Source organism: Carassius gibelio, chromosome B19, assembly GCF_023724105.1.
Source record: "Carassius gibelio isolate Cgi1373 ecotype wild population from Czech Republic chromosome B19, carGib1.2-hapl.c, whole genome shotgun sequence".
Lineage (NCBI taxonomy): Eukaryota > Metazoa > Chordata > Actinopteri > Cypriniformes > Cyprinidae > Carassius > Carassius gibelio.
In genome coordinates this window covers 13419702-13474573 of record NC_068414.1, presented here as the reverse complement: position 1 = coordinate 13474573, position 54872 = coordinate 13419702, and the positions used below count along the sequence as shown (strand labels likewise).

General features: G+C 39.8%; 1 protein-coding gene across 2 annotated transcripts; it reads left to right on the top strand.

Annotated features, from left to right (window-relative positions):
* Positions 1-19534: 19534 nt before the first annotated feature.
* On the top strand, positions 19535-50455 carry LOC127979321 (perforin-1). 2 transcript variants are annotated; one of them, XM_052584687.1, is made up of 3 exons: positions 19535-19578; positions 23711-24231; positions 49120-50455. In XM_052584687.1, the coding sequence occupies exons 2-3, from the start codon at positions 23714-23716 to the stop codon at positions 50309-50311; spliced, it is 1710 nt and encodes a 569-aa protein (XP_052440647.1). In that variant the 5' UTR covers positions 19535-19578; positions 23711-23713; the 3' UTR covers positions 50312-50455. The 2 variants fall into 2 exon arrangements, with proteins under 2 accessions (XP_052440647.1, XP_052440646.1); XM_052584686.1 differs by lacking the exon at positions 19535-19578 and adding an exon at positions 23364-23513.
* The last annotated feature ends 4417 nt before the right edge of the window (positions 50456-54872 follow it).

Here is a 54872-nt window from a genome sequence, read left to right as displayed (position 1 = left end):
GATACTATTTGCAGGCTGCAACTTCAGATGACATAGCTCATATCTGTTTTTTCTGTAAACTAAAACCACACATGAACACCTGGGACATGTAGTTACAAATAATAAATAAAAATCGCTGCTCAGACAATTCACAGACATAGAAGAAGGAGCAGTGGTGTGTCCTGTGTCTTTATTGACTTTTAATATCTTCCCTCACCTGTTATGAAATGTATAAATTGTCAATGAAAGACATTTTATAGATGTCAAAGTTGTGATAATGGCAAATGTTTCACTCTAAATTGTTTACATATTCTGTAAATAGACGTTTAAAGGTTTGGTTCAGCTAAGTGCATAACACGTGTGCTACGCATGAATGAAGCTAATGGCCAGTACTTTGTGAAAGCAGGAACGTGAAAGTAGAGTGAATTTATGGATATATAATGTGTTTTGATCGGTAATGTAACATTAGAGAGTCATAAGTTACATAAGTGACAGTGGAAAAAAAAGGAACAAAAACCTTGTTGTTTTTGAAAATAAGGGTAATACATTTGTTCATGCAAGGAATATATTAAGAAATATAATATTTTTGCTACCATGTGCTTTAATTCCAGAGCTCAGTTGAGTACTTTAAGGCAGCCGAAAACATTGAACACAGTTCATAAGTTCAAATGTTAGACAAAGTATCCTATGTGAATACTCTAAGCTATATATTAGTATGTGCATTGTATTTCAAGTGTTCAGTGAAATTATATAGTTGAATTGGTGGAAACAGCAATTGACGAGAAGCTGTATGTGAGTAACTGTTTTTGTATATTGTGACTTTGACTAAAGAGATGGTTATGGGATCAAGAATCCCGCCTAAAATATTGCAGTCATGGATAAAATAATAATAATAATAAGCGTGAAACTAAATTTTAAAACGCAATGTTATTACTGTTAGGAGAGGATAATATGAGTAAGAGTAATACATCCCAGTCACAACTGATTAGTTTGCTGTATATTGTTCATAATTGTTAACTGTACGAAGGCAATATTTTGCCATTTTTTATTTGTCATGTATTGTTTTTTTCCAAACAGCTTTGCAGCTTTTTCTTTCATGTACAGTATATCATTGATAAGGTTGATGGTCTTGTGAGCTGTTTGATATTTTGCATGCGGTTAAGCAGTACCACAAGAGGAAGAGTGTTTTCCCCTGAATATCAGCTCCATTGAAAATATTTATTGAACTGTTGTATAAAATCAATATAACAAGAAGTACATTTTGAGTGAATAATATTTAATATTGTATCTATTTTCTCATTTTGCTTGATGAAGAGTCCAAACAAAGCAACAACAGAACATTTTCCTACAAGCAACACACATTTTACGTTAATGGATCACCACTGCATCAACATCATTTTTACCTGTACAAGCGAACAATACTGAGCAGCTAGTGAGGTGCGTTGGAGTGATGTCATCGCCCCTCTTCATCTGATTGGCTAGAAGAGGAGCTGTCAATCTAGAACTAGCCAATGATGTCGCTTAAACTCGCCCTGACTTACATGAAACTCTAACCGCAACATTTGGAAAAGCAAGCATAGAACATGGAAACAAGAGCGAAGGGAAAAACAGCATAAGCATACCAAAATAAAAAATATGAGCAGAAAAAGTCTAAGAGCAAAAAAAACAGAAATATAACAAAGGAAAACACGATTTTGTGTGCAAGTCAGACAACATTTGCATTGATATTTCAATTTTGTGCAATATGATTTTAAATGTGTTTAAAGTTTTGATTAATGCTTATTATTTAAAAAAAAAAAAAAAAAAAAATATATATATATATATATATATATATATATATATTATTTTTTATTTTTTTTTTGTTTTTTGTTTTTTATTTACCCTTATTATTTTTCAGTCCATGACCATTGTTTGCTATTCTGATAACTTTGCTTTCATTTATAAAACTTCTACAATATATTTTTACTTGTGCTTTTAAATATTGTTTTCACCCTTGTTATTTTTTTAATCCGTTACTGCAGTACTTTAGGCGGGATTCTGATCCCATATTATGGTCTCATGTTATACGTTAACTGATATATAAGAATGCAGAAATATTAGCAAAATTCTCTGACAATACAAAGACTCAGAAGGTGAAGCAGCAGCGGTGTGTCCTGTGTCTTTATTGACTTTAACATCTTGCCTCACCAGTGTTGAGGGTGCAAAAGAACACTATCTGCCGAGATAGCATGCAGATGCCGGCCACTTAAGGCAATGATACAGCACTGCTGGCCTTCTTATGGCCCGTACAAAATAGATGTAAGCCTGAAGTGGCCTACAAGTAAAATACCAAAAATGGCCCAAATGTATCAAATACACATGAGGGCCTCTGTAGGTAAAGATGTGGTGTTCACGGCAATGTGTAATCTGAATGTGACCCTAATGTTGCCCATGTGGTAAAAAGTGAATATGGCTCAAATAGTGCCAACCAAATGTGGTCCACATTTGTCAAAAATGTGGCACAATCGACAAAGGCTAATCAGGGTGTAAACCAAATGTGCTCCACATATGTTTCAGCAAAGGTATATAAAAAATTTATCTGGGGCAGTTTTGGCAAAGATATGGCACAATGAACACTGGCTAATGTGGCTATGTGCATAAAGTGACCCACACATGATGCCACAAATGTGACACAGTTATCCTACACCGTATCTGGGCCAGTTTTGGCAAATATATGGCACAGTAAGAACTCAGTAATGTGGCTGTGAGCTTAACTTAGCCTTTCTTAACTTTTGCAATGAGTCAAGTTTTTTCCACCAAAGATTTGGCTGTTAATGTAACAGGTCTTTTCCCACTTTTAGACTTGTTTTCAACATAAGGAAAGTGTCATGATTCGGTCACCACTTCCTGTTAGACTTTTATTTTGTCAACTAGCATCCAGCTTCCTGTTCCTGGCCTCGTAACTCCTCTTTAATTTCCCTCATTGATTTCACCTGTCTCCCTAACTGTATAAGCCAGCCTTGATCTTACCTCCTTGCCAGATTTTCTCATCAGCTCATTGGTGAACATTCTAGCCAGTTCCTGAATCAGATCCTTGAAGCCTGTGTGAACTCTACCCTGCCTGGAACCTGAATTTTCTCTCTCTGCCTGAACCTTTATCAAGAGGTAGTAGTTTTGACTAGTAAATTTGTTGTTTGGATTGTGTCAAGATCAAGGATCAAGTCAATGATATCGCTGTAGAAACTCCATCGGTGACAGAATGGAGAAAAAACCTGGGGATAAACCATGCTCCGTTGGGAGGCCAGTTCTTCTCTGACCAGACAAAACCAACAGTAAAATTCCAGGCTGCAGCAAAGTCAGTTTGTGCAGAAGAATCATCTGTTTCCTGTGGTCTTGTTCTGGTGGTCGTCTGAGACAAGGTCTTTACAGGGGATCTGTATCTGGGGCTCTAGCTGTCCTGGTCTCCGCTGTCTTTCAGGGCAGTAGAGGTCCTTTCTAGGTGCTGATCCACCATCTGGTCTGGATACGTACTGGATCCGGGTGACTGCAGTGACCCTCTGATCTGGATTCAGACTGGATCTGGTGGCTACGGTGACCTCGGAATAAGAGAGAAACAGACTAATATTAGCGAAGATGCCATTCTTCTAATGATGTAGCAAGTACATCAGGTGTTATGGGAAGTGTTCCCGATTCCGGTTAACCTGACTAATGCAACCTAAAAATCCTTTAACGGATTTGGATATTAAAAGCATATTAATGTTATGTGTAAGCCAGGTTAAAGAGATGTGTCTTTAATCTAGATTTAAACTGCGAGAGTGTATCTGCCTCCTGAACAATGTTAGGTAGGTTATTCCAGAGTTTAGGCACCAAATGGGAAAAGGATCTGCCGCCCGCAGTTGATTTTGATATTCTAGGTATTATCAAATTGCCTGAGTTTTGAGAACGTAGCGGACCTAGAGGATTATAATGTAAAAAGAGCTCGTTCAAATACTGAGGTGCTAAACCATTCAGGGCTTTATAAGTAATAAGCAATATTTTAAAATCTATACGATGTTTGAGAGGGAGCCAGTGCAGTGTAGACAGGACCGGGCTAATATGGTCATACTTCCTGTTTCTAGTAAGAACTCTTGCTGCAGCATTTTGGACTAGCTGTAGTTTATTAAGTGTGCAAAACAAGCACCCAATAAAGCATTATAATAATCTAACCTTGAGGTCATAACAGCATGATATTAACACTTCTGCATTTGATATTGAGAGCATAGGCCGTAATTTAGATATATTTTTGAGATGGGAAAATGCAGTTTTACAAATGCTAGAATCATGGCTTTCTAAGGAAAGATTGCAATCAAATAGCACACCTAGGTTCCTAACTGATGACGAAGAATTGACAGAGCAGCCATCAAGTCTTAGACAGCATTCTAGGTTATTACATGCAGAGTTTTTAGGTTTTTAGGTCGAACTCTTCTGCAATCAAAACACTGACCCATAGTTTTCACCATGGCAGTCCTTAGGCCTCCTAAAGTAGTTCAACATCCCAAACAAAGCTTATTAAGGAATCTTTCAGAACTTATTTTCACTAAGAATAAAAGAGAATAAAATTGCAGTACATTGCATTTTATTATAATTTTTTTCCTGTAAACACACAACTTATACCTGGTGAAACAGCTTCATAGCTTATGCTGTGAAATTGTAAACAATCATTCGAATAAAGTGCCAAAGGCATGAAACCTGAATGGAACTCACATTTTAGAGTAAAATCCATCAAAAAACAAAAGTACTGAAAAAATATGAAAAAAAAAAATTGGACACAAAAAAGTTTATACATTTCTTCCTCTCCTATAGTAGAGAATGAGTGGAACTGTTCCTCAAGGGGGTCAGTGCACTGTCTGATGTGATACTGTAGCTGACGGCTGAATGGTTACAATTTTATCTCTAATAGTATCGACTTTAGAAGTAAAGTAGTTCATTACTGTCATTACTGCTGTGATGTTGGGAGTGTGGATCCTAATAGCCTTCACTTACTACTCTTTAAATAAAGAAATAGATAAATACATAAATAGATAAATCCAATAAATAACTACATAAATCTAATACAAATATTAATTTTAATACCTTACCATTCACATCATTATTAACTCCAATATTTTAAGATGACTAAACTCCTATCTTTCTAATGAATCCTGTTTTATTAAAATAATCAAATATTGCACTATGCCCCACATGCCCTGAATTCAGCTGTAAAATTTAATTCATTTCAAATCTAATTTTTTCTTTACTTAACCTTTCTTTCAGCCTCAACTTTTCCTCCTTATACCTATCACAATTAATAATTACATGTTCTATGGTTTCACTAATATTACAGACCTCACACATCCCATTTTAATGTTTCCCTATTATAAGCATACTATTTAATCCAGTATGTCCAAATCTCTTCTTGATATAATGTCCTCTTCCTTTTTATTCCTATTTTTTTCTCTCAGTCCTCCTACCTTCTGGATATTGTAGTACATTCTCGCTTTTGTTTCCATATTCCACTCTTCCTGCCACTTCTTTCACATTTTTTTTATTTGATTATACTTTTAACCTCTGCCTTACTATAACTTATTACCATATCTATCTCTGTTTTCTTTGGTATATTTGTCTGCCAACTCCTTCCCGTCTACCCTTATATGAGCTGGAATCCATATGACCTGCCAGCATCCTGAGAACATTGACATTAAAGAAACTGAAAATAAACTTTCAAATACTTATTCACTTGTGTCTGTCTGTAATTTTGGGTCCAGTAGTAATTCCCTCACAGGAAATTATTGATTTGACTCTGTAACCCTTCAGCTGTTATACACTTCATTTTCCATTTTACAAACATTTGTGAACAAACACAACTTTAAAAAAAAAATTCATACACATAAGCAAAGTCAGTCAGAATGTGGAATTACACTTGACCTGATTGTGTGCACACATGATATCATATGGCCATTTTGATTTTGCATGACAGAAACAACAAATGTATGAAAGCATGTATTACAGAGTGGCAACAAAAATGGGATGCAGGAAACAGCAAGAAGTTAGAATAGTGAGGAAACCAAAAAGTACCACCAAAGAAGAAGAATAAGTTCAACAAAATAGTTATAACTTGAAATCTGAGTTGACTTACCCTGAGATGGGAAACTCAGAGTTTTTTGGGTTCAGATTTAGTAAAACCCACTCTGAGTAGGTTAACTCTGAGTTTAGTACGTGCACCACAGCTATGAAAAGCAATGATCAATGGAGCTCCGAAATTATGATTCACCATGGCAACAGCTCACGCCAAAAATATACTAAAACTACTAGAACTGTGTAATATATTTTACTGACTTGTGTACATACATTATCCCAAATGTTTCAAAGAATGTTTAAATCCAGAAAAATAAGCGATTTTAACTAGTGACACGGACCGTGTCCATAGTGTCATTGTGTCACAATGACATCATACACCATTGATTTCCATATCATGGAAACAACAAAGACTCTTTAATAAGTTATGCATTTTATTAGACATGTGACCTCCCCACAGAGTAGCCTTATAACAGAACATTTGACTTCTATTCAGAATTCAACATCAAGAAGGCAGAGACTTGTAAAATGTGGGGAGATTATACACCAGCGCCACTGACTTCTAATTAATTTTACTTGTTTAGACCAGGAAACAAGACTAAATATAGTATATATTTTTTCTTGTATAGGAAATGCATCATGATTTAAGAATTATAAGATATTTTTATTTGAAATAAGATAAAAGTCTCACCAATAAAAGCATGAATGAATGAATGAATGAATAAATAAGGTATTTAAACATTGCTTACAATTTGAAAAGGGGGAGCAGACTGAAAAAAACTCTGGGTTTATCAAAGAAAACCTGCTCCCGACAAGGATAGGTTCACAGAGTAATTTACTATGGTAACTTAACAAGATATGTCTTTTATTGGAACCAAAAACACTGAGTTTCCCTTTTCTAGGGTTAACAAACTCTGAGTTTCCAACAAAACCCACTTTCTGGAACACACCTCAAGTCTGACGAGATGAGCGTGCAGCATAAATCCAACAACAAATCCAGCAGGTGAGAAATTATCCTCATATGCAATAACACAAAGTATTTATCAAATGTGTTGACTTTAATCCAGTGATGAATCAAAGACTGTCCCAGCATAAAACATTCCCAAGCAAATCCAACATGAACAACTAAGTAAATCCACAAACAATCACATTTCCACAGTGAAATACAACATCCACAGAATGAATCCGTGTTCAACAAAGCCTATATCTCAAAGAAGTGGAGTCTACATGCAGCACACACGCACAGGCCCACAGATCACTTTATGGTGAAAATATCTTTATTATCTGCTAGTAGCCAACTGCCGCTTACCACATTTTCTCTCGCTGCTTTTGACATAACAAACATCAAGTTACAACAGACAAATCATCAAACATCAAACCAAACTATTACTTTTTAAACAGATATCAACATCTAAACCTCTGTTAATCTCAATAATAACATTTGTAAATATTTGACAGAAATAAAGTCAGTCTGTTTTGTAAGTGATGATGGTAATGCTGTATTTGGAGTTATTTATTTACTCTGGAGCTTTAGGATGGGTTTTTACTTTCAACCAAAATTTGACTTCTGAGCAATGTAAAACTAAAATCTTCTGTGATAAAGATAAAAGAAGAAGAGTAAATGAAACAGCTTAATTTATATATATGTGTATATTTATGAGAGACTTTCTACTGAAACTGTTTCAATGACTTTTTTAAAAAGGTGATGGAAATAAAAAAGTACTAGTCTATTGGAACCAATAATTTGCAGGAAGCTCTTGCCATTTTTGTTTGAAATATATATATATATATATATATATATATATATATATATATATATATATATATATATATATATATATATATATATATATATATATCAGGGAGTCAGTAAGCAAGCTGTTTGAGGTCAAAAATAACAACCCTGTGGCCCTATGTGACTTCCTCATCACTGGAGAAATCAAGCAGTGACAGGATGACATGACTGTGGTGGGTCTCATTAGCAACAGAGATGAGACAAACTACAGAAGCGATCTTTCTCTGAACGTGGAGAAGACGACGGAGATTGTTGTTGACTTCAGAAGAGCACACTCAGCATGTTCCTCTGACCATCAACTGTGTGACTATGGAGAGAGTGAGCAGCACCAAGTTCCTGGGTGTGCACATCACAGAGGACCTCTCCTGGACTGAAAACACTGAAAATCACTGGCCAAGAAATCACAATAGAAATCACAACAGCATCTCTACTTCCTCTGCAAACAGAGGAGAGCCAGAGCCCCACCCCCCATCATGTACACCTTCTACAGAGGCACCATCGAGAGAATTCTGTCGAGCTGCATCACTGTGTGGTATGGCAACTCTGCAACGCATAGTGAGAGCAGCAGTGAAGATCATTGGTGTCTCTCTCCCCTCCCTCCAGCACATTTACGGAACACGTCTCACCCGCAAAGCCCTCTGCATTGCAGGTGATCCCACCCACCCGTCACACAGCTTCTTCAGCCTGCTGTCATCAGGGAGGAGACTGCGGAGTCTCCAGGCCAGGACCAGCAGACTGAAGGACAGCTTCATCCACAAGGCTGTCAGGAAGCTAAACTCCCTACCAGACTTGACCCCCCTTACCTCTTCTGCCCCAGGCACCACTGAACTATAACCAACTTTGTCACTTTAATCAGACTAAACAAGCTTTTTTCTGCACTAAAATCTTTTATCTGCACTGTTGTTCACTTCATTGATTTAAACTCTGCCATGTGTCTTGTGCTGCTTTATTTAACTATATTTTAAATCTTAATAATGTCTTTTTTACATTCCGTTAATTGTATAGTTGTATCTACATTTTATATTTGATCTAGATTTTTAGGCTCTACTGTTAATTTTATCTTTATGCACCGGGGTTCTGAGAGTAACGCAATTTCGATTCTTTGTATGTATGTACCGTACATGTGGAAAAATTGACAATAAAGCAGACTTGACTTGACTTGACTTGAATACTGCTCCTTGAGATAACAAACTGGACAGTGTTTGAAGTTTCATCCCTGCCTGCTACAACCTTCTCAAAATTGTGCTAGTATGATGCCCTGCTGCTTGTGCTATACTGTCAACCCTCCAGGAACCCCTTTTTTTACTGGTGGACGTGTGGTCACCAGAATGTGGGCCAAGACAGAAATATTGTTGACAAAGGACTTCCATTTTATTACCCTCGTGGTCATTGTCAATAGTTTTATTTACTGTTAATTTACTGCAGTTGTGTTCTGGAGCACATTGCCAGTGTTTAATGCTGGTGTTAAAATTATCTTTATGAAATGATTCGCAGTGCAGACTCTCTATTTTTATAAAAGCTCCCGAACAAAAATCATTATTATAGTTTGATGATATGCAACGTGGAGCTAAACTCACGAAACGAGACGACCAATAAAATGTTACTTAATAAATATACAATTGTGATAGAGAATAAGAAGCTGACGTCCGATTTATCCAAGCGGTCATATTTACCATATTTAATATGGCAATGTTAATGTTTAGCGTGCATAGTCTTTTACATTGCTTATAAATATTTTTGCCTTGTTTAACGTTAGTGATTATAATACACATCGTATCAAGTTATTTCAAACACTTGCTGCTAACTAAGAGTGAGTTTTGAGCTCAACTTATTTTAAAAAGTCTCTAATACCGGTGTTAAAGCTGTTATCTCTCTGAAATGATCCGCAGTGCTGAGCTCTCTAGACGCGAAGAAACTCCGCCTTTGTTCATAACCCCTCCTCTTAGCCCCAGCTGGCCCGCTTTGGCCCAAGGATTTCGTCGGGCCAAAAAACCCTGGCCGTTGGCCCCGAGGAAGCCTCGGCGAGGCACGATCAAGCCCCGGAAGTGACAGTGGAAACGCGACTGGCCCTGGCACGCACTAGCACGCCCGGTTTAAGCTCGCCAGTGGAAACGCAGCTATTGAGACCATGGCATGCGTGACAGAGGGTAAAGGATGACCATTCAGCGCAACCACGGAGATGGCACCACCATAGGCATCTTGAGTCTTTTAGCAGTACTAATGTCTAAAAAAAAAAAAAAATTACCCTTCGCTCCAGAGTACACTAAAGCCTCACAATCAAAAGTTAATGAGTGCTTCTTAGCCTTACCAAAAGATGAGTGACTGAGAAAGAGGACTTATTTAAAGTTCCCCCACCTGTCTGTAACCTTTTACCTACTGTCAGGCACCGGCTTTTACTGGACACTTCAGAACAATATGGCCGGCGGCTCCACAGTATAAGCACAGACCCCTCTCCCTGCATCTCTGCTTCTCCTGCTGGCATATAAGACAAGACCTGCCCTTCTACATGGGTTCGGGACCTGGGAAAGAGAACACTTTCTCGCCAGTGACTGATGGAATGTGACCCTGATGAGTGACTGGGATTCCTCAGAGTGTCTGCTGGCCACGAGGTCTCAATCTGGCATCCACACTAATGGCCAGATCTATGAGCTTATCCACCCCTGCAAGTAAATCCAAGGAATAGATCATCTTTTATGGTGTCCAAAAGCCCATATAAAAACCATGTCCCACTGCACCCCAGAATTCCAGCCACACACCGCGGCTAAAATACGAAACTCAGTTAAATAGTCAGCTACGGTGCGTTCCCTTTGACGTAGTTCCACGAGAAGTCTCGTTGCATCTCTGCCATTGCGATCAAATACCTTCTTGAGTTCCTTCACAAATGCTTGGAAAGAGATGCAACATGGAAGTCTCTGTTCCTACATGGTGGTTCTCCAGCTAGCCACTCGTCCTGTGAGCAGGGTTACAACAAAAGCTACCTTAGACTCCTCAGTGAGAAATGATGATGGTTGAAGAGAAATATATAGGGAGCATTTATCCAAAATTTAGCAACATAACTGGGGTTCCCGAGAGTAAAAAGCTATTGGTGGTATATAGGGCTCAGTGGAAGGGGCAATTTGATCCACAGCAACAGGTTGTTTGGGCGTAGGTGGTTGCTGAGCCAAAACGGTCTCCAACTCTAACCGCTGTAACTGAGTAGTAAGCTCAGAAACCTGAGTGACCAGGGCCTGGACAGCACAACCCGTGGCCATCATCTGTTCTTCCTGATGCTCCATGCGTGTGTTAGTACTGGAGAAAAAGTCTCCATCCTGGGCAGTTCATACTGTCACAATGATCGAGTCTCAAGATCCAAGTGCGAGAACTAAATAGGTTTATTAAGATACATCAGCGAGGAGAGTTTGAAGACGATTGCATATCTAACTTCAGTGGAATACAGTCCAACCCCCTCAAGATCCTGTAATTTTCCAACCCAGAGTCCGAGGTGGGAGAGGAATCCAAATACAGACTGGATGAGATCTGGAACTAATGAAACTAAACAAAGAGACAGGACAAGAATTAAAGAACCAACAACACAACCAGACACGCCAGCCAAATATATAGGCAGCGCAAATAAATTGCAGCTGGGACTCAGCTGCAGCACTAGTTAACAAACGCACATAAACCAGACAGAGACGCAAGATGAACGCACAGACCCATGAACCGTGACACATGCATGCATGATGCATAGTGGTGATTTTGTAATCTTATTTTTTTTTATTTTTTTTATTTATTTTTTTTATGTGGAATGTTTTTGAAAAGCATTAAACCTAGCCCTTAGCGCATTTTAATATATTGATTATCTTTCTAATGTATTGTGAGAATAATTTTAACAAACAAATTGCATTCTTAAAAAATTTGGAGCAGTGGTAGTCTTATTACAAAAAAAGATATTTAATATGTTACAAAACCTTGGTCATTAAAGCACAATTCTAATGTGTAAAGGATGTTATAAGAACTTTTGTTGTTCAGACATTTTCTCTTTATAGTTTTAGAACAATCATCAAGTTCAAATGATATAAGTTCCATGAATTGTGTTCACTCAATGTTTTATGCTAACATTCTTAAAACATTACTTTTACCCTAAAATTACTTTTAATGACATCATAAAGACTTTTAGAGAATGTTGCTTCAAGATTTTTTCTGTTAATCAGATAATGTTCATAAAGTACAAATAACATAATAAGAATGTTCTATAAACTTTGTTCATGCTAGTACTCTGAAAAAATCAAATATTAATAACATTTTAAAGATAAATAAGAATTTTCACCAAGAACAAATAACATTGTAAGAACATTTTACAAACTTTATTCTTACAAGATTTTACAATAACATTATGAAAACATTTAGCAAATATTAATAACAATATAAAGACATTTCAAATGTGACATTTTATTTGTTTTAAGAACATTCTCTTTTACAGATACTATTTAAACTGAACTGAGCTGGACGATGACATCACTGAATTCCATGATGAGAAAATTGAGTGTTTACTATTGTCCTTCTGCATTATCAATTATTGATATTGTAAAGCTGTTGTGACACAATCTGTATTGTTAAAAGCATTATGTAAATAAAGCTGACGACGTCCAGTATTGTATGAAAGTTTGTTTGTTTATTTATACAGCATAGTTTCATTCAACTCACATTACCCAAAGTGCTTCACAATCACAAGCCACGAAACACAAGATAGCAATAACATAAACACATAAACATTAACCCGTTTAAAAAAGCTCCCCATTTGTATTTAGAAAGATATCGTTTTAACATAGCGTTAAACATGGGTAAGGATTTGGCAGATCAAATAGACTGAGAGAGGTAATTCCACATTTTAGGGCTTGCTTGAGAGAAAGCTCTGTAGCCTCTATTTTTATATTTTATCCTATTAGCACAAAGCAGATGTTGTTTTTCTGATCTCAAGGATCTAAGTGGTGTAGATTGCCACAATACTGGACAAATACAGATGAGCTAGACTATGCAAAGCCTTAATAACAAATATGTGGTTCTTATAAATAATTCTAAGTCATACTCGTATCCACGTTAATGAAATTAATAATGGAATCACAGTTTCATATTTCTTTGCTGACTTGATCATTTTTGCTGCTGTGTTTTGGATTATCTGTAAACGCATAAGTGCTCGAACATCAACTCCATAATAAAGGGAAATACAATAATCTATTTGAGAAAAGAAAATGGCAGTAATTGCTTTCTCAGAAATCTGAACTGTAGAAATATTTTAGTCCTAACTAACAGAGTAAATAAATAAAAAACAAGATCTCACTAAAGTATTCATTTTCCTGTCAACTTAATAAACTTCACTATCCAGAACAAATCCCAGATGTTTTACACAACTTAACAAAGCCAGTCAAAGAAGTTGCATTCAAGCACTTATGCAAATCATGCTTTCTAGGGCCATGCTAACTCATCTTGTTTTCATCAAGCTTCAAAAAATTGCAGCCATCCAATTATTGACTTTATGTAAGCATGCTGATTTAGCAGTGCGTCAAGTGAATTACAATTCAGCTGTCACAGGCAAATAAATGGAATGATACTTTATATATCTGAAAAATAGCCCCCAAAGGTAGCATATAAAGGGAGAAAATAACTGGAGCAAGAATTGATCCCTGTGGGACTCCCCAAGGAAGATGTAATCTTGAAGAATTACAGTACTTACAGTACAGTACTAACAGAAAAAGATACATCCATGAGGTAAGATTTAAACCATTTAAGCATATTACATTTTAGGCCAACACAGTGTTCTAAGTGGTTAATTAAAATCTCATTGTCCACCATATCAAACACTGCATTAATGGAAAGCAAAATTTAAATAACATTTTCACCATTATCCACAGAAACAAATATGTAATTTAACACCTTGACCAACACAGACTACATTTACATGGACATCAGTAATCTAATTATCTACCTTATTCTAAATAGAACAATATTTTAATTAACATGAGTTGCTTTTAGAATATTCCTTCATGTTCCCGTTTTACATGTTATAGTACATAGATCGATTAATGGCACTTCCAATATCCCCCCCAGAATTTCACGTATAAACATATAGTTTGTGATGATGCCATACAGTTTTGGGTGTTTCATTTTTAATTTAATTGAAGCTTCAAGTGCAGTTAATTATTATTACATGCATACAGACAACACTGGTGCTGAAGCTCTTTTATTTGCCATCAATCGATTGACGACTGCCGTGCGTGTATCCTATTGCAATATGCAGCTAAATGTACTACACTACGGTAATAATATGATTAAGGTGTGTACATGTCTGTACTGCACTTCAATAATGTGACTAAAACAGGAATACTCCACATCTTAATTCAATTTGTGTTTACTTCAAATATGACTTGGATATAGGATTAAGGTAATATAACTGGATTAAGGTAATCAAAAATCTCTGTTTCGATGGTAGATTCTTAATCCTAGTATTGTTTTAATTGCATTAAAATCTGAATATTGTTGTCCATGTAAACATACTCACTGTCTCAGTGCTATTGCAGGGCTTAAAACCCGACTGAAAGGGCTAACCAATTGAATTCACAGTGAAGACCACTTTTTATAAGACCTTGGACAAAAAGGTAAATTTGAGATCTGTCTGAAATTATTAGGATTATCTATTGCCAAACTAGGCCTCTTTAAGAATGGGAGAACTGTAACATGATTAAAATCTGCTGAACATGTTCCCTGACTAAGGCATTTGTTGATTAGATTCAACTCCATGGTCCCTACACTAGAAAAAATCTTCTTAAAACGACGAGGTGACATGACATCAGCGTTAGATGAAGAAGGCTTAAGATGAACAACAACATCCACAAGACTGGAAGGGTAATATGATGGAATTCTTTCCATTCCATCTGGATACCTAGTTTGCCTAGGATTAATAACTGAATTTATAATCTTGAATAAACTTTTAGGCTCATTCACATGCTAAGTGATAACTCAAGTAATACTTATGTTTTGCATATAGTGGCCTTCTGAAATGTCAGTAACGTTTCTCTGAATATCTCATAATGGACCTGCAGTTTATGTTTTTTCCACCTCCTCTCAGCTTGTCGAGTATGTTGTCTTAAGTGCCAGTAGGGATTCATTAACCCATGGCAGATGTTAAATTTGACCCCTTTTAGCTTTAAGAGAAGCAACATTATATAAAAATCATTCCACCTACTCATCAACACTTAAATTCATCAAAGATGTTTCAGATAACATAGATTCACAACAGTCTCTATAAAGAATAGAGAACTCTGCACTTGAGGAATTGATTTTCAGAGAAAATATTTTTCTGGCAGTGACTTTCTCACACCCATTGGAAAGAATAATCAAACATCTAAATAATCAAATATTTCTCCTACACAGAAATTATGTTACTTTAAGATCGAAAGGAGATTTCTGCTTAAATCTCCTGCTTCTCGACTTGTCTCCTGAGTCTCACAATGGTCGCCTTTAAAAGAGATTTCAACAACATCACACACTGTGCTCAGCTATTTCTCCTTAGCTAGTGTCAGACTCTGTCCCGTGTTTTGTGTGTGTTTTTGCTCCTCAAGTTAATCGTTTTCATTCCAGGCGTTCCCCCTTTTTTTTATTGTATCCCAGGTGTGTCTCATCTTCCCATTATCCTGTTGTGTTTAAATAGTATTCCCTGTGTTCAGTCCAGTGTCTGGTCCTGAATGTCTTCCATGTTGAAAAAAATCAGCAGTATCTCATTGCCCCTGTGTAATGTGACAGAAGACCAGACCAAATAAAAGGATGACAGCACCTGAGGATCATCTATGCTGCCTGCGGCAGGGTTGTCGGCAGCTGGAATGGTATGTGGAGGAAGTCCTTGAATTGTCTTACCAAGTGAGTTGCCTGCTTTCAGTTGAGGCTGGATGAGAACACAATCCATTGTGATTTCCTGTTGTCTGAGTTTCCTTAATCAAGTTTATTAATCTAGTCCTTTTATTTAAACAGTTTCAATTCAGAGGTTAAAGAAGTAAAGGACAACACATCGATCCCATCCAGACCCCACTGAAACACACCGGGCCTCTCCAACTCACCCTGTGCTGGGACCCTCCACATGCCTGGCCAATGGCTCTAGCCACCCATCGCCTCCTGTGCTTTCCCGTACTCGGATGGACTTCATACAGTGCTGACATGGGGAGCCAAAGTTTATGACCCTGAATTAGTCTGTCAGATCAGCACTAAATGCTGCTCCCCTTTCACTACTTCCTGTTGTCTGATCCATTCTGGTCCTTGGCCCTGAATTGCTGGCCTCTCAATGCCGCTAACTCCCCTCTCACCCCAAACCAAAGGAGGAGGATGAGGAGAAAGACTCCACCCTCATTCTTGCCCCTAATTCCTTTCGGTGTTTGGAAAATGTGGTGTATATACAATGCTGAACATTGGAGTTGAACATAAGCATTTAAACTTGCAACCCTTTGTAGTGTATCAGAGCAGAACCAGACAAATTAAAGATTTGATCAGGAGCATGGTTAAAAACATGAGGAACCGGATTCCGCAGAAAGTCAACAGGATGTTGTAAATCAATTCCTAGCACCACAGTCTGAAGCAAGCTAGCCAACCAATTCTTTCACAGAACTGCTTTCAACATCTACACCATTAGAACAATTATTGACAATTTCAATTCAGAAAAGAGATTGTGAAAATTGGGAGATCCAAGAGATGCACAGTATGACCATCACATGTAAACCCATGATAGTAATCTTGATAACAAAATCTTTGGATTGACTTCCCCCACCTAGAAGACAAGCACCAGACTGAAATTCCTAAGGGGACCTTTTAACCCACTGGTTTCCACAGAACTCTCAGTGTTCGTAAGAGGTGAAGACTCAAGTGCAAGCAGATGAGGATTCTTTATTTATAAATTAACAAAATAAACAAAAACACAACTGAAACCACCCCGAAGGGGGAAAAAAACAGAACAGCACTCATGGTTACAACTAGACATAGACAACTAGACTGAATACAGGACAGCCAGACATCAAAGACATGAACCAGTACATACGTGAGACAAACGAGCCCAGAACAGAAAACACAGGAAATCAGGTAAACAGCTGGGACAAATTAAATCAAGGAATAAGGAAACGAGAGAACAGGTGAGTGGAGTTTAGGAGAAATGGAGTCCAGAGCAAAGGGAGAAACACAGGTGGAACAACTAAAACAAAAATGAGATAACAAGATGGGCGGAGTCAGAAAATAGACAGAAGAGAGCACATGGCACCAAACAATGATGGCCTTTAATGATGGAAGAAGCCCTCTTCCTCCTCCTCCGTTTCCTTGAGGGTGGCACTGCAGCTTCGTCTGCCGCCTCGGGAGAACTGTGGGCAGACGCCGCCGCCGCCGCCGCCTCGAGGGAACTGTGGGCGGACGCCACCACCACCTTGGGGACCTTGTGAGTGGATACCACCACCTTGGAAGGGTAGTGAGCAGACTCCGCCTCGGGGAAGCTTTAAGTGGACGCTGCCGCCTCGGAGACCTGGTGAGTGGACGCCGCCTTGGGAGGGTCGTGAGTGGACGCTGCTGCCTTGGGAGGGTCGTGAGTGTATGCCACCACCTTGGGAGGGTCTTGAGCGGATGCCGCTGCCTCGCAAACCTTGTGAGCGGACGCCGCTGGCTCTGAGGCATTTTGGATGCCGCCACCTTCGGGTAACTGTCAGAGGACGCCGCCGCCTCGGACACCTTGTGAGCAGATGGAGGATCGTGAGCAGCCAACAGGTGAGTGGAGTTTAGGGGAAATGGAGTCCAGAGGAAAGGGAAAAACACAGGTGGAACAACTAAACAATAATGAGGTAACAAGATGGGCGGGGTCAGAAAATAGACAGGAGAGAGTACATGGCACCAAACAAACACAACACAAGCCATGTGCTCCCAGAAAGACACTGTCATATGGTGGCCCTCCTGGGCAAACCAGCTGAAGACTGTCACGTAGAACATCCTTATGTCAAAGATTGGCACCAAAACTGTATATTACAGATGTAGATGCACCAAAATGAACTTACAAAAAAAAGACTTATAAAGGAATATCAGTCCATAACTTAAATCCATATTACATATATATAACCCACACATTTGATCATGTTTCTTATCACTTAAGTCTTTTTAATAACTATTGAATAGCTCAAGGATTCATATTCATGGTTAGTATGTGTATGTTTGTATCTTCTTGCTTGAAACATATCTTACCATCAGTTATTTGTCAAATGTATTATATTTTTGTTATTGGAATCATGTCCAAAATTATACCCCGCAAGAGTGGGAAAATTCGGACCACGTGATTGATAAGATAACATGATTTATGACACCCCGAGCAAAGACTATATCTAATTGGTCAAGACAACATTTGAGGTGTGGCCAGAAGGCCAGTTTAAATACTCAGGACACCATCAAATTTAGCTTTTAGCTTTTGTTTTTTAGCTGCTGCTTTTAGTCATCACTTTTAACCATGCTTTTAGTCATCACTTTTTGAGTTCTTTGAGCGCTGTTCAGCGTGTTTCGGCCTGCACGCCTGCTGTTACGTGGCCACGATGAGAAGAAACGAGAAGAAAGAAATGTTTCTCCTAAAATAAAACTCAATGAGACATTAGAGAATCACCACGTTGTTATGTTTTGCAAGAGATTACAGCAAGACAATAAAGAGATCTCTTGTATTTCTCACATTTTTCTCTTACATTGTCATTTTGGATTCCTTTCTTTCAGAACTTTCTCATGTCTAAGTTGTGTCTGTTTATTTCTCATAAGGATTTTTAGGAGAAACATCTGGGACACTGTTGAGACAAAAGGGTAGGAAGGCTATGGCATGGAAGGCTATTCCAGAGTTTAGGAGGCAAATGCGAAAAAGCTCTACCTCCTATAGTGGATTTTGCTATCCTAGGTACTACCAAAAGTGTTTTGTCACCTTAGAGAGCATGATGGATCGTAGTGTGGTAGAAGACTAGTTAGGTATGCAGGAGCTAAACCATTTAGGGCCTTAAAAACAAGTAATAATATTTTTTAACTGATACAGAACTGAAAGGGTTAGTTACTGGATCTTCTTGAACCAGTTCACCAAATCGAACAAGAACCGGTTGCAACGGTTTTCGGATCACCAGTAGTTCTTTCGGACAGCTCGATTCAATAAACCGGTTGAAGAAAATCCGGAGGAGCTTTTATCTAAATGTTGTTATTGCCAAATACCCATCTTAATTTAGAATTTATCTTAATTTAATTTGTATAGAAAGACTCATTTTCATTGGTGTTTTGGTCTATTTATAGGCTAAATTAGCCTATACCTAGGCCTATTTAGAGTGCTGAGATGTTATGATGTTACAGAGGTCTTATTTTATTTCTTTATTCCAACTTCCAAGTGGCCTATAGCCTTAGTCATGAATAAATTATTAAAAAGTATAAACAACTCATTATTGACAAAAGGCAAAAGAGCTGTGTGTGCACAGTTGAATAATGTCGGTCTGTAAACGGGTTTAGGCTTTTAAAAAGCTGTCAATCAAAATGTACTTGTCGGGCTTGGGTCTTGTTGGGCTTAACTTTTACTGCCCAATTACAGCTCTAGTCTAAAGGTCATGAATGCATGAACTGGGTTTTCATTTGTCTAATCTTTGACACCCACAGCTACACAACCATCATATAATATGAGCAGTTAGAGAAAAATACATTTCATTTTGATCTGTTCACAAGTGAATTCGGTGGTAAGAGACTGATAAATCATCAGATATTTCATATGATTTTAAATAGATCATCAGTTTTAAAGCACACACTTGTACTTTAAATGTTTTTATTGGTTTTAAAGTAATACTGTTGATATAATAAATTTTACGAAGAAGTTTATTTGTATGTAAAAATCTGACACCAACAGATATACTGAAATTTTCTTGTCTCACTACAGATCATGGGGCAGATGCAGATTTACCTTGTTGTTTTCTGGGTGTTGCTTCTCATGACCGTTGCTGGAGAGGGTGACATAGGCTCATCCAAAGAGTGCAAAAATGCTCCCTTTGTTCCAGGACACAATCTTGCTGGAGAAGGATTTGATATTGTGACCATGGAGCGAAAAGGTTCTTACGTGATCGACACAGAAACATGGGATTTAGGAAAAGGCACATGTAAATTGCACAAAAACACGTTCATGAATGGAGTAAAACAGAAGCTACCAGCAGCAGTTGTAGACTGGAGGGCCTTGCCAAAGTGTTCAATGAAAGTCTCAAGTCAGATCTATGAATCAAGTGAAGCACTGGTCAAAGCATCATTATCAGCAGTCTCGGCTGGCTGGAACATTGGTTTAGATATGAAGGCAGGTGGATATGTGGTTGGAAGCACTCATTCCAGGGAAGCAAAATTTGCAATGCAAAAAACAGGAAGAAAAATTTAGAGTTTCACCAAACAAGAAGTTGAATGCAGTTTATACAGGTTGTTTTTCTTGTTATACCTAAGCCTATTTAGAGTGCTGAGATGTTATGATGTTACAGAGGACTTATTTTATTTCTTTATTCCAACTTCCAAGTGGCCTATATCCTTAGTTATGAATAAATTGTTAAAAAGTATAAACAACTCATTATTGACAAAAGGCTTTTGTGTGTGCACAATTGAATAATGTCGGTCTGTAAATGAGTTTAGGCTTTTAAAAAGCTGTCAATCAAAATGTACTTGTCGGGCTTGGGTCTTGTTGGGCTTAACTTTTACTGCCCAATTACAGCTCTAGTCTAAAGGTCATGCATACATGAACTGGGTTTTCTGCACCAGAAACAGGTAATATGTCTCATAGCTTGGCAATGTTTTGAAGATGGAAGAATGTCGTTTTTGTAACATGGGACATATGGTTTTCAAAAGACAAGTTGCTGTCTAATATAACACCCAGATTTTTGACTGTAGAAGAAGTAACAGTACATCCGTCTAGTTGCAAACTGTAGTCTGTGAGATTCTGTGTACTGTTTTTTTAGTCCAATAAGTAATATCTCTGTCTTATACGAATTTAATAGGGGAACATTATTGGTCATCCAATCTTTTACATTTTTAACACACTCTGTTAGCTTAGATAATTTAGAAGCTCCATCTGGTCTAGTTGAGATATATAGTTGAGTATCATCAGCATAACAGCGGAAATTAAGCACACATTTTCTAATAATATTACCAAAGGGGCAACATATATATGTTGAAAATAGCAGAGGACCTAGGACAGATCCTTGTGGCACTGGTTTTACTGGTGATAAATGAGATGACTTCCCATTTAAGTAAACATAGTTGTAGCAATCAGACAGGTAGGATCTAAACCATCTTAGAGCCTGTCCTTGAATACCTGTATAGTTTTGTAATCAAACAATGAGTATGCCATGATCTACGGTGTCTAACACAGCACTAAGATCAAGTAAAACTAGCAATGAGATGGGGCCTTGATCTGACGCAAGAAGCAAGTTAGTGCAACAGATTCTTCATACAGATTTCTTTGCAGGAAGGAACATAATTGAGCAGACACAACTTTTTCTAAAATTTTAGACATAAATAAAAGATTTTAAATGTGTCTGAGAGATATACGTGAGAATCACAATGTCTCCTGAGGTCAGAAAAAGCAACCACTGAGCAATACATTTTTCCTGTGGGATTGCCAAGCTTTGGAACATATCCGTGTCTTATATATGTATAATATAAAAAGCTAGTTCACACATTCATGGACTATTGGACTATTGTAATGCACTTCTAGGTGGTTGTCCTGCATCCTCAATAAACAAGCTACAGGAAGTTCAAAATGCAGCTGCTGTCTTTACCAGGTCAAGAAAATATGATCATATTACCCAAATTTTACATTCTCTGCACTTATACCTTAAGTTCCGATTTAATAACAAAATACTTCCTTATAAGGCCCTAAATGGTTAAGCTCCTGTGCATCTAACTAGTTCTCTATCCTTCTACAATCAATCACACTCCCTAAGGTCACAAAACCTCTGGACTCTTAGTAGTACCTATAGCAAAGTCCACTAAAGGAGATAGAGCTTGAATTATTATTATTTATTTACTATTTAATGCTCCTATAACCTTTATTAGGGTTAAAAAAAAACAGGAGGACATGATTATATTTACTAGTTTTACACACCAGTTATTAAATTAATTGTTAATCTAAAAAATGCATGTTAGAGAATGTACAAATGGTTAACACAGTGTTTATGTCATGTCAGTCTGTCAGAAAAAAAAAAGTTCTGGGCTTTCTCTCTTTTTTTAACTAGTTAGTTGTTATTCTTGGCTGGATAATTCTAGCAGGTTTTAAAAGCCTTTAAAAATTCAATAATTTAAACAGTTTGGATTACATGAAAGTATAGTTAAATTGTAAATCCTGTATAGACTTTACAATAAGATACCATTCATAAACATGACGTAATGTTATTATCTAACATCAACTTAAAGTGATTGAACAATAGGTTTTTACATTAGTGTTTGTGAAGAATATCTAATACAATCACTTGATCATTCCTGTTTGTTCATTGGTGCATTTAAAAATTTTCAAAGATTAAACCTTTGATTTCATGTATTAGTAAATTTCAAATTTCAATGTAATCAATCCTAAGTATAATATTGCAATATACCTATTGTTTATTGATAGGTCATGTTATATAAATGTATTATAAAAGCTGTGGTTTGTTATTTACAGAAAAGTTATCTTTTAGCCGGTGTCAATGATCTAATGTTGCATTTGGTCAGACTCAGCCCATAAGTATATGATATTTTATTTTTACAGCTGCAGGTGGAGGAAGATCATGAAATACACCACCAAACCCTAAGTTTAGTTGTCTTTCAGCAGCAGAAATATGACAAAAAAAAATATGTTGAAACTGGTTTACTTTTTTTCAGTCTTTTATTACTTGTGGAAAAACTTGGACTAGGATTAAATGAGTGGGTGTGACAAAGGGGAAACACAGCCAACACAAAGACAAAGATATGTGCAAAAATTAAGCATACAGACATAGATAAATAAAACATGAGTTTGACTTCAACTGCAGCTGTATTTAATAAATAAACAGAAAACACACGTCATTGATGTCATCTGTGAATCCGGCCAGAAGCGTAACTGCTATGTTGTCAACAGAGTTTACAAAGCCACTTCGGAGAAACTGTGAAGAAGGAGCCAGCCGACTGCTCTTAAATCTCTCTTATGGTAATTTAATGGCATACATCATAGTCAGTGTTTTTCAAACCGGTCCTGAGAGCAACCCCGGCACTGCACATGTTTTGTGTCTCCATTATCTATCACACCTGATTCACCTCATCAGCCTATTAGTAGAGACTGCAGGACCTGCAAGTGTCAGATATAGGGAGACATCCAAAATGTGAGGTGCTAGGGGTGCTTGCAGGACCGGTTTGAAAACCACTCACTGATCTACACCATCTCAAGGCAGAAAAAAATACTGTCCACTATGCAGTGCTTCAAATCATAGGCTGATCGGTCTTTGCAGCACTACATATTAAGTAGAACACATCTAGAAAAGCCTGTCAGGGAGGAACCCTAACACTCATTATTGCAATGCATATCATTTGTAGCTACAAATCTTTGACACCCACAGCTACACAACCATCATATAAAATGAGCAGTTAGAGAAAAATACATTTCATTTTGATCTGTTCACAAGTGAATTCGGTGGTAAGAGACTGATAAATCATCAGATATTTCATATGATTTTAAATAAATCATCAGTTTTAAAGCACACACTTGTACTTTAAATGTTTTTATTTGTTTTAAAGTAATACTGTTGATATAATACATTTTACGTAGAAGTTTATTTGTATGTAAAAATCTGACACCAACAGATATACTGAAATTTTCTTCTCTCACTACAGATCATGGGGCAGATGCAGATTTACCTTGTTGTTTTCTGGGCATTGCTTCTCATGACCGTTGCTGGAGAGGGTGACATAGGCTCATCCAAAGAGTGCAAAAATGCTCCCTTTGTTCCAGGACACAATCTTGCTGGAGAAGGATTTGATATTGTGACCATGGAGCGAAAAGGTTCTTACGTGATCAACACAGAAACATGGGATTTAGGAAACGGCACTTGTAAATTGCACAAAAACACGTTCATGAATGGAGTAAAACAGAAGCTACCAGCAGTAGTTGTAGACTGGAGGGCCTTGCCAAAGTGTTCAATGAAAGTCTCAAGTCAGATCTATGAATCAAGTGAAGCACTGGTCAAAGAATCATCATCGGCAGTCTCGGCTGGCTGGAACATTGGTTTAGATGTGTATGCAGGGGGATATGTGGTTGGAAGCACTCATTCCAGTGAATCAAAATTTGCAATGCAAAAATCGAAAGAAGACAAATATAGTTTCACCAAACATGAAGTTGAATGCAGTTTTTACAGGTTGTTTTTCTTCACTCATATTATTAAAAAACTATGACATATAATGACTATGCAAATTGTTCCTTCTTTGAGCCCACTAAATTGAAATGTTTACTGTTTTTTACAGATATCGTGTAGCTGCAATCCTTCCAGACTTACATTCTCTCCCAGTAGGGGGCGCTTAAGTTGAGAGAACACGGTCGGTTCTGTCGACAATCATGAGCCCATGCAGGTGGGTCGAGCTCGGCTGTCCCGGAGGGAGAGGGAACGGCGGAGGTCCCAAGGACTATGTTTATACTGTGGAGGCTCTGATCCGAACAACTACTCTTGCCCGGTAAAAGAGTCAGCCCGATAGTAAACCTGAGGCTACTATCGGGTGGGATCTCCGCTGAGAAGTCCTCACCCACATCATCGACCCTCCTTCCGGTTAAACTGCAGTGGAAGAATCACCATCATGAATGCCAAGCTCTTCTGGACTCCGGAGCCGAAGGTAATTTAATTGATTCTTCACTTGCACATCACCTGAACATTCCTGTCCTTCCTGTGTCTCTCCCCATCCATGTCACCGCACTCAACGGCCAGGAACTGCCTCATGTCACCCACCATACCGAACCCATCACACTCATCTAATCTGGCAACCATCAAGAAACCATGTCCTTTTTTCTCATGGACTCCCCTGTTGCTTCCATTGTTTTAGGTCACCCCTGGTTGTTCAAACATAATCCACGAGTGGAATGGGGTTCTAACACTATCACATTGTAGAGTGAAAGTTGTCATGAGTCTTGTCTGGTTTCTGCCTGTCCTGTTGTTCCTGTTTCTGTTTTTCAGAAGGAGACCATGGCTTTACCAAACGTGACCGTGGAGTATCTGGACCTGAAGGAAGTCCCGGGCTGCTTCTCTTCCTCCGCATCGTCCCTACGACTGTGCCATAGACTTAGTGTCAGGTAAATCTCCGCCTAAAGGCAAGTTATACTCTCTTTCTATTCCTGAGAGGGAGGCCATGGAGAAATATATTTCTGATTCCTTAGCCTCTGGGTTTATCCGTCTTTTCTCTTCTCCAGCGGGGGCGGGGTTCTTTTTTGTGGGTAAGAAGGATGGTTCTCTGCGACCTTGCATTGATTACCGAGAGCTGAACAACATTACTATTAAGAATACTTATCCATTACCACTCATGTCTTCAGCTTTCGAGAGGTTGCAGGGAGCATCTGTATTCACAAAATTGGATTTGCGTAACGCTTATCATTTGGTCCGCATCAGGAAGGGGGATGAATGGAAAACTGCCTTTAATACCCCGAGAGGGCACTTTGAATATTTGGTGATGCCTTTCGGGCTCTCCAACTCGCCCGGGGTTTTTCAAGCACTCGTGATTGACGTGTTGAGAGATATGGTAGATCAGTTTATATTTGTTTACCTGGATGACATACTGATTTTTTCTTCATCTCTCCAGGAACATGTTCAACACGTCAGAATGGGCTTTTTGTCAAGGCGGAGAAGTGCGTATTCCATGCACAGTCGGTCCCCTTCCTAGGGTATATCGTGTCATCTGAGGGAATACGAATGGACCCTGACAAGTTAAAGACTGTGATAGATTGGCCATCTCCAGATTCCCGTAAGGCCCTACAGCGGTTTCTGGGGTTCGCTAACTTCTACCGGCGTTTTATTCGTAATTACAGCCAACTAGCCTCACCTCTGACAGCCTTGACCTCCCCAGTACTCCGTTCAGGTGGTCTGACGCAGCTGAGGCTGCGTTCTCTAGCCTGAAGAACCGCTTTGTTTCGGCTCCCATCCTTGTCGCCCCTGATTCCACACGGCAGTTCGTGGTGGAGGTCGACGCATCAGAGGTGGGGGTAGGAGCAGTGTTGTCCCAATGTGCTGTTTCAGACGATAAGGTCCACCCTTGCGTGTTTTTCTCTCATCGATTATCTCCTGCCGAACGTAATTATGACATTGGCAATAGAGAGTTGCTGGCGGTCAAATTAGCATTGGAGGAGTGGCGCCACTGGTTAGAGGGTTTAGGGGTTCCCTTTATTGTTTGGACCGATCATAAGAATTTAGAGTACATTAGAACTGCCAAAAGACTCAATTCCAGGCAGGCTCGGTGTGCACTTTTTTTCGGCCGTTTTGAATTTACCCTATCGTACCGGGTTCCAAGAATGTTAAACCCGATTCTTTGTCACGTCTTTTTGATCCCTCCGCCCGTCCCGTTATTCCCGAGTGTATTTTGCCTGAGAAATGAGTGGTTTCAGCACTTGTATGGGAGGTCGAGTCGAAGGTCAAGACGGCCTTAGAAGGGGTAACGCCTCCGTCCGGTTGCCCACCGAACCGCTTATTTGTGCCGGAGGAGTTAAGGTCCGAAGTTGTCCAGTGGGGTCATTGTTCCAACATGGCTTGTCATCCAGGGATAAGTAGAACTAATGGGTTGGTTAGACAACGATTCTGGTGGCCACGTATGGCTCGCGATGTCCGCGATTTTGTTTTGGCTTGTTCAGTTTGCGCCAGTGGTAAGTCATCTAACCGACCTCCTGATGGGCTCCTTCAACCGCTGTCTGTCCCTTCGAGACCCTGGTCACATATCACTCTAGATTTTGTCACCGCCTTCCCGCCCTCTAATGGCATGACAGTCGTTTTGACTGTAGTGGACCGGTTCTCGAAGGCGGCACATTTCATTCCCTTGCCCAAATTACAGACAGGCAAGAAGACAGCGGTTACTGTTTTAGATCACGTCTTTCGGCTTCATGGCCTCCCGGTAGACGTGGTTTCAAACAGGGGATCCCAGTTCATATCCAAATTTTGGAAAGAGTTTTGCAAGTTATTAGGAGCGTCAGTTAGCTTGTCGTCGGGTTATCGACTGAGCGAGCCAACCAAGATTTAGAGAGGACGTTGAGATGTTTGGTCTCCAAGAAACCTTCTTCCTGGAGTCAACAACTCTCTATGGTGGAGTACGCCCACAATTCGTTGCCAGTGTCAGCTACGGGCCTCTCTCCGTTTCAGTGTAGTGTAGGGTACCAGCCACCAGCGTTTCCCAGTCTGGAATCCGAAGTCGCGGTCCTCTCCGCTCACGCGTTTGTCCAGAGGTGCCACCGCACCTGGACCAGAGCCCATGAGACTCTGCTCCGGGTGAGGGAGCGCACTGAGGCCAAGGCCGATCACCACCGGTCAAAGCCTCCTGTCTACGTCGTGGGTCAAAAAGTGTGGCTTTCTACCGGTAACATTCCATTGCTATCCGTTTCTAATAAACTAACTCCCAAATTTATTGGCCCGTTCACTATCACCAAGATCATTAGTCCGGTGACAGTCCGCCTCAAACTACCTCCTGCGTACAAGAGGATACACCCCGCCTTTCATGTGTCCAAAATTAAACCTGTGTTTTATGCACGTATTAATCCGCCTACTCCGGTTCCCCCGCCGCTGCGTCACATAGATGGGGAACCGACTTATTCGGTTAATCGCATTCTGGACGCGAGACGGAGGGGACGAGGATTCCAGTATCTGGTGGACTGGGAAGGTTACGGTCCGGAGGAGAGGAGTTGGGTACCTGCTAGGGACATATTGGATCACTCCCTTATTGATGAATTCAATCAGCAGGTAGGCCCTTCTGGGAAGTTTTAGAGGGGGGGGGGGGGGGGGTACTGTCACGGTTGGTAAACCGTGATCTTGGGTTGTTTACACATTGTGGTGTATTGTGTGTGTTCCGCGTCTGCACTGATTAGTTGTGGGCATCTCCGTTAATTGTATCAGAAACAGCTGCCACTCATTACCCATCTTTTATAATGGCTTGTCTCACGTCCTGTGTTTGTGAGATCGTTGTTTCATGTCGTTGTGTTTACCCCCATCTGGCTTCTGTGTAGTTTGCATTGGATGTCTGTGTTTCCCCAGAACCTACATCCACTCTCCGCACGATCACTTAGCCACGGACACTTACCTTCGGCTCTGTTCCCCGCAGTTCCTGTGCCACTCTCTCCTGCTGCCTCACGCAGTTAACACCTGGATTCCTCACCTGCTCTCCACTACCGTCTGGACTTCTCACCGCCTTATCCATCCCTCTGGAGTGTTGCCGTATCATCGTCTTTTTGTGTGTCTTTGTACCATTATCTCATCATCTCATTAAATACTTGTACTCGCTATAGTTTCCAGACTGTCCTTTCACCAGCCGTCACAACTTTTACTTCGTTACTGTGGGCGACACTCCTCTCGTTACTTTATCTTGATTCAATAAATGTTATAAATACTTCAGTTTATTCCAAACGCGCCGTCTACTTTTCTCTGGACAATGAGCGATGCCCATTCGCGAATGATTCATTCTTTTGAGTCAATTCTGTTCAAAGGCTTGATCAAACCAATTGGCAAACGAGTGAATTGGTTCATGAATCAGTTTGAATGAGTCGTTCAGTACCCTGCCGCACGCGCTGAGCATCTGAAGCGGTTCACTCAGAGTTGTAACGTTTAAGAATATCAACAGCGTTGAAAACGGGGCTATGGAACTGCACTGAATTGAAAGCAAATCTGCAAAGACTATTATTTGCTTGCGATGGAGATCCTTATTAGATGAACGCGTGTGCTGTCTACTGTTTATCAAGTAATAACTTGGGCTACATTCGATTGCAGTACACGATACCACTGTGACATTAGTTTGTTGTACGTGTGTGGCTTATAACAGAGGGGAGTCAAGTTGAATGCAGCTTCCAAAAGACAAAAAAATTGCCGATTAAAATTGTATTAATTTTAACACAATCACACCGGTGCGAGTACATTCAGCAAGTCATTTCATCAGCTGCTAAATTCAGATCTGTGATCGCTTGCTGGCACTGAGCCAGAGAAAGATGCATTTTTACAGCGCTGCGAATTATAACCAATCACACACGATTCTGTTGAGCTTTTGAATCGCTCACTGACTGAATACCTCTTTCTGGCAAATTCTCTCGTCAGAAACAACAAAGGGCAGATGTGTCTATGAATCTATAATTAAGATATTGATTTCACAGTGTTAACAGTTTCAGTGATTTTAATGGGAGTTTCTGAGAGTGACTGAAATCTAGACTGTCAGTGAAAATGATCTTTAATAATGTAAATGTTATTTGCTCTCTTTCTGAACAATGAAAGATGAGTAGCAATATTTATATCACATTAACTTTCAATGTTAAATTCACATTTAATATAAAGTCAGTCGTATTAAAAATATGTTATGGCATGACACCTATATCTGTTACTTAAGTAAACAGACAGGGTTTTAAAATAAATTTGAGTAAAGGCTAATGAAATATATATATTTATACACACACACATACATTACATACATTTAATCTATATATCTAAATAAAAATAGGCTCTGTATATATGACCCAGAGTAACTAGTAACTAACTACTTGAGTAGATTTTTTATCTGATACTCTTTTACTCTTACTCAAGTAACTATTCAAGACCAGTACTTTTACTTTTACTTGAGTAAATGTTTCTAGAAGTACTTTTACTTTTACTTGAGTACAGTTTTTGGGTAATCTACCCACCTCTGGATACAATGTAATGGAGCCATTTATAAATTTTCGTGTTTCTTTAGAAATAATTAATGATCAAATGGAGTCTTTAAACGCCTCAGAGGAAAAGTTATTCGCTGTCAAAGTGACGCCAAAATGAATGGGAGTCAATGGAATGCTAACAGCAGGTGGGGGTCCGCTAGCCAATGGCGACGCCCAGGGGTGCTTAAAAAAAAATATGAAACCCTGTCCCCCTGGGTAAAACAACCTCACAGCACCGCTGACACACTCATAATGCTAACGTCCGGTCCCACTCAAACCATTTCTTCTTCGTTTTGATGCAAAGCTTCAGGTGGATTTACCGCCACCTACAGGGCAGGACTGTGGAGCATTGATGTTAATGAAAACTAACTCAAACATAAGAGATAAAAGAAATACAAAAATAAAATTAATGATAATAATAAACTTAGTAGTGATTCTTTAAATACTGTTTATCCACTCTTTGAGATACTTAATCTGTGAAACATTTCTATAGTCACATTTTTATTTAACAATTTCTAAAATGAGATCTGATTTATTTCTATTTTAAGTGCTTCTGTAAGTTGTAATCTTTCGTTGTCATATCTTTTACATTTTATTATAATAGGTTCAACTGTTTCAGGAAGATCACATTCAACACAAAGTCCAGACACATGTTTTTCCTCTTATAAATAATGACTGATTAAGTGCAATGGGTCCAATTCTATGACGAGATCTTCCTTTCAAACCCCAATATTCTCCTTTCATATCCAACTGTTCTTTGAATATTATATAAATGCCGTCCTTTATTCTCACCATCCCATTTAATTTGACACGTATCTTTTTATTTATTTATTTTTAACTAGCCCTTTTATTTCTAATTTACTCCTTGGAGTATTAAATACGATGTCTGACATTTTAATGTTTTTATCTGATCCACTACTTTCATCCACTACTTTAACTTCTGGCATGAAATTCTACATTCATAAATGTATGTTTTTCAAAATTTAGTGGTATTTAAAGAGACATTTGTGATGTATTTGGAGACGTTAAAAGGAATGAAAAGTCCCAAAGCAAGATTTTTGTATTCTTCATTGGAGGACTTCTTAATGAGAAAATCTGTTACTCCCCTACTTTTTCATTCTTTATCTTTATATATATACAGTATTGTTCAAAATAATAGCAGTACAATGTGACTAACCAGAATAATCAAGGTTTTTAGTATATTTTTTATTGCTACGTGGCAAACAAGTTACCAGTAGGTTCAGTAGATTGTCAGAAAACAAACAAGACCCAGCATTCATGATATGCACGCTCTTAAGGCTGTGCAATTGGGCAATTAGTTGAAAGGGGGGTGTTCAAAAAAATAGCAGTGTCTACCTTTGACTGTACAAACTCAAAACTATTTTGTACAAACATTTTTTTTTTCTGGGATTTAGCAATCCTGTGAATCACTAAACTAATATTTAGTTGTATGACCACAGTTTTTTAAAACTGCTTGACATCTGTGTGGCATGGAGTCAACCAACTTATGGCACCTCCCAGCTGTTATTCCACTCCATGATTCTTTAACAACATTCCACAATTCATTCACATTTCTTGGTTTTGCTTCAGAAACAGCATTTTTGATATCACCCCACAAGTTCTCAATTGGATTAAGGTCTGGAGATTGGGCTGGCCACTCCATAACATTAATTTTGTTGGTTTGGAACCAAGACTTTGCCCGTTTACTAGTGTGTTTTGGGTCATTGTCTTGTTGAAACAACCATTTCAAGGGCATGTCCTCTTCAGCATAGGGCAACATGACCTCTTCAAGTATTTTAACATATGCAAACTGATCCATGATCCCTGGTATGCGATAAATAGGCCCAACACCATAGTAGGAGAAACATGCCCATATCATGATGCTTGCACCTCCATGCTTCACTGTCTTCACTGTGTACTGTGGCTTGAATTCAGAGTTTGGGGGTCATCAAAAAGAACAATTTTACTCTCATCAGTCCACAAAATGTTCCTCCATTTCTCTTTAGGCCAGTTGATGTGTTCTTTGGCAAATTGTAACCTCTTCTGCACATGCCTTTTTTTTAACAGAGGGACTTTGCGGGGGATTCTTGAAAATAGATTAGCTTCACACAGACGTCTTCTAACTGTCACAGTACTTACAGGTAACTCCAGACTGTCTTTGATCATGCTGGAGGTGATCATTGGCTGAGCCTTTGCCATTCTGGTTATTCTTCTATCCATTTTGATGGTTGTCTTCCGTTTTCTTCCACGTCTCTCTGGTTTTGCTCTCCATTTTAAGGCATTGGAGATCATTTTAGCTGAACAGCCTATCATTTTTTGCACCTCTTTATAGGTTTTCCCCTCTCTAATCAACTTTTTAATCAAAGTACGCTGTTCTTCTGAACAATGTCTTGAACGACCCATTTTCCTCAGCTTTCAGATGCATGTTCAACAAGTGTTGGCTTCATCCTTAAATAGGGGCCACCTGATTCACCCCTGTTTCTTCACAAAATTGATGACCTCAGTGATTGAATGCCACACTGCTATTTTTTTGAACACACCACTTTCAACTAATTCAACTAATTGCCCAATTGCACAGCCTTAAGAGCGTGCATATCATGAATGCTGGGTCTCATTTGTTTTCTGACAATCTACTGAACCTACTGGTAACTTGTTTGCCACGTAGCAATAAAAAAATATACGAAAAACCTTGATTATTCTGGTTAGTCACATTGTACTGCTATTATTTTGAACAATACTGTATATATATTTTTTTTTTTCCTCAGTGTTGTTTTATTTATTTATTTTACATTTATTTTGTTTTATGATGTACAGAGTGTGAACAAACATTTAGTGTAATCTCAGACCGTATTTGTAAATGTGTAAATGTAATGTATGCCTTTCTGTATTAATGTTCAAAGCAACCGATGTTTTTACTTTAAAATTAGGTTAACCTATACGATTTAATTTTTTCATCTCAACAAAAATACTTGTTGGAAAAAAGTGTTGTTTTATTTAATTTTAATAAGTCACTCACACATACTTTAGTAGTCTAAATCATTGAATACGTCTTTTATTTTGTCAATATTAACTTCTATCACAGCTATATCGTTGATATATCAATTAAAACATGCGTTTAGGCATACATATATTAAACAGGAATGAATGTGGTAAGTCAAGATGGGCTTTTCATGCCAGAGAAACTTTTACAACACTACAGGAAAGGCTAAATATCTCATCTCAAGTAGTGCATAGAAAAGCGCCTGGTGTCTGGCATCTGATGTCTTTGTGTTTACTGTTACGGCCATGTCAGCGAAGATTGTAAAACGTCTAAAGGTTTTCGGGGTTTGCAACTCAACTGTAATCTAATTAGTATTGCAGGGGTTCTGGTGTTGTAAATGGTGTGCTGCAGGTCAGCTAAAGTTAAATTTTTTTGTGTATTCAGTGATCAAAGGGTGACAATTTCAACTTTATGGCTTAGGCCTGTGATCGCGAGGTTGGCTGAAAGTTCATTTACTGGTCAAAAGGATGTGAAATCTTTTATCAAGTCAGACCATAGAAAAATGTTGTTTGACAAAATATTGTTAAAGAGCCAATAAGATGAAAATTCTAAGCTTCCTATCACTGTTTACAAGTCCAGTACAACAGGTTTAAATCCATGCAAGGTTAAAAAACATTGTCATTTTGTCATAATATCATTTTAAAATTTCCTCAATTTTCCGAGATCCCCAAACGGTTCGTGTGAAGCTGTTCAAAAGATTAAGTTTCCTTAAACCCCACCTTTCGGTAGCATACTGTGTTCTGATTGGTCAACTGACATAGTCAGTTTTGATTGGTTGTTCCGCACACAACTTCACGGTAAACAATGCGTTAGCATCTTTTTGGGGTGAATTATGTTTTATTCCTCTCATCGCGAAGCAAACAGTAAAATAAAATAAAAACTTGAAGAACAGTCTCTATGCTTTTTCTTCTGTGTGGGCGTAATCAAGCCGCGTGCTTCAGTTTGAATCTGAATAGCGCGTTCAGCGTGGGGGCGTGGTCACATTAGATATAATGAAGGGAGATGTGAAAAAAACCTATATAATGGAAAAAACCTATATGAACATATATGTTTCAATATAGGTTTTGAAAAAGTTTTTTAATATATGTGACATATATAAACTTGGCTGTTTTCCTATATTATATGTACATATATGCACACATAAATGTATGCATATATATGCGCATACATATAACTATATAGGTACATATATGCACGTATATATATATGCACCTATATGTTCACCTATAATGGTAAAATTAAAATCCATAGCTGCTAGGCAACATAAATAAAAGACCAAAATGTAGAAATGTACATTTACTCAAGATCAATCAAATAGTACAAAACAAAAAATATAGTACAAGAACAAAAATAAGACAAAAAACATGCTAGGCAACATAAATAAAAGTCCAAAATATAGAAATGTTCATTATGTATTTACAAGAACAATCAAATAGTAAAAGAACAAAAATAAGACAAAAAACTGAACAGAAAAAAAAATTATCTTTATTATTCTTTGAAGGTCTGTCATGACGCGCCTCATCATCCTCCTCCTCCTCCGCCGCCTCCTCTTCCTCTTCCTTCCTGCACTATCCAATGACGTTTGATAGGGTGTCCGAGATTTTCGTCCACACAGATCTGCCGTTTTGGAAGAGTGAAAGCGATGTTTTGAAACCGTACATTTTTCTGAAAATATGACTTCATCAGCCCACGTCTCGCCCCTAGTCAAACACCACTACGTCACGTAACAGCAACAAAAACATGAACAAACACTGAACGCTAACATTAACACGGATTAATAAATGTATTGTTCCATGTTCGTTTGTGTACCACGCGCAAGGTGTATCAGCAAAACCATTGCTGAGTCCCAATTCGCATACTATCCGTCCTAAATAGTATGCGAAACTAGAATTAGTACGTCCCAAATCGTAGTATGTTGAAAAGAGTATTCCAAAGATACCCGGATGGTCTACTATTTCCGGTTAGAATTCGAAGTGCATATCAATGCACACTCTAAGTGCTAATATTGCCCACAACCCATTGCGTACGGGAGGGAGGAGCTTTGCAATGGCTTTGCGGTGATGTAAACATGGCAGCCGGGTGCAGCAGCGGAGATGTGCCCTCAGCTTTAAAGTGTAAGAATTCAAATGTTTAACCCTAATTAAAGTTATATTTTATTTCGTTACACACATTGCACATGAACGTCAGAACCAGTCGCCTCACAAACGACCTGCGTTTGGTTCTATGACGACGCAGCCCTGCTTCTTCACTCCTCAACTTGGTAGAAGAACACATTGTAAAATGTATTGTGAAAAAAAACGATGAGAAAAAATTATGGGAATAGTAAATAAAATTTTACTGGACATAAAGAATGAATGAAACTTTAACAGTTGTGGTGTGCATAACTAGGCAAACACGTTGTCGTTCACGTTGCATGATGTCATCGAAGTATGTCCCAGAACGTGCATACTCTTTTGCTACATACTCAAAAGTATGTACTTTTTCCTCACAAAAAAAGTACATACTTTTAGGTCGTAGTATAAGTAGGCGAATTGGGACTCAGCAAGTGTCTTCTTCTCCATTTTAAATTTGACTCCACCCCAGGCCACCTCTGTTATTGCAGTCACCACCACCAAATTTATGTGTCCACCAGCCTGCTAAACTTATAGGCTAACCCTGTTAGTTGATGTAACAGGTAGACTACCATACATAATATGGATGGATAAATAAATAAACCCTCAAAAACTCACTAGGTATAGACCATCTATACTACCACACCAAAGACAAATATAAAATTTGCTTACACATTTTAAGAAGGGATAATAAAAATACACATACACATGTTGAAATATTTATATTTTATATATTTACAATGTCCAACTTAAGTATATCAAAAGTATCAGAAATACAAACACAAATAAACTTGACAAAAAGCTATGACAATGTATGTCACAGAAAACAATGTTTACTCAATAATGCTATAACAAAGCATATTGGACAGTTTTTGCATGTGGAACAACTTCTGCTCACAAACTCCACACTTTCATTAGGAACCTCAGAGCCTTCCCCTGCTTCATCACTAGAGGCGGCACTCCTAATGTTGTAGTTCTCCATTAGTGATTGTTTCAGTCTTTCCCAGTGCTGTGCAAGGCCGATCAGTTCAGCCTGCAATGTCTCAACACTGAAACGTTCATCAGATTGCTGTAGGCACTTGCTGAGCTCCTTCATTGCTGTCCCTGGAATGACTTCTTCTCTGATTTCAGGGAAATTCCTAGGATCCATGCAGGAGACATCTATACACAGCAGTGCATTTTCTGCATAACGGCCATGAAAGCTTTCAATAAACGTGTCAAAGATCACATTGTGGATGTTGATTTTGTAATCAATGTCTGCATTTGCAATGGCCTCATCTTGTGCCAGTTCACCTGGTTGCCTCTTGTGTTTTCTAATTCTCTTCTCTGGGAGAACAGTCTGAACTTCAGCATTACTGTCCTGAAGCTTCTCCAGAATGCCATTGGCCCATTCAACAAAGTCATCTGCTGCCCTCTTCACACCCTCAAAATCCCGGGCACACTTTCTCAAGCTATCCTCTGTTCCTGTCACCAAGTGCTGTGCTGAAGCAAAATCCATGCCACTTGATTGTAAATATTTACTAAGAGGGGTTGTCTGCTCAAAAATCCTGAGGAAAATCTCAGCTGTCAGTATGGTTTCATACTTTAGGAAAGCAGCCTTGTACCCTTGGGCCTTATTTCGGATAACAGGTTTCATGGTCACATCCTTTTCAATTTTTTCCTAAGTGATTACCAGATCGGTGTAAAGTGCATGGTCAGGCTTTGTAAATCTTCCAAATACTTTCCTCAAGGCCTCATCTTTGGCCCACCAGCGTGTTTCACCGATTACACCAAGCCTTCTGTGTCTCTTGTCCTCACTGTTTTCCTCCCATAGCTTCATGTGCTTGTAGGAATCACGAATGAACACTGCAATGTCATTCAGTAGTGAGAAAAGGGACTCACTTGCCACTACAACCCCTGTAGTGTCAGCCAAAACAAGGTTGAGGATATGTGAGTAACACCAAATGTGCACTTGGTTAGGTGATGCTTCTGTGAGCAATGCAGAAAAATCTTTGTATTGTCCCTGCATGTTTGCAGCTCCGTCTGTTGCATTGCCAATGCACTTTTTGATGTCTATGTCCATCTTCTCTAGGGTTTGTTTTACAAGTTCAACAAAATACTGTCCAGTTGATGACTCACAGTCAATGACTGCAATACGTTTCTCATGGACAACATCAGTAACAAATCGCAGAACTACAACACACTGGTCTTTGGATGTTAGATCCTGTGTTGTGTCGAGTTGTATTGAGAACATCCCTGCCTTTCTCACTTCAGGTGCAATTTTCTGTTGAATCATATTTCTTATTAATTCAATTACTTTATTTACTGTTGTTTTGGACATCAAAGTTACCATGGACCCTCTTCCTTTAGTTTTCATCTGCTTCTTTCCTTTCTCAATACAATCACTAACATGTAACATGATTGATAGCCATGTTTTCAAGGTCATATGTAGTTTCATGGCTGTGCCCTCTGTATCTTCGCCCACACTTGCCAATAACTTTTACTACATCAATCACACATTCCAAGACCTGCCTCTTCTTTCTAACCTGGTCTCGATGAACTGTCATTTGCTTATCAGTCAGAAGGGTATGGATGTCTGCTTTGTTGACTCGAAAAAAAAAAGCTTCTGCACTTTCTCTATGGTTATTGCTTCTCTCATGTTCCTGTACTCTCTGATGGGCATGCTTCCAGGCCTGCATACCTCCTTTGACAAATGCAGTAGTAACTGATAATCTTATAAATCCTAAAAGCACATATTTTTCTAAAAGTATAGCCAGCATGTTTAGTTTTGCTTATAGCTTAAACTTTACCTGAAGGTTATTGCTCTGACTCAAAAGCTGAACTGTTCATCCCTCTCTTGTTCAACAGCAGGAGCACTAACAGCACTAGTGCTACTGTTACTTCCTTCCTCACCTTCAAAATAAATAAATAAACATTGTACACATAATGTACATAGTGTACATAATGTACATAGCTGGAAATGGAAAATCTAAATTTCTGGTCAAGTTTGGCACTAAAAAATACTGTATCCCCATATGTAAAACAGTGTGCTAGTTTGTCATTAAGATGTGCTTTTAAAACTTCTATCATCATATATATATTTGTAATTTTTTTAAATAGATTTCATCTATTGTAAGTTACTTTGGATGAAAGCGTCCATCTGCCAAATTATTACATAAATATTAGAGGTGGAACAGGTCAACTTTTTCACGGTTCAGTTTGTTTCATGGTTGTATGTGGTATGTTTATGGAAAAACTATACTTTCAAAAAATATAAATTTTATCATATTTAAGGAATATTCTAACTAAAAGCAACAGCACAAATAAATATAATAGATTAAAGATACAAATACATTTAACTGACTTTTTTTTTTTTTGGGGAGGTCTAGCATTAGTTTTTAGATACAGATATTGAATAAAGTAATCAAATATAAACAGCATTGCATTTTGGACTATACATTAAAGATTATTCTTTATTAAAGTTACAAAAGCTTTTCAATCAAGAGCAGTGAGTGATTTCTTTGTTGATGTTTTTCCATTAATATAAAGACTGTCACTTTAAAAGAATGTACTGATCCAGTGTTCGTATTCATAGTTAACAATGGTCTGTCCGCGCTTTTTACAAATTCTGAAAATTGACTTATTTTCATCTTTGTGCCCATATTTCTTTTTCATTTTCTATATCACAATGTCATTGTAAAGGTTTTTATTTCATTTATTTTTTTGGTCAGACCACTAGTAAAAGTGTAACTGGGAATTCTATCCAGTCTCTTTCAATCAATATCCCACATACAGTAATGTGTAAATATCTACTTTTGAAATGGATATATGGCATACATAAGCAAATGGAATACTGTTTAATACAGTAACTGTCATCTAAAATGTAATCTAAAACAACTGGTCCGCCCTTCTCCACAGGGAAGCTCTGTGGACATATGTGTCCAATGCTCACACTGGACACATACAATTAAGTTTCTTCTGGTCTGGCTCCCTGAAAGGAGGAGGACTGAAGGCCTGGAGTACAACAGGCCGTGGTGTAGAGGAGGGAACCTTAGGGACATACCCCGCACGAGGGTAAAGGAAAGCTTTAGCCAGACCAGGCGCAAAGTCTATATAAGAAGGGGCCACAGAGAGGGCCTGTAGGTCCCCAACACCACAGCCAGGTCCCACGTGGGGACACGAAAACGTACTGGAGGCCTCAGCCTCAGCGCACCGCGGAAGAAACGTGTAACAAGGGGCTGTCTACCCAGTGATTGGCCATGAGAGGGGCATGGTAGGCCACAATGGATGCAACATAGACCTTCAGGGTGGAGTGGGTAAACCCTTGCTAGAAACGGGCATGCAGGAACTCCAGCGCTGTACCAATCGGGCAGTTAACTGGGTCGAGCTGGCGGTCTCCGCACCAAGAAGTGAAAAGTTTCCACCTCAAGGCATACAGTTTCCTCGTAGAGTGAGCTCTGGGTTGGAGGATGGTCTCAACAACCTCGGTTGAGAGACCTGAAGCTACGAGTTGTGCCCCCTCAGGGACCACACCCATAACTTCCACAGCTCCAGGCAGGGGTGCACTATGGTGCCCTCCACCTGTAAGAGGAGATGCCTCCTGATGGGAATCTCCTAGGGAGAGCCATCTAAGAGGGAAATCAGGTCCGAGAACCATACTCGACCCGGCCAGAATGGGGCTACTAACAGCAGCCGGACTCCATCTCGGCGCACTCTCTCCAGAACTCCCAGGAGCAGAGCAATCAGGGGAAAGATGTACAGAAGCCTCTGCCACATCTGTACCATGGCGTCCAGCCCCAGTGGAGATGGATGAGTCAGAGAGAACCAGAGGGGACAGTGCGATGTCACTCGAGTCGCAAACAGGTCCATCTGAGCCTGGCCAAAAACTCTCCAAATCTGCTTCACCACCTCTGTGTGAAGCCGCTCCTGCCTCGACAGGATGTCTGCTCCCATATTCATATGCCCAGGAATGTGAACTGCTCTGAGCGAGAGGAATTCATCCTGGGCCCACACAAAGATTTGGTATGCTAGTTTGCTTAAACAGCGTGAGTGCAGACCTCCTTGGTTGTTGATGTAAGAGACCACCGCGGTGTCTGTGCGGCCCAACACATGGTGACCTCTTTGGTCTGGGAGAAAATAACGAAGGGCACGAAGCACGGCCAGTATCTCCAGGCAGTTGATGTGCCATGTCAGATGGAGACCACTACACAGACCGCGGGCGACAAGGAGCTCCCAGCACCGGGCCCTGAGACAAGAACCAAGGCTTCCTCCACATATCCAAGGCACGTTGGCAGCGCCGCGTGACCTTGATAATGCAAAGTGGGTTTAAAAGTGAAGTGAAGTGAAGTGAAGTGACATTCAGCCAAGTATGGTGACCCATACTCAGAATTTGTGCTCTGCATTTAACCCATCCGAAATGCACACACACAGAGCAGTGAACACACACACACACACTGTGAGCACACACCCGGAGCAGTGGGCAGCCATTTATGCTGCGGCGCCCGGGGAGCAGTTGGGGGTTCAGTGCCTTGCTCAAGGGCACCTAAGTCGTGGTCGCGGTGAGGATCGATTCGATCCGAGCAGGTGACATGCGTGCCTGCATCGTGGTCAAATCCCACACCATCCCAGATAAGTGGTTTTCTTTACTGGAGAAAGCACACTTTTCTTGCCGTTCAATCTTAACCCCACCTCTCTCATGTGGGCGAGAACGACATCTCGATGCCCAACCGCCATCTGTTCTTTGAGCTAAAATCAACCAATCGTCAATATAGCTCAGTATGCGGATGCCCTGGAGTCATAGCAGAGCCAGGGCTGCATCCACACACTTTGTGAAAGTGCAGGTTGTGAGTGCAAGACCAAAGGGAAGTACTCGATATTGGTACGCTTCGCCCCCGAAAGCAAACATCCCATGTAGGGGAAGGATGGAGATATGGAAATATGCATCTTTTAGATCTATCGTGACAAACCAGTCCTCGGACCTGATCTGAGACACGACCTGTTTGAGTATGAGCATCACGGTTCACTAGATGCAGATCTAAAATGGGACGTAACCCTCCATCCTTCTTTGGAACAATGAAGTACCGGCTCTAGAACCCGGACTCTCTGTTGTGAGGAGCACTGGCGGCGCCAGGGGGGGTCTTTGGGGGTCTCAAAACCCTGCCAAAAAATGCCTTGACCGCCTATTTGACCGGGACGATTCCTCACGCCGCAGGTGCATTTTTTAATGCTAGTGGATATTTTCAACACCATGGCAGCTGGTAAGTGGTGTTTCATTTGATGTTTATTTACTTATTATTATTTTACAAGAATGATGTAATATGAGAACAAGCAGATATGCTGTTTATATTGCTGTGTGTAGCCTGTAGTGTAGAAGTAACGCTAGCGTGCTGTTTGAGGGAGAAAAGTTTCACAGGCATCTAGGGGTCTGGTCTTTTTTATGTTATTTGACTAAAGTATTATTATATTACAGTACTTATTTAGTTTTTAACACTTAGTGTGCCTTAAAAATTATTATCACAAAACTGGTAAGGCTTATTCAGATTTTCTCATTCTCTGAATAATCATTATAAAAATGAAAACTTTGTATAATTATATTTTAAATAGATTAATGCTGAAATAGTAAATTGAGCCTTGTTCCTAGATGGACAGATAGTGGAAAGTAAAAGATCAAATGAGGTGATAGAGATAGAGGAAGAAAAAGAGGGAAATGTAGAGGCACAAGTGACAGAAAGAGAGCAGGGAACAGCAAGCCAGGAGACAGAGGCTGGTGAGAAAGAGGAAAATGTAGAGGCCCAAGTGTTTTCTATAGTTTTTACTATTACCGCTGTTCTTAATTATTCTGTAGAACAGAGAAGAAAAAGCCGTCAGTTTGGGACAATTTAAGACATTTCAGTTTCTAATCCCAGAACTATAATTATTTGAAACTTGTTTTTGTGCCTCCTTGTATGAGGAGCTGGTACTCGGTACGGCAGTTCCGGAGCCTTTAATGACGATGCCGCGCCAGGAGACAGATAGCTACATTGCCGTAGTGATCAGAAATGGGGATGAAGATGCGGGCTGAGAAGGGTTTTTCCCATTATTTACACACCTCGTCGTGCAAATCGGGAAAAAAAAGGCAGGCTTTGGCGCGGAGTTGGTAGCTTAGTTTGCAGAAAACGCTCATCAAGTTTGTTTTTCTGCGGTTCAGCCTTTTTCTCGGCGGGCCATACGATGTTTAACTTGGCCACAGCATGAGTAACCACCTCCAAAAGCTCCTCATACTGGGGCGATTGAGGGGCTAAATCCTCAGCGACGTTCACCACATCAACCTACTCGGAGGAAGATAGATGAAACACAGAGCCTGCTCCACAGGCAGAAGTAGCGCCGGAGCACGCTTCCGACCTGGCAGGTGAGGAAGAAGATAGGGACTCGCCCGTCTCCATTCCCTCTGCCAAATCCAACTGCGAACCCCACGAGCGAGATCGCCACTCCGCCTCAGCAGAAACGGGACAAGAGCCACGGGCAACACTAGCAAAGGCTCTTTCGGTGAAGAGAGCCCCCCAGGAACGGAGAACATGCAGGGCAACCCTTACGAAAAACTGTCATTTGTAAAACCATTGATTTACTACAAATACCATGGTTAAACTATGGTTAATATAGCAAAACCATGGTTAATTTGTGGTTACCATGGTTTAACTACAGTAACCATGGCTTTTTGGTTTTATTTGTAGTAAAACCATGGTTAATTGAGGAGGACAGTGAGGAACACACAGTCTGAAACCCTGCTTGCCTTCGCCCATTTTGTGTTTGGTCTTGGAGGGTGCTTTTGGCATACTTTTGGGGAATGACAAACAACACCAAATAAGACTCACAAATATAAAAGTTCTTTGAACAGTACACACACAGAGAGAGTGCTTGCTGAAGACAGAAAGGATGATGCCGGCTGCGCCTCTCGTGCTTTCATGCTTCCTGGTCTCTGAAGTCACCCGCCTATGACGTCTCGCCCATCCATTGGATAGATTACACACATGATTCAGAGACGTCATGCTGGGGGTGTTCCCCAATGTGCTCACTAAAATGGACATATCCATCAGATTTTTAGACCATTTAAAGTCTTACTTGATATAACACAAAACAGTGGCATCTCAGTGGGTGAGTTGTTTACTTTCTTAATTAGTCAATTATTCGAAGTCGTCAACGGATTAGTTGAATGCTACAGGATTTCCATGAGAAATGTGTATCATGTTCTTTAATGTTCCACGTGGAAACAAAGATACCATGGCGCCAAACCCCCTCATGAAAGAAGAAAGTGTAAGGGAAACAGGTCAATTTAGCTGAAAGGGGATCATTTAAGATTTTAAAGGGAATTCGAACAGAATCACTGTTTCACGGCTGATCACTGAGACGCCCTGCGATTCACTGAACGAGCCGTTTAACATAAAATCTGCACTAGATATTCATATCCAAACTATAGTGAGAACTATAAATTAGCACAGTTGCAATATCTGCAGTTTAAGACATTAACTTGTAGGCACAAAAAACAAGATACTTCTCTTTTCAATATGAATAAGGCTTTATTAGATAAATCTAAGACGTATAAACTAATCTAACACATAAATGCACGCACTCACACATTCACACAAGTTGCAGGAAGATAGAAAGTTAGAGAAGAATGAGTTTAAGAGAACGAAAATGTGGAATCCCAAGTTTACAGCAATATGTGAAATTGCATTGACATGAACAGCCATCAATCACTTAATTAACCCTCGCATTGAGTTCCTCAATGAGGGTAAAATTACAAAACTTGTTACTGTGCTAACTGATAGTGTTTTCACTATAGTTTGGATATTACAGTTTTTCTCAGTCACTTTGGTAATTTTTTCAAAACTGAAATGAAATTCTAAAAACTACTTTTACAACCTCCACATCATCTAGTCATATATACACATCATAAAACCAGTTTCTCATTCTTTTGAACAAGTTGCGATTGCTTTTGTACATTCATGCAATTGATTATGTACATTTATCTGTGGTTTCCTACATTATCAGTTGCTAATGTCATGTTGCTCAAGAAATGTACCAAAGCAACTGAGAAAAACTGTATCATTGGTTTATCATCTACATTCTCTTCATTAATAAAGATTCACTTGCACAATTCATGCCAAATTGACAAAAAGTCTAATAATAATGTGTAAAAATAAAAATAAAAAGTGTGCTCTGCACTTTATGTCACCTAGATTAACCATTTTGCATTTTATGACTTATACGATGAACTAAAGACCCGATATTTTGGGGGGTAAGGCTATTGCACAGAAAACTATATAATACATTTTGAGCGACATGACATTAGCAACTGATAATGTAGGAAACCGCAGATAAATGTGCATAATCAATTGCATGAATGAACAACAGCAATCGCAACTTGTTTACAGTTTTTCTCAGTCACTTTGGTGCATTTTTCAAAACAGAAATGAAATTCTCAAAACTACTTGTACAACCTCCACATCATCTAGCCATTTATACACATCATAAAACCAGTTTCTCATTCTTTTGAACAAGTTGCGATTGCTTTTGTACATTCGTGCAATTGATTATGCATGTTTATCGGCAGTTTCCTACATTATCAGTTGCTCATGTCATGTTGCTCAAAACGTATTGCATAGTTTTCTGTGCAACAGTCTTACCCTTCAAAACATCTAGTCTTTAGTTCATCATATAAGTCATTAAATGCAAAATGGTTAATCTAGTTGTCAAAAACTGCCTAGCACACTTTTTATATTTATTTTTACACATTATTATTAGACTTTTTGTACATTTGGCATGAATTGTCCAAGTGAATCTTGACTTATGAAGAGAATGTAGATGATAAACCAATGATAAACCCTTTCTCTGAAATAGCTCAAAGGTTCATCTCATGAATCTTCAGTTGAAAAGCTTATACTGTATAGACAGAGGACAACACAAGAGTTACACATTCTGAAAATGGACTTATTTTCATATTTGTGTCCATATTTGTTTTTCCTTTTCTATATCACAATGACATTGTAAAGGTTTTTTTTTTTTTGGTCAGACTTTGTAAAAGTGTAACTGGGAATTCTATCCAGTCTCTTTAAATCAATATCCCACATACAGTAATGTGTAAATGTGTACGTTTGAAATGGATATATGGCATATATAAGCATATGGCATATTGTTCAATACAGTAGTTTACATCAGAACATCCCTCCAGAGTAAACTGTTATATTGACAACATGACTAAGCAATTTGACTGTCTTATCCGTACACTATGACACAAGGACTTGTCATTCAGATGGCACTGATATGTTCATTGACACAGATATTTACTTTTGAGAGATGAACTAAGGATTTTGAGCAGGAGACTGGCTTTTGCAGGTAATCCATGGTGTTTTGCTATTTGTACGGGTTGTTTTGAGAAATGCACTTTATGTTTTGCAAATTGTGAGTTTGATTCAAGAAATGTACCAAAGCGACTGAGAAAAACTGTAAAAGAATGAGAAACTGGTTTTATGATGTGTATAAATGACTAGATGATTTGGAGGTTGTAAAAGTAGTTTTGAGAATTTCATTTCTGTTTTGAAAAATCCACCAAAGTGACTGAGAAAAACTGTAATACAGTAACTGTCATCCAAAATGTTGCCATATTTTACATCAGAACATCCCTCCAGAGTACACGGTAATATTGACAACATGACTAAGCATTTGACTGTCTTATCCATAAACTATGACACAAGGACTTCTCATTCTGATGGCACTGACATGTTCACTGACACAGATATTTATTTTTTAAAGATGAACTAAGGATTTTGAGCAAGAGACTGGCTTTTGCAGGTAATCCATTGTGTTTTGCTCTTTGTACGAGTTGTTTTGAGAAATGCACTTACTGTTTTGCAAATCTCAAGGATGATTTGAGAAATGTACCAAAGCAACTGAGAAAAACTGTAAGACAAAAATATATATATTTGCAATATTTAAAGGAAAATTTCAAACTAAATATATATATAAAAAAAAAAAACTTAACCAAATAATTTATGTACTTCGCTCAAGTGAATTTGGCCATTCTTTCCAACTGATCTTCCAGCTTGTGTGTTTAAAAGTGGCTTTTTAGGGGGTAGTCCTGAATCCTACATAAAATTTTAAAACACATCCATTTAGATTCAATTTAATTGACTTAATTGTGACGTGCCTTTGGGCCCATTCCACTTTAGCCGGCTGTGGTCTTTGAGAGTTGTGTGATTTTGAACACCTGCTGAGTCTCTTGGTTTTTGGTTTGCCCCTTTTGCTATCCCTCTTGGTTTGTTGTTATTTTTTGTTTTTTCTTCATTTTTCCTTTTGATTAAATGGTTTTGATTTATTTCTAAATTTAATTGACCTACATTATGTTGAAAGTTATTTAGTGTTAGTGTTAATTATTCTTTACTCGTGCTTTATTGAATTATGTCTTGTAAAGTTTATGTTCATCGCTCTGTTTTCTTTGTGGATAATTTTGTGTCGTTTGGTCCACAGCCCTCTCACAGCCTGTTGTTAAACAGATGTGTCGCCTTAGTGGCGCGAAAATTTTCACGTAATCGTGCTGCTCGTATGAGGATGTTTGCAAGGTACCAGCTGAAGTGCAGCAAGGACTTTGCAGTTTTGAGTTTTTATGCGTTTTGCACCTCTGCCGTGGACCAAACCGACCCTTTCCCTGTCATGTTGGTTTTGGAGTGTCGCAAAACCGTGACGCAACGCGTCCTTTTCCGTGCTCCAGCACGGTCAGCGCTCACACTGCATGCGAACCACGCCCGAGTCCAACTGAACCGTGCTCTGGCCCACCTCTTCCAAGCGGGCCATGGCCGGCTAATCGAGCCACGCCCGGGCACGGTTCAGGAGCACTCACACTAGTCAAACGAACCACACTTTGGTGGTCAAACGCACTCGGGCATGGTTCAAACTGGTAGTGTGAGTACACCCATCGTGTTTATGTAGTTAATAAAGTCTTATTTGTAAGTCTTTATTTAATAAATAAACAGAAAACACACATCATTGATATCACCTGTGAATCCGGCCAGATGCGTAACTGATGTGTCGTCAACAGAGCTTATATAGCCACTGCAGAGAAACTGTGAAGAATGAGCCAGCCGACTGCTCTTAAATCTTTCTTATGGTACTTTAAGGGCATACATTATAGTAATTTTGCATCTACTCCAGTGGTTTTCAAACCGGTCCTGATCTATCACACCTGATTCAACTGAATGCAAGACCTGAAATGACTGTCAGACATACAGTATGGAGACATACAAAATGTGAGGTGCTAGGGGTGCTTGCTGGACCGGTTTGAAAACTACTAATCTACACAATCTCAAGTCAGAAATTCTATCCACTATGCATTTCTTCAAATCATAGGCTGAACGGGAGAAAATTATGGGTGGACCTTTCTTATATACTAAGACTACTCCATTATGGCATAATAACCGTTTATGCACCGGCAACAAACCCTTTGTTTTTAAAATCTGGTCTGATGCAGGTGTTCATACTTTGAATGACATTTATTGTGATAATGGCCTCAAATCGTTTCAGGACTTAAGTGTAGAGTTTTCTTTACCTGGATTCTCTTTTTTTCTATATCTAAGACTGAGGTCAGCTTTAAAGGCCTACGGCGTTCCCTGGGCCACCAATGTGCTTACTCATCCTCTGTGGGAATGGTTGAACATTGATACTCCTTCTAGTGGTTTAGTTTCTAAGATTTATCATTCCATTCTCATATTACAGTATACTTATATTCCAGCTATCCACTCCTGGGAAAGGGATGGTCTTGTTCAACCTAATTGGGATGTGGTATGGGCCAGATGTTTTATCGCTTCTAAAAATCTAGCACATCAGATGATACATTATAAATGAGACATTGCCTTGCTGGAAGGTACCACTGCCAAGCTCAACGGTGCAAAGGACAACACTATTCGGAGTTGGACAAATGTTGCGGAGATGTTGCTAGATCGGATGAAAAGTTGACATGCCTACTATGCTTCACTGATTTTTTAGTACTTTTATTTTTTTATTTTCTCTGTATAAGTGGACGGCTTCATGGCATCTGTTTGTACATTGTTCTTTTGAACCTTGATGTGTGATTTATTTCTGAAAGTGAAATTAATCTGAATAAAATGTTGATCATAAAAAAAAAATCATAGGCTGAACGGTCTGTGCAGCACTACATATTAAGTAGAACACATCTAGAAAAGTCTGTCATCGAGCAACACTTACACTTATCATAACAATGCATATCATTTGTAGCTAATACAAATCTTTGACACCCACAGCTACACAACCATCATATAAAATGAGCAGCTAGAGAAAAAAATTTCATTGATCTGCTCACCAGTGTATTTGGTGGTAAGACACTGATAAATCATCTTATGATTTTAAAGAAACCATCAGTGTTTTAAAGTACAGACTTGTACTTTAAATGTTTTTTTTATTTGTTTTAAAATAATACTGTTGATATAATACATTTTATGAAGAAGTTTATTTTTTAAAAATCTGACACGAATAATGACTTAATAGATATATTGAAATTTTCTTCTCTCACTACAGATCATGGGGCAGATGCAGATTTACCTTGTTGTTTTCTGGGCGTTGCTTCTCATGACCGTTGCTGGAGAGGGTGACATAGGCTCATCCAAAGAGTGCAAAAATGCTCCCTTTGTTCCAGGACACAATCTTGCTGGAGAAGGATTTGATATTGTGACCATGGAGCGAAAAGGTTCTTACGTGATCGACACAGAAACATGGGATTTAGGAAACGGCACTTGTAAATTGCGCAAAAACACGTTCATGAATGGAAAAAAACAAAAGCTACCAGCAGCAGTTGTAGACTGGAGGGTCTTGGCAAAGTATTCGATGAAAGTCTCAAGTCAGATCTATGAATCAAGTGAAGCACTGGTCAAAGAATCATCATCGGCAGTCTCGGCTGGCTGGAACATTGGTTTAGATGTGTATGCAGGGGGATATGTGGTTGGAAGCACTCATTCCAGTGAATCAAAATTTGCAATGAAAAAATCGAAAGAAGACAAATACAGTTTCACCAAACATGAAGTTTTATACAATTTTTACAGGTTTATTTCCTTCACTCATGATTACATTTTATATATATATATATATATATATATATATATATATATATATATATATATATATATATATATATATATATAAAATGACTATTAAATTAAAACTTAAACTGCAAATTGTTCCTTCTTTGAGCCCACTAAATTGAAATGTTTACTTTTTTTTACAGATATCGTGTAGCTGCAAAGCCTCCTCTTCAAGCAGAGTTTCTTGAAGCAGTCAAATCACTCCCTGCATCCTACGATCCAGTCGCCTACCGCAACCTGATCTCAACCTATGGCACTCACTATACCACAAGTGTCAAGTTAGGAGGGGAAATGAAAGCCATAACAGCCATCAAAAGCTGTCAGGCAGCAATGATGGGACTTACAGACACTGCAGTGAAGGTATGTTTGGATGTAGAAGCCTCTGGTATATACAAGGGAGCAACTATGAGGTCAAAGACAAATTTATGTGAAGAACTAAAAAGAAAGATGCACACAAGTGTAAAGTTCAGCTCCATGTTCAGTGAACGTCAAATGGAAATTATTGGAGGAGAAAAAAATGGAGAAGATCTACTTTTTTCATCACACCCAAATTCCCTTAAAAAATGGGTCAAGTCTTTGAAGAGTCTCCCTGATGTTGTGCATTACTCTCTAAAACCCCTCCATTTCTTACTGAGTGCTAAACACCCTGCCAGGAAAGGACTGAAGAAGGCTATTGAAAAATACATCACTGAAAATGCCCTTAAGAAGGTTTGCTCTAAGACTTGCAAGAGGTGCAGCGCAAGAGACCGATGTGCTTGTGTTTGTGAAAGTAGTCAACTTATAACATCTAACTGCTGTCCAGCTGCAAGAGGACTAGCCACCCTGAAAGTCTACAGTCTCAGAGCCAGAGGTCTGTACGGAGATATATTTACACAAACAGATGGCACTGTAACTGTTGAATATGATGGCAAATTTAGGCGCACTCAGACCATTAATAATAATGACAATCCAAACTGGCCAGAAACATTTTATTTTGGTCCTATTAAGATCAGAATGGACAAAAAAATAACTTTTGCAGTGTATGATGCAGACAGCTACTGGAACAGCGATTTCCTTGGTTCATGCTCTTTTTATCTTAGAAGTGGAGTTGTGCGTGATGCTTGTGCTTTTAATCATGGCACCTTCTATTTTAACTACAAAGTTGAATGTGCTCCCAGTCTACAGGGCCATAAATGTAATGAATATAGACCTTCTCCAATGGCTGTCCCTCTGACTGATATTTTCAGCTCAAGAAATGGTATTCTGATTAAAGATCTGCCGAGGCTTGAATTAGCTCTCAATAACTCAGATAAGTTCAATTTCAAGAGTACTTTTGAAAAGCCAGTGATACTGTGACCTGCATTTTGAATCCCTCCTTTATGCATGAAGTCTAGTAGCCTAACTGCACTTTCAACTGCTAGAAAAAAGTATGATGTAACTTTTGCTTACTTATATTCCCATTTCCTTTCTGCATTCTTGCATTAATAAAGCATTCATAAAGACAATTTGATTTGTGTGTCTTTTTTCTTTTATTTTTTTACAAAATGCAAAAGCTACAGGCAGTGCTGCATTTTACATTATGGTTGAGAAACCACAGCCTCATCAACAATTGAGCAAATTTATATACTTTTTTTAACTCACATTTGCCTGTGGCAATTTCCTTTGTGTCCTTTGCAGTAGTTAACCAGGAAGGCAAGGTTCGGCTGATTACCTTTGGCAGTTTGCCCTTGCTATGAGTACAGAACTATGCATTTGTTAATCCAATAATGGGCATGTGGAAGTACCATTCTGAAAATGCTAATAAATATAAAATGGCAAAAATACATTATATTATAGAAAAATGTAATATTTCACAATATTTTAGGGAGAGCTGTTATCAAAGAGGGTGAGATGCACTGGCCATTTATCCAGGGTGCCTCGCTGCATCTTCCTGAGATGCTAGGATAGACTGAAATAGTATGTTAAAATATCTATTTGTGCAATATAAATATAGGTGAAGTAATGGATGAACAGCAGTTTGCTAGTATGCTATTTTGACCTAGTGGGATGCAGTTGGAATGCTAACATATGCATCTCATTAAATATTATATAATATAATGTCAAACTGAAATACAAGTTCATATAAGGAATAATTGACAATGGACCATAGAATTAATGAAAAATAATGCAGACCCGAGGTGGAAATGCAGCCACTTGTTACAAACATGCCAGGTTCCACCTCCACACAATCACAGCACACACCCTCACCTGAGTACTGAACCATCACCACCTGATCCTCATCACCAGTCATCCACCACAGCACCATAAAAGCCACACACAAGCACCCAGTCATTGTCCGGTCACGTTCGCGACAAGATCATTCCTGTGCGATAACTATAAGGACTAACTCCTCTTTACCTTCTCTCCAAGGATAACCTCCGAAGACTCCTCTTCCATCTTCTCTCTAAGGATAACTCCCGAAGACTCCTCTTCCATCTTCTCTCTAAGGATAACTCCCGAAGACTCCTCTAAGCCCCAACGGTGCGTGTGTGTGGTCACTACCTTCCCGGCACGGATCCCAACACCCATCCACTCCTCACTACCTGCTCCTCTGCTTGTGTCTTTAAATAAATACCAACTTAATCTGTTACTCCTCTGTCTCCGAGTGATCCGTAACAGATGACCGGACCAGCACTGAGAGACGCAAGCATGAGCCTCACGGAACCCTTCCAGGAATTAGTTGATGCACTCCATCAGACACTCATGTCAGCACCAGCATCACCACCACCAGCGAGCACTTACGCTGATCCCGTCATCCCTCCTTCACCTGCCGTGCACGCCAGTCCCATGGCCAGGCCAGTGCCCTACTCTGGTTCGGCGGAGGAATGCAGCGGTTTCCTGCTTCAGTGTTCACTGGTCCAGGAGATGCAACCGCTCTCATATCCAATGGACCGATCCAAGGTAGCTTTCATTATTTCCCAGCTACATGGCAAGGCATTGCAGTGACAAGATTCTCTCTGGACTCAGAATAACCCTGTAACCCAGTCATATTCTAGCTTTGCCGAACATTTCGTCAACATGTCTGTCAATGATTATGCCTTGCAGTTCAGAACTCTGGCGGCCTCCAGTTGGTGGAACGAACAGGCCCTGTTCACTACCTATCGCCAAGGACTGGAACCCAGAGTGCAGTTGCATCTCGCTGCATACGAGGACACCATTGGCCTCGAGCGATTCATCCAGCTGTCCATCCGCTTCGCCACTCATATGCAGTCGTGCTTAGAAGAGCACCAGGGCCAGGCGCATTCCTCCACACCGCTCTGCCGACCAGAGAACGTCAGCTCCCCAGAACCAGCCAACGAGCCCATGTTAGTGGATTCATACCGCCTCACTATGGCAGGTAGTCAAAGATGGCTGGCCCAGAATTTTTGTCTGTACTGTGCAGCTGTGGGAAATACCATAGCTGAGAACCGTTGGTCCTCCTCGTCCCATGGTGAGTGCCATCCTTCCTTCACGATACCAAATGAAACCACTCACCACTGTTGTAACACTTACTGCGGCTGATGTGTCTCTTCCAGTTTCCGCTATCCTCGATTCTGGGTCAGCCGGCAACTTCATCTCCGGCGCCCTCTACCGTCTGCTCAGGCTCCCAACCACGGACACGCCGGCCGCCAACCAGATCCACACAATCACCGGCAGGCCGCTAAGCAAAAAATATGTACGCCACTGCGTGGGCCCTATCTCCCTTCAGACAGGACTTCTGCATCACGAGGACATCCATCTGCTGGTTCTGGAGGATTCCACCGCTGACGTCATCCTAGGGTGCCCATGGTTGGAGCAACACAACTCAGTGATCTCCTGGAAGACCGGAGAAATCCTGAAGTGGGGCGAAGCCTGCTTTCAATCATGTATCTCCGGCTGTCCTGTTCCAGTGAAACGTCCCCCCGAACCACTACCAGTCTACTCCACCTCCATTGAAAGCCCTGTCGAGAACCAGTCCATCTCCATACCCCAGTGCTACACCCCCTTCAGTGATGTCTTCTACCCGAAGCGGGCATCCAAGCTGCCTCCACACCGGCCGTGGGACAGTGCAATAGATCTGCTGCCGGGTGAACCAGTGCCAAAGGGATGGATTTATCCCTTTTCCGTTCCCGAGGAGAAGGCCATGGAGGATTACATCAGGGAGGCGCTGGCTCAAGGATACATCCGCCCATCTACCTCCCCTGCTGCTTCCAGTTTCTTCTTCGTGGCCAAGAAGGATGGAGGTTTACGGCCTTGTATCGATTATAGAGCCCTTAACAAGATAACTCAGAAGTTTCGTTATCCTCTTCCCCTCGTCCCAGTGGCCCTGGAACATCTCCGTGGTGCCACTGTGTTCACCAAGTTGGACCTCCGCAGCGCGTATAACCTCATCCGGATACGTGAGGGGGACGAGTGGAAGACCGCCTTCATCACCCCTACTGGTCACTACGAGTATTGCGTTATGCCGTATGGGCTGGTAAACGTCCCCTCCGTATTCCAGGATTTCATACACGAGGTGCTCCGGGATTTCCTCCATCAGTTCGTCCTAGTCTATATCGATGACATCTTGATATACTCCCGGAGCCAGGCAGAACATCAATGCCACATTGCAGAGGTCCTGCAACGCCTGAGGGACTACCAGCTCTACCTAAAAGCAGAGAAGTGTTCATTCCATCAACCCTCAGTGCAGTTCCTTGGATATACCATCGACCGCAGTGGCATCCAGATGGATGAGGGGAAGGTAAGCGCCGTCAGGGACTGGCCCATTCCTACCACTATAAAGGAACTGCAGCGATTCCTTGGCTTCGCCAACTTTTATTGACGATTCATTCAGAATTTTAGTACTATCACCAGTCCTCTAACCAACCTCCTTCATCAGAAGCCCAAGTCCCTGTCATGGACTCCTGCTGCCACCGAAGCCTTCCAGGCCTTGAAGCTGGCCTTCACGACCGCCCCACTCCTTGTGCATCCAAACCCAGAGTTACCATTCGTTGTGGAAGTGGATGCCTCTACCACCGAAGTGGGAGCGGTCCTATCCCAGCAGCAGGGGACGCCCAGCCGCCTCCATCCATTTGCCTTCTTCTCCAGGAAACTCAACCCGGCGGAGGTAAATTATGACATCGGGAATAGGGAGCTACTTGCCATCAAGCTTGCCCTGGAGGAGTGGAGACATTGGCTGGAGGGAGCCAAACATCCTTTTCAAGTGCTCACAGACCACAAAAATCTGGAATACCTTAGAGCAGCCAAGAGACTCAATCCCAGACAAGCCCGCTGGGTGCTATTCTTCACCCGCTTCCAGTTCTCCATTACCTACCGCCCTGGGGCTAAGAACGTAAAGGCCGATGCTCTGTCCAGATGTTATGCACCCGAAGGAAAGGTTGAAGAACCCCGAACCCATCCTCCCGGACAAGGTCATAGTCGCCCCTATCACCTGGTCAGCAGAGACTCTACCTCCAGCCGAAGCTCCCAACAACACCCCGCCGGGTTGCCCACCAGGACACCAATACATTCCTAGGACACAGCACACTCCACTCATCCACTCCACCCATACATCACTTGGCACTGGTCACCCGGGGGACAATGAAACCCTCTCGTTGCTACGGGAACGCTTCTGGTGGCCCAACGTGGCCTTGGATGTCAGGAGGTACGTGAGAGGATGTACCAGCTGCGCCATGTCCAAAAGTCCTCACCATCTACCATCTGGCAAACTCCATCCTCTGCCTGTTCCCAACCGCCCGTGGTCACACCTAGGGGTGGATTTCATAACAGACCTTCCACCCTCTGACAACAACACATGTATTCTGATAATTGTGGATAGATTTTCTAAAGCTTGTCGTTTTCTTCCTCTGAAGGGTCTCCCCACTGCCGTGGAAACGCAGAACTGATGTTTAACCATGTCTTCAGGTACTTCGGCATTCCA

Excerpts from the sequence above, each read along its gene's own strand:
- LOC127979321 (XM_052584687.1), top strand. The coding sequence starts at position 23,714 with ATGGGGCAGATGCAGATTTACCTTGTTGTTTTCTGGGCATTGCTTCTC. Across the intron at positions 24,232-49,119 it reads GTTGAATGCAGTTTTTACAG|ATATCGTGTAGCTGCAAAGC; the intron begins GTTGTTTTTCTT and ends TTTTTTTTACAG.